The sequence below is a fragment of the Mus musculus genome, chromosome 13 (genome assembly GCF_000001635.26).
Source record: "Mus musculus strain C57BL/6J chromosome 13, GRCm38.p6 C57BL/6J".
In the NCBI taxonomy this organism is placed as follows: Eukaryota; Metazoa; Chordata; class Mammalia; order Rodentia; family Muridae; genus Mus; species Mus musculus.
Genome location: NC_000079.6, coordinates 73,650,277 through 73,715,055, shown reverse-complemented (window position 1 = coordinate 73,715,055; position 64,779 = coordinate 73,650,277). Strand labels below are relative to the sequence as shown.

At 47.4% G+C, this 64,779-nt stretch overlaps 2 protein-coding genes and 1 long non-coding RNA gene across 9 annotated transcripts; 2 read left to right on the top strand and 1 right to left on the bottom strand.

Moving 5' to 3' along the window:
- Positions 1-5,205: 5,205 nt before the first annotated feature.
- Slc6a19os (solute carrier family 6 (neurotransmitter transporter), member 19, opposite strand) lies at positions 5,206-15,101 on the bottom strand. Its single transcript, NR_168890.1, has 2 exons — positions 14,933-15,101; positions 5,206-6,436 (listed from the first exon to the last, which is right to left on the bottom strand). It is a non-coding gene; the product is annotated as a solute carrier family 6 (neurotransmitter transporter), member 19, opposite strand (long non-coding RNA).
- Slc6a19 (solute carrier family 6 (neurotransmitter transporter), member 19) lies at positions 14,276-35,311 on the top strand. 2 transcript variants are annotated; one of them, NM_028878.4, is made up of 12 exons: positions 14,276-14,624; positions 21,969-22,109; positions 23,238-23,375; positions 25,159-25,340; positions 25,445-25,555; positions 25,899-26,011; positions 28,862-28,990; positions 29,135-29,291; positions 30,657-30,861; positions 30,979-31,138; positions 32,899-33,061; positions 33,224-35,311. In NM_028878.4, the coding sequence occupies exons 1-12, from the start codon at positions 14,423-14,425 to the stop codon at positions 33,425-33,427; spliced, it is 1,905 nt and encodes a 634-aa protein (NP_083154.1). In that variant the 5' UTR covers positions 14,276-14,422; the 3' UTR covers positions 33,428-35,311. The 2 variants fall into 2 exon arrangements, with proteins under 2 accessions (NP_083154.1, NP_001346532.1); NM_001359603.1 differs by lacking the exons at positions 14,276-14,624; positions 21,969-22,109 and adding an exon at positions 22,420-22,567.
- Positions 35,312-37,032: 1,721 nt separating this feature from the next.
- Positions 37,033-53,306, top strand: Slc6a18 (solute carrier family 6 (neurotransmitter transporter), member 18). 6 transcript variants are annotated; one of them, NM_001136087.2, is made up of 12 exons: positions 37,033-37,283; positions 39,194-39,334; positions 39,550-39,687; positions 40,439-40,620; positions 42,211-42,321; positions 43,336-43,448; positions 45,002-45,130; positions 46,769-46,925; positions 48,273-48,363; positions 48,586-48,745; positions 49,357-49,519; positions 50,743-53,306. In NM_001136087.2, the coding sequence occupies exons 1-12, from the start codon at positions 37,127-37,129 to the stop codon at positions 50,932-50,934; spliced, it is 1,734 nt and encodes a 577-aa protein (NP_001129559.1). In that variant the 5' UTR covers positions 37,033-37,126; the 3' UTR covers positions 50,935-53,306. The 6 variants fall into 6 exon arrangements, with proteins under 6 accessions (NP_001129559.1, NP_001162117.1, NP_001035782.1 ...); NM_001168646.1 differs by lacking the exon at positions 48,273-48,363 and adding an exon at positions 47,997-48,201 and having other exon boundaries at positions 48,616-48,745; NM_001040692.3 differs by lacking the exon at positions 48,273-48,363 and adding an exon at positions 47,997-48,201.
- The last annotated feature ends 11,473 nt before the right edge of the window (positions 53,307-64,779 follow it).

Here is a 64,779-nt window from a genome sequence, read left to right as displayed (position 1 = left end):
CTAATCATTCAGTCATTCATCGGGTGGAACCTCTCTATGCTCAGAGGCCAGGAGCAGACTACACACAGGAGATGGTATCCAGAGTTCAGATTCCCTAGGGCTTCACCTTTGGTGCTCAGCAAGAAGCCCTATCAGGCTCTTCTTGGACTTTCAAGGTTTCTAGGGAGATTAGGTAGCACAGGGGTGTCCTCTTAGGCCACCTTCTTTTCATGGTGTTGTTTCCACATGACCTTGTGAGCTCAAATTCTAAGAGCTCTGTGTACTGGCTAGTTTTATGTGTCAATTTGACATAAGGAAGAGGAAGGAGCCTCAGTTGAGGAAATGCCTCTATGAGATCCAGGTGTAAGGCATTTTCTTAATTAGTGATAAATGCTGGGGAGGGCCTAGCCAGCCTATTATGGATAGTGCCATGCCTGGGCTGATAGTCCTGGGTTCTATAAGAAAGCAGGCTGAATAAGCCATGGGAAACAAGCCAGTCAGTAACATCCTCCATTAACTCTGCAACAGCGTCTGTCTCCAGGTTCCTGCCCTGTTTGGGCTCCTGTCCTGATTTCCTCCAATGACGAACTATGATCTGGAAGTATAAGCTGAATAAACCCTTTCCTCCCCAACGTGCGTTTTGGTCATGAAGAAACTTAACTAAGATATTCTGTCTCTGGTATTGTTGTTCGTATTTTCTGTTCTCTGTAGCTCTGGGGTCCTCTTCAGAGAGGTGAGTTTTGTCCTTTGGTGCCTCAGGTAAGGTAGTTCTGCATCATGACCACTGGAGGGAGTCAAGTAGAATCTGCCAGCTTGGGAGTCTGGCCTCTGCATCTGCCAGGGTTGGTAGCTTTTCAGGAAGTCTTTGTTGTTTTCCTGAGCTGAGAACTAAGGGCAGACCTGGGCTCTGGGCTACAGTGACTAAGGGTCCATGTGTAGTCAAGGTTTATCCAAGGTGAGGTAAACTAGAAGGGACACAGTGTTGTGAGTAGGTGATGGGAGTGACCCAGGCAAAGTCCTAGGAACAACAGGCCACACCTTCTCTGAATGCGGAGGGGAGAAGAAGAAAGAAAAGAGAGGAGGGAAAGATGATGAGGGAGGGAAAGAAGAAAGGGAAGTAGAGGAAAGAGAATAGGGAAGGGAGGAGGAGGAGGAAGAGGAGGAGAAGGAGGAGGAGGAGGAGGAGGAGGAGGAGGAAGAGGAGGAGAAGGAGAAGGAGAGAGGAGAAGGAGAAGGAGAAGGAGGAGAAGGAGAAGAAGAAGAAGGAGGAGGAGGAGGAGAAGGAGGAGAAGGAGAGAGAAGAAGAAGAAGAAGAAGAAGAAGAAGAAGAAGAAGAAGAAGAAGGAGGAGGAGGAGGAGGAGGAGAAGGAGAGAGAAGGAGGAGACAGAGGAGGAGGAGGAGGAGGGGGAGGAGGAAGGAGAGGAGAGGACTTGAGTAAAGCAGGAGGGAATAAGGAGGGGAAGGGATCTGGTTTCTCCCTTTACCCTTGCCCTCAAGGAGTGAAGTGTCAGGTACTTGCAGGTTATTCCTCCAGAAGTCCTCTTCCACTTGGACTGCCAGACCTTCCTCCAGCTTCTGGTGACCTTAGCACCTGCCGCCCCATTCTACTCAGCACCTGTCTCATTCTTCAAAGTTCTAAAATGACTCATTGCACCCCCCCTCCCCGCCCCAGTTATCCCTCTCCCCGGCTTTGTCCTCTGTACCCTGGCTACCAATCTCAAGACCACACCTTGCCCTTGACAGTTCCAAACTGAACTCTGGTAACCATTTCTGCTCTACCCTCTGCTTCTTCTCCCTCCTTACTCTTCATACCTCACTCCCCTTTTGCCTCTTCCCCTAAGCTTCCTCTCCCGAGTCTTGGTCACTGAGGCCAAGTCTTCTCAGTATCTTCATGGCATCCCAGACACTCTGTTCTCCTTTGTCTACAGCCAGCCCTTTTCTAGAAAGCCCAGTCTGTATCCCAGATGAGGCAGCGAGTTCTCCATCCTGTCCAGCTGGGCTCTGCTGGTTTCTCTGGTTTTCTGTCACCAGCTCCACCTCTATCACCATGCCCTGGGTCCTTCCCTCTGCCCATGCCAGCTCTTCCTGCCTTCCCGAGTTCTGTATTTTCTGGTTACACCTGGTTGCTTCACTTGATCATTCATATGAGCACCCTTCTTCACTACCCTACCTGAATGGGTCTCTCTCTTCTATATCCTAAACTCTCAGTGTGTAGGACAATCCTGTAGGGACCGTGCATACAAAAGTTCTCAGGAAGTCCCTGCCCTGGGGGGGGGGGTCAGGCTTTTCTAGCTCCAGCCAAGCTTGGTGTCAGAACCCCAGAAAACAGAGGCCTGCTTTCTTCCCTTCAGAAATGCCCTGGTTTTAAGTGATCCCCTACCAAACCATCAACAGACTCTACAAATAGTCTGGCATCATCTTTACAAAGATTCTGGCATCATCTTGCAGCAAGCCCTGGTGATATAAAAAGGCTCCTGTCTCCCCAACTCTAGCGACCTAAGCAAATCCCTCTCCTGTGCTCCAACCTTGTTGGAAACCTTCCAAGGTTCCCAGGGACAGAAGGCCCCTTAGGCATAGCTCTGAACTCCCATGGGAAAAGATTCAATGCCACAGACTTCCTGCCTCTGCTGGCTACTGGTAACATGTGGGAAGGCCCATGAGTATGATGCAAGAGGAGCTTATAGAAGCTCACCTTTGTTCATCCCTTACACTGTTTATAAGGAAAGAGCAAAGGGGAGTTTCAGTGCTAAATCTGTGTTGGCCCTGGGACCTCACAGTGTATGAACCAGAAAGAATAAAAGATTTGGTTGCTTTTGCTCACGGTGAACTTAAATCCGAGTGAGAGCTGCAGTAGACGGTGGGATGGACCTTAAGAAGACAGGGAATATCCAGAGGCATTTCTGAAGGCGGGTCACTCATGAGCTGTGAATTCTGTTTCTGAGATGTCCCCTTCACTGTGTTTTCTTCTAGCCACTTCCATTTGAAAATACAGGCGCGTGTGACCTTGCTTTGTCTGCAGGAAGATTAGTAAGCCAGTGAAAAGGGCCGAGCCCAGTGACTTTTTAATAGCGGTTCCTTTTTGCACAAGAAGTCAATTACACTGCAATTACACAGGACCAGAACTATAATTACTTGGAAGCCAACTCCCAGGTCAGGGCAAGATCTCAAATGCTGAGATGCAGGACTCTTAGGTACCTAACAAGTATAGTCTGCTGGAGAACCATGACCAGGCTAGTCTGGGGACACACAAAGAGATAGCACTCTCTGGGAAGTCACATCAAGGATTTGAATGTAGAAAGGCACATGAGGCAAAGGATAGGGTTGTCCATAGAAGATGCTCGGAAACCAAGAAGACCTAGAGGACCGCCCAGAAGGTTTGGGGGCAGGAATCAGACCACCAGGAACAGTGTGTCTGCTTTGGGAACAGAAGCATGTTTTTGGAAGCACTACTGGCCCTAGGACAATTGTTTCAGAACTTCAAGGCCACAAATTCAAGGCAGGCACAGGTGTTAGGCCCTATCGTTACCCTGGCTTCTCTCAGAGATATCTTCAAGGCATGTATTCATCTTGGAAAAGTACTGACCAGAGAGCATGCCCAGAAGCCAGGCCCTCGGTTGATGGTTAATCCGGCACGGGCCATTTACCTAAAGACCATTTTGCAAGTTTCTAAACATGGCTTGAACAGAAGCCAAATGATAACTCAGAGTGGGGTGGAGTCATGCCGTGACCTTGGGTGCTACCCTTATTCTATTCACAGGCTGGAGCCCTGAGAGGGTCTGATTCTAGCTCCTATCAGGGCTCCACTCTTCTCTTGGGTCCCTAGGGTTAGGTTGACAGACCAAGGACTCCTTCCCCATGAGGTAAGCAGCTATAGAATTTCTCAGTCATCTCCCTAAACAGCCCTTGACCCCAGCCTTGGTCTTTACTCCACACTTCTACCCCCAAGGATATTTGACTCCTGTGAACAGCCCTTGGCCATTCACAGTTCAGCACCAGCTTTCCACCTTCACACCAGACTACCTGCTGTTGCTGCACGGCCTCTTGGAGTTGTCTTGGCAAGGGATCTTGGAGATCTGGGGACCTGCCAAGCTCTTCCTAAAACACCCAATCTACCTTGATACTATGGGCTAGACTAGTCTTCAGTGAAACGTCCAACACAGCTTGATAGCTGCCAAGAAGTGCCTGAAGGTAATTCACCTGCATCTTATAGTAGGGAGCTAGTGCTCTGGGCTCAGGGGAGGGCTCACCCCAGAGTCTCTTTATACAGCTCCCATCTTCCCTACCCAGTGCCTCAGCCCAGTAGCCTGAGATACATGGACCTTATGGAGGCTGTGCTGGGCCTGTTTGTGCCTCTTAGTTGTGACACGCAAAGACTCAAGGGGGCAATGCTTAGATTGCCAGCCCACGGAAATAGGTGGAACAGCTTGTCACAGAAAACCTACAGAAGTCTGTGAATATGGAAACTGCCAAGCTAGCCTGAAGTTAAAGGAACATAAACCAATTCCATAACGTATGATTTTTCTATTTCTTAAATTGGACAAGATTGAAATGATAACTAACTAGTGCTCCCAGGGAGTCGAGGGACATCCTCCCCAAGGCCCCTTCCTGGAAGTGCTTCCTGGAAGTAGCTTTCATCTCTCTTAACCATCAGCCACTTTTTGAGAAATCCTGTGTGTGAAGAGTATAAGGAAGACTTCTGAAACAAGGTGCTTGTTTCAGCAGTGTTCATAATAGCTAAGGATCGCAGTCAAGCCCTGGCCACTAGCAGCAAAGCAGCAGATGGCTCTGGGGCTGAGGTAGTGGGTGTGCTCAGGGAGGTACCGGTCATTCTGGCTCCCCTTCTTTTCTGCACAAGGCTGAGGGTCAGTGGGTGCTATAACTCGGAGACAAAATCAAGCTGCATCCTGAATTGTTTCCGCCAAGATCTCTAGTAAGAAACAGCTGGCTGGCAGTCATCCCTTACAGGTTGAATGCTTCCTTGCCAGGCCTGCGAGGTGAGTCAAGCAGGGCTCCATTGGAGGAGCCGCCTCCTAGTAACCAGAGCCTAGAGGCTCACAGTAAATTTCTGATGCTTTCAGCACCAAGGTCTTGTTCTTTCTGTTTCTCCTCCCCGTGTCTGTTTCTCCCTCTTCTCCCCTGTCTCCCCTCTCTCTGCACCCCACCCCCACCCACTTGTCGCAGAAAGGTTTCAGAGATGACAAAGGCAGGAGACACAAACAAAATGTGCAGAGATGACTTTAAGGGGTGAGGCTAATATCGTGGGCTTAACTGCGGGCTCAGAGTCAATACTGAGCTTAGCAGAGGCTGGTGCATCCGGAGTCTTGTGACTTCTGAGTGCTGCTCAGCAACTCTGGCCTCCAAACACAGCTCCCCTGTAAACAAACTGCTTCAGACAAAGGTTAATGACTGCCCATCACGAGCCTTCTTCTGATGGCTTTCCTCCATGGCCTTCCTCCAATTTAGCCCTTCCCACAGGCCCCACAGAGGAGGGCTCCGGAGAGCCATCAGAGTGGATCCTCCTCTGTGCCTCATGGCCCAGGCACTGGAGTTTTCAGAACGTTACTGCTTGGTCTTTGAGATGGGCATCCTGTTCCAGCTCCTCACCCAATTTCTGCCTCTGCTCTCATAAGAAAGACACAAGGTGGATATTGTTGGGGGCACCATAGCAGGGCTTCAAACTTCTCTCCCTGTTCACTCCTCAGTGCAGTCAAGAAGCCCCAGCCATTCACCTTGGTCAACACAGGCCTGGTGGCTGTTAGCCACAGAAGATGGGATGTTACTGTGTATGACTGTCCCTTAACAGTGTGAGTTTTGGCTCTCCCTCTATAGGTCACGAGAGCATGCCAAATGCCTTTCACACCTGCTGCTTATATCTGAGTAGAGGTATAAATGCTAGGTCCTTTAGGGACATTTAACCTTGGGATGGTGGTGTCCTTGAGACCTGCTTTGGTGGCACAGGGATCAATGGCCAAGCCTGGGTTCCATGACATTCTCCTCTCCCTGAAAGACTAGCCTCTCTGCAACTGTCCCCACCCAATAGAAGAAGTCATTCTTCATGGAGGAGGGTAAGGATGGGGAGAGTTGAGAAGAAACCCTGAGACAGCCAAGGTCAGGGTCAGGCATCCTTCCCAATGGTCCTTCTGCTTCCTAGCAACCTGATGGGAACTAGAGTGCCACACAAGTATCTCTGAGGGCCAGGAATGTTCACGATGTTGACCACTTGGGGACCAGCTCTTGGGCCTGGTGATGCAGAAGCACTGCTCATTGGTGAGACCGAGGCCATGTGGCTGACCACTTCTTCAGTTATGGTAACCAAGCAGATGTTACAGACTTCAGGATCCTGACCAGGGCCGGGTGGACATGCAGTCTGAAAGGGCATCATCTTTTGGACACAGAAGGCTTCTTGTTCTGTCAGGATGCTCAGAAAGAAGTTCCTGAAGGCTGGGTGAGACTGCCCTGCACAGCAGAAAACACTGTAAGGACTGTGGCTCAAAGCATGGGGTAGGGAAAATGCATAGTGTCTAATAAGCCATCATTGACTCTGGTAACTGTGAGTGCCTGTTACCAGGACTTTCCATCCCCCACTGTGCCTCATGAGCCTGCCCTTCTCACCCTTTGAAGAAGCTGGTAGATATGTGATTTCTTTGGTCAGCAGGATGGCTCATCCTTGCCCTTTCTCCTCAGTCATGATGCCAAAGTAGATATGAAGATACAGCTGTCCTAGGGTCACCCTGCAGGACACTTTCTGTGACTCATCAATACTTGTTGTTCTGCATCGTTGGGAGTGTTTGTAACTGCAGCCGTGGCCAAGCAGATGTTGAATAAAATGGTATCTTTGTGATTTGAACACAAAAATGTCTATAGTACTGATGGAAAGGAGCCATGTTCATCAGCTTTCCATCGTGACGAACACCAGAGATAAACAGCTTACAGGAGGAAAGATTTCAGGTTTCAGCTCATGGTCACTGGGCTCTGTTACTTTAGGCCTGCGGTGAGGCAGTATGTCATGGTGGAGCACCAATAACTCACCCTGTGACAGCAGCTGAGAAAGTGTGCGTTGGGGACATGTAGTGAGAATTTTGGTTTCTTTACAAACCTAGTTATGTTATGTGAATATGTTTCTGTTTTAACCCAGGGGTGGGATAAGAGGCTGCTTCACAGCAGTTCATTATGATTTGCCTCAGGCTCTAGCAGAGGTGTGGTTTTGTCAGCTGCAGATAGTGTGTGACATTTGGAATTCTGGGAACTTTTGAGAGGGTATAAATGCAAGGGCCCTGCCAGGGGCCAGGGGCATGCTCTGAGGAGGCTGCTGGTTCCTGCTATTGTGCTTTGTCAAGTGGTTGTGAGCAAAGAGACAACAAGAAGAAATTGGATATCCTGACAATGAAGATTGGACTTACCCCAAGGGACTCGATTGCCCTATTCAGTAGGAAGTAGTCTAAGGTCTACTCCTCATTTCCTTCTTTCTTTCCTACCTAGTAATAGGGGCTTGGAAGGGATTAGGGTGGAATAAGGGTTGGAATGGTGGGAGACATAAGAACCCAATAAAATAAAGAATCCCCCAAAAGACTAACTTATAGGGACAAGGTTCCATATCATGATGGTATTAGACTTTTATCCCTCTGAAACTATAAGTCCAAATAAACCATTCCTTCCATAACTTGTCTTGGTTATGGTGTTTTTATTGTAGCTATAGGAAAGTACGCGTGCTCACACACACTTACGCACGCATGCACACGCGCGCGCGCACACACACACACACACACACATCAGTGGTGGTCAGAAGACAACTTGTAGAAGTTCTCTCCTTCACCATGTGGGATGTGGGTTTCTGGGATTGAACTTGGTTTTCAGCCTGGCTGCAGATGCCTTTACCTGATGAGTTCTCCTGTTGGCCTTTAAATATACGTTTTTAAATTGAAGGAATTAGTTGGTTCGGTAGGGGAACAGAGGATGGAGAGAGAGAGAGAGAGAGAGAGAGAGAGAGAGAGGAATGGTATGTCTTTACTCCAGTAGTGGGAGGGAAACCCAGCTTTTTGCAGCAATATGGGCACAGATATTACTGTAGAGACATTTGACTTTAAGGAGTGACCTAGAAGACCCTCATAGCAACTAGGATAGTGGATAGGGTGGATGGTGGAGTCTTGAGATGTAAAAATTGATTTGTTATGAGCTGATCCCACCCAGGGGTATGAAAGGTACAGCCCTGGGCCAGTTGGGATCATCCTAGGAATGAAAGAGTGGCAGAACTCTGAAGGAACTGTGCAATCACATTAAGAGAATAGGGGGGGACAGTCTGCTTGTCTCCAAAATGTAGAAAGGAATCTCTTGGATAGGAATAGGAGTCTTGAGGAGCTGGAGTGCAAGTTGAGGGTTGGTAACTGGTGGAGAAAACACTCCAAATTGCCTGAAGATTATGAACATGGCCATGGGACCTGGACCATTAGACATCATGGTTCTTGATGAAGCTGTAAGGGTGGAGAGAGTATAAGGGTGGAGAGAGTATAAAGCCAAAGGACAGCTCAGGGGCCAGAGTGAAGGACTGACCACCTACACAGGGAACAGCCTCTCAGCAAGGCAGTCTGAAGAATGCAAGAAAAGACACAGGGTAACTCAGGACCTTGAAGATGTAAAGCCTTTCCTAAAGGATGGGTAGTTAGATTCATATTAAAAGCTCCTGTCCATCAGAAATGGAAAGGCAATAGCTGAGTATGTTGAAACATTTGTAAGGCACCAACTCCCCCCCTCCCCCCCACAAAAAAAAAGCTTCAAGAATGCATGGGAAAGGGTCACCATCCCTCAGGAAGTGGACTGGGAAGTGTTTTAGATTATGAGGGCTAAAAGGCCCAAAGTCAACAACTCAATGTCATAGGCCACCATGGAACAACAATAGAACCCATGATTAATATGGGCTTCTGTGAAAATATAAGGGCAGGATCCTATGCGGGAGAGACACTGAACATGAGAGGACCCATGCAGCCCTGGAGTGTCTGAGGACTGGTCCTTTGTTCTTAAAAATGTTTTAGCAGCACTTTTTGATAAAATCTCAGCATGTAGCCCAGGCTGGCCTTAGATTCTCAATCTTCCCACTCTGCCTCCCAGGTATTGGGACTATAGGCGTGTATCTTTATGCTAGATTTAACTTGCCCCAGTGTTAGAAATCAAAACCAGGCTTGTGCACCCTCCTGAGCTACCCCCAGCTCCGGCAGCATCTTACAAGGCTTTTAAGACTTGGGAGGCAGTGATGCTCCCATGGATGTGTGGCTGGGAAAAAAAAATAAAACCAGATAGGAATGGGCTAAGAGGCAGTGGTGGCTTTGGCACAATGAAGACGAACATAACTGCTCCTGGCTACAGAGTAATAGAATGGTGGACAGCTACAGCATGTCCTCCAGGAACACTGCAGCCAGGATCAGCATGGACAGTATTACCTCTACTCTCATTTGACTTCATCATAGTGCTAAGAGTTGAAAGCACACAGTCTGCATGGAGCCATCAAGATGCCCAAGACCCTAAAAAACAAAGTCTCAGGAGGAGGGGGCCAAATGCCTGGGAGAGAGCAGGAGCTTTGGGATGTTCTGGATCTTGACCTGAGTGGTAGTTACATGAATCTATCAACATCACAAAGAGTCATCCACTTGAAAAAAAATATGTTTGCGCTAACCAGCTTTCTGTCACATTAACAGACACCTCCGATGATCCACTTACAAGGAAGAAAGCTTTGTTTAGCCTCATAACTGTGGAGGCTTAAGTCCATGGCTAGCCTGTTGCTCTTCAGCCAAAGTAGCATATCATGACAGTCTCATACAGTAGAGCAAAACCCCCTATATCATGGCCAAGAATGAAAAGAAAAATAAAAAAAAGAGACCAGGCTCCCAATTTCCCCTTTAAGGTGACATTCCCAAGACCCAGTCCCATCGCTTTCAACACTGCCACCTCAAGCATCAAGCTGCAGCATGTGGCCTGTGGGAAATGCTCTGGGCACACACTATAGCAACGGGCATTTCTGGGCACACACTATAGCAACGGGCATTTCTGGGCACACACTATAGCAACGGGCATTTCTGGGCACACACTATAGCAACGGGCATTTCTGGGCACACACTATAGCAACAGGCATTTCTGGGCACACACTATAGCAACAGGCATTTCAACACAGCACCATAGTCAGATGAGCTGCATTCAGGAAGTTTTGGTAAAAGAGTTGTGAGTACCCAGTACACTAAGAGCTCTCCGTGTCACAACTCAGGACATGGTACTTGGAGGAAAAACTAAGTAAAAGTGCAAATGTAAAACTGTCTGGGAATTTAAAGTCAATTAATCTATTTGAAAAAAAATCAATGAAAGGAAAATTCTCAAGCTACGATGTTAAGTGAAAGCCAGATATAGATACTGGGACTTCGGAGGTAAGCAAGGACAGATGGAGGGATGGACAGATGGAAGGGTACGTGTTCTGCATATTCAACTGTGAACTAAGGGGCAAAGAGGAATCACGGTGTCTTTTCCAGCATGGAACTGGCAACACCTGTCTTCTCAATATAGTGGGTTGCATTTATAGTAAAAACTGTTCCTGAGAGAATGAACTAGTCATCTGCTCCCAGATGCTGGCATAGGGCCACCAGTTGGGTGGGCTGTGTGTGGATACAGACCCATCAGTGTGTGTGGAATCCATTCTGCAGGACCCTGTCCTGTTTGTCCTGATTACCTCCTCAGCTCAGGTGCTAAGTGAGGCTTCCTCCTTTTCTGATCATTGAGATTTGAGGACTGGGTCAACAATATCTTCTGCAAGTTTTAATCTTTTTTTAAAAAATTATTATTTTCACATGCTGCTTTAGTAAAAGCAAAAGGTTCACATAGCCACTCCACCCTCTCTCACTTGCTGTCCTGAACTGTCCTAGATTCTGAAAGGAAACTTGCCTGTCTGGAAGGCCCTGTGTGGCCAGTCTCCTGAGGTTCTACTGAGCTGCTCCTGTGTACGTGTTGAGAAAGGAGAGGTTAAAACTTGGATAGATTATCTGGGGGCTGGATATGTGGTTCTCTGTCCACATGAATTCTTCCACTAGAAAGAGACACACGGATCTGGATTCAACAGCCTTAGGCACCAGCAATTTGCCTAGAACCTGTAAGCTATGTAGTCAAGGAAGGAAATAGCACTGTGCAAAAAGAGAGACTTAGATGGGTCTTCAAGTGGGGTGAGGACTAAGAGTCAGGCAGGTAGCACCCTGCTGATCACCTGGAGGCTGGTGGTCTCTGCCAATAGTGACATCAGAGCATTCTGAAGAGGAAGCAGGATCTTGTAATATCTGGACAATATCTGGACATGAAAATGCTGTTCTGGGCTGCTCTACAACTGAAGAGCTGAGGTCACAGAAGGCCTTTTCTGTTGAGAGCCGACTCTTAGCAGAAAGCCGCTATCATCTCTGCAGCCATCTCGGGCTATTTACTTACAGGTGGTACTTTTCCACTCTGACGAGACTTATCTTCCTAGCATGATGTTTTTGCAAGAAGCCCACCACAGCTGAACACACTCTGATAACATCTTGTTTTTCTCCTATACATCCTGGACCTGTGGTTAAGTGTCTCCAGCTGCACTCCCCAGAGAGTGTATATATACCCATAGTTGCCTTCTAATAAACGAGACTTGAGACTTGATCAGACAGACTGTCTTGTTTCTATTTTTTTAGTCTCTTGCCCCTACGTCCCTACTCTCTCTCTTGCAGACCCCATTGACTGACCTGTGGACCGGGTCATTTTTCTGCTCGTACAAAAAAGCAGGGATACCATGAGGCCCTTAATGGTGGCATCACAGAGGGTGGCATCTGCCTGAGCCTCACTCCATGCTGAGCCATGAGGCAAGATCCACAGATGGAAAAAGGATTGGCTCTGACCTTAGAGAGCTGCCTCTGCCCTCATCTGCCTACTTAGGTTCTAAGGCAGGGGAGACACCTGGCATCACACCTTCAGTGGATAAGGCACATGCAGAAGACATAGGTGGTAATGATAGGACCCCATAGAGCTTATAGTAAAATCCCCATCTGGACCCCAGTCCTGAATCGCAGCCCCACCCATCCACTCAGTCTGGGCACCAGTCTTGCAGTGAGAGTCATTTCCGCCATTTTCTCAGGAAATGACAGGCATTAGACAGTTTGTGTACAATTCACCCACAGGATGTAAGGTCTCTGCACTGATTGTGTAGGCTGTTGCCCAGGAGACATCGGCCCATAACCCAGTTTCTCTATCTCATTTCTTTTGTGGGAGGGTCTAGAGGATTTGAGGGGGGGAAAAAGTGCGGTCTTCTTAGCTAGGCTTGCATAGATAGAGTCCTCTCTACCACCCCCATAGGCCTCACACTGTGTCTCTAGAGCAGGTCTGGGTCCTTAATTTAGTCTACTTGCTGGTCTTCTGGGCCAGGCTACATCTCCTTCCCAGTCCACACTGTCCTTCCTTCCATATTCTCAGGTCCCACCACCTGGCCTGGTTCCTTCCTTTCTGTCTCTGTTTCTATCTCTATCTCCTTATGCCTTTCTGTCTCTCTCTGTCTCTCAGTCTCTGTCTTTATTTCTGTCTCTTTTTCTATCTCTGTCTCTATTTTTGTCTCTGTTTTTCCTCTGCCTGTGTTTGAGCTTCTTTCTGGCTCTGCACTGCTGTCTTTGGTGCCTTTATCTATTTATCCGTGTATCTCTCTTGGTCTCTGTCCCTCTCCTGCCCCTGTCTCTGTGGGTCTTTTGGGGGTCATATCTCTATAATGGTGTCTGTTTCTTTGTCCCTGTTCGTTCTCTCTCTCTCTCTCTCTCTCTCTCTCTCTGTCATCTCTTTGTGTCTTTCTGTTTCTTCCTTCATATCTCTATCCCTCTATCTTTCTGAATCTTTCCCTATCTCTAGTTTTGTGTCTCCTCCTCTCTGTCTTTGTATCTCAGGGTCCTTCTTCACCTTCTCCTTCACATTCTGTAGGCAGGATATTTCGAATGTAAACTTCATCTTGCCCCTGGCCTCCACCCTACTAGTTTCCCAGTGTGTTTGGTCAAAGGTCAGGCCCCTGCACTTGCTCTACCCTGAGTGATGCCCTCCCTTCATCTCTGCTATTCAGGGATATCAGCAGGAACTAATGTAGGGGAAACGGACAAATTTGGGCTTTAGGGGTGTTAGCATCTAGTGGTGTTTTGATCACTGATGAAATAAATAACCAGAGACAGAATTTAAAAAGTGTATCTATCATCATTTAAAAAAGAGAGAGCACAATGAAAAGGAAGAGGAAAAAGACAACAGAACACTAAAAGTCCTGTGAATTCTAGGAAGGTCACGTGTGCCAAGGACATGATGTAGGGGAGGTTGGGTCAGTAGAGTCCAGGAAGGGCCCCCTGGAGAGCTGACCCTTGAGGCTGGACCAAGGTAGGTGGGAGGGGAATTTGAGAAAGGGGATAGGGTAACATCCTTGGCCCTTGAGAAGCTCAGGATAGTTCCCAGGGGTAGGGAGTCATGGGGTAGGCAGGAGAGGCAGAGGGGAAGGGCTCAGAACAGAGGGCATGCCCCACCTAAGTCCTACCCTGCAATGTTTGCACGAAACGAACACTATCTCTGTTTCTGGTCTTAGTTTAGACATAACCCTTGGTAGCCTTTTCTTGGACTTCTAGCTTCGAAGGCTGAGTAAGGCCCTTTACCCCAGCCTTTCCTGGCAACCGGTGGCCCTCCCTGATGTCATGCTGGCTTCTCTGTATCTCCCATCTGGTCACTCTGCCAGTGGCAAGACTTCATCATCGTAGCTGCCTGGCATTGGCACAGTCTCCTCACCCCTTAAGTGCTCCCTGGAAGAACAAATACTACAGGGAGCTAGAAGCTGGGGGTAGCCAGAGGTCGTCCGAGGGACACTTAGAGCACGGAGCTGTGCCTGGAAGAACCCAAGCCATACTGTGGCACTTTGTGTGAGCAGCAATTAGGGAACAGGGCTTCAGCCACCTTTAGGAATAATGGTGTTGTTCAGCTTCCTATGGGTGAAACAGATTTCTGGGAGCTCCAATAGTCTAGGGAGAATCAGTATCCTGCTGGTCTGTACAGGACATCAACAGACACCATCTATTTGATCTATTTGCTGGAGATGCCTCCCTTTCTCCTGAGGAGTGGTCTGAACTGTCCCCCTCCACGCCCAACCCTGGCCTATGTCTGGGTTTGTGCAGGAGGAGGGGTGCCCAGGCCTTCAGCAGGATCTCCTGTCCGTGAATGGAGGGGGTGGCTTAGCTGGTTAGGCTGGGTGCCTCTGCAGATAAGGCATTAACAGTTCTGCAGGACGCGCCCTGAGGATCTGCTGACGCCTCCTTTCGGCCCAGGTGCTTGGGTTGAGGTGCCAAAGGTTCTCTATAAAGAGCCGGAGCTCCTGGACACAACCACTTGCCCTTTGGCTGCCGAGCTGCCCGAGTGTGCCAGGCCCGGCCCAGCCCAGCGACCACCATGGTGAGGCTTGTGCTGCCCAACCCTGGCCTAGAGGAGCGGATTCCATCTCTGGATGAGTTAGAGGTCATTGAAAAGGAAGAGGCCGGCTCCAGGCCCAAATGGGACAACAAGGCCCAGTACATGCTCACCTGTGTGGGCTTTTGTGTGGGGCTGGGCAACGTGTGGCGCTTCCCCTACCTATGCCAGAGCCATGGAGGAGGTAGGACCCGGGACCCTGGTCGGTGGGTGAGGTATGGGTGGAAGCTATAGCACTCCTGCTTCCAAGAGTAAGCAACACAGACCAAGGACATGGATGGATGTTCCTCAGGATTCAGTATTGAAGAGGGTCACAGGTAGGGAAGGAAGATGTAGGGTAATAGTCTCTAAAGTTGTTGCCGAGGGACATGTGTTCTACTCTTGCCCATGTGAATGAGGTGGTCTATGTGGGGCTGCAGAAAAACCTCCCCCTGGAGATGCGGATGGTACAGGTAGTCCCCTGACATCCCTCCCTGAGAGCAGAACACTCACCTAGGCCCACTTTGAAGGTGGGTACTGCATGATCCTGTTGGAAGAGGGAAAGTTGGTTCTCAAGGGTGATCCTCAGAGGACAGGGCATGGATAGAGCCGGTCTTGTTGAACTCCTGACTGGCCTTGGACCAGCATGCGTAGAGAGGAGCTGCCGCACTCGGTGACTCACGAGCCTCAGCTCATGTGGCAGCCTTTAAGAGAACCTTGGCTTTCCCAGTGAGGCCCCATGTCTCCCCAGCGGCACCCCCTCTTCAGAGAGCCCCAGGCTCTGACCCTTGTTCCACTAAAGGGATTCTGCAACACACATCCAGGTGACTCAGGAGGACACAGCTGGGGCACAGAAGTCACAGGCATAGCTGCCCCACAGGTTCCTACATTAAAGAGACAACATCTTCCAGTTGATACTAAGCCCTCATGCATGTACTTGCACATTCACACAACACTCATACATACTAGCAAACACCATCACAGACAGCCGTGTGTGTGTGTGTGTGTGTGTGTGTGTGTGTGTGTGTGACTTCTGCCTTTGCCTCCTCACCTTGAGCCTAGGCTCTGTCTTCTTAATGTGGAGCTGCCAATGGAGGTCTGGGCAGGCCTGACTGCTGTAGGAACTGGCTCTGCTGGGCCTGGGTGTGCCACAGGTGCAGTTGTATGGGTTCCAGACATTCTCCTCTTAATCGGGGTTCTCTGACTCAGGTTTCTTTACTTCCAGTTTGTGCAGTCACACACACTGGCATTGTGATGGGATTGTGATGATTGTCACAGCTAAGCTGAAATGGCCACTGTGTTGCTGTGTAGATGTGTAGGTTGGCTATTTATGATGACGCTGCCAGTGCATTTCACTTAGACCAGGCTCCACAGCAAGTGAGGGAACTGACAGTCCCAGGCATTGCTGCCCGAGTGACCTCACCTAGAGCCCAGGTGATTTCAACAGAATTGGCCCAAGGCTTTCCAACCTCCTGTTCTCGGATCCTCTCTACTTTCTGAGGACCACATTTGGTTGCAGACACTCCCACAGCAAACAGACTCTGGCCTTCTTCCCACTTCCACCCAGGCAGGGCACCCTTAGGCTCTCCTGTACTACCCTGATGTGGAGGATCTTTGTAGGGTGTGGATGTGTCAAATGGATGGAGGGTTAGAGGCAAGGAGCAGATATGTCAGGTCATTCCTGTGCCCAGGAGAGAAGGGCTAGGCCACAAACAACTGTTCAGGATTTCCACAAAAGAGCTGTGTCTATAGTTCAGGCTTCAGTGGGAATCTGCTGGAGATTCCCAGCACCTGAGATCACGACTGTGCCTGGGGTGCTGGGCTCACAATGAGCCACTCTAAGCCAACAATGCACTGGGGACCGTGGGGTGCGGCACCGTCCCTGTAGGTGTGTGGTGCAGTGGTCTGTGGATCAGGCAGTACTGCAGACTTCTGGGCCAACTCTGGGAAGACAGTGGGGCGAGGGCAGTGAGGGCTTTGGCCATAGCCTTGGTCCCTTGGGCACACTGTTCTGAGCCTTGACTTTCTGAGAGGCCCTGGGCTTGGGTTTTAGAGGGACAGCCTAGGTAAAGTGAGGAGAACACCTCTTGAAGGAGCCACATGTCTTTGGGTCACTCTGGCCTGTATTGACACCCTTAACACACACACACACACACACACACACACACACACACACACACACACACACACTCGGGAGAGGGAGAGGGAGAGGGAGAGGGAGAGGGAGAGGGAGAGGGAGAGGGAACATCACCCAGAAGGAAGGAAAATTTATGTTTGGGTCAGGTGAAGTCAGGAGAGCAGGACCCAGAGATGGTCCTCCTGACCTGAGGGTTGGCTTCTTGATTTAATGACTTTTTTTTTTTTCAAGACAGGGTTTCTCTGTATAGCCCTGGCTGTCCTAGAACTCACTTTGTAGACCAGGGTGGCCTCGAACTCAGAACTCCACCTGCCTCTGCCTCTGCCTCCTGAGTGCTGGGATTAAAGGTGGGCGCCACGATGCCCGGCGCTTTAATGACTTCTTAGAAACAGTTTGCTGGGCGTGGTGGCGCACGACTTTAATCCCAGCAGTTGGGAGGCAGAGGCAGGCGGATTTCTGAGTTCGAGGCCAGCCTGGTCTACAGAGTGAGTTCCAGGACAGCCAAGGCTACACAGAGAAACCCTGTCTCAAAAAAAAAAAAAAAAAAAAAAAAAAGAAACAGTTCTATTGCAAGGTAGATTTGTTGTTCTGGACTGAGCCTCTGGACCCTGGCAGAGAAAGCCTGCAGGTGAGGCTGCTGCCCTCATCTAGTCTTCAGAGGAACCTTAAGTAGATGGAGAGGACTGAGGGCACCCCACAGGCTCTTGGAGAGGGGACAAGAGACTATTGATAGACAAGGACAATGGAGCTGGGTGGTGTCCCTGGGGATCCAAGACTCTTAGATATTCTGCCCTTTGATAGCTCTTGGGTTTGTCAACTACACATATTCCCAGTGTATCGTGGACCAGACATGAGAAGCAGGCAGCCCTGGTTCCTCTGTCGCTTTACTCTGGGGAACTCAGACTGTCCACCAAAAATTATATAAGCCTGTCACCAACTCCCATGGTGATCCTGGGTGAAATGGGCTTGCTTCAAGCCCTTTTCCTGAGAACTGTACTCAAAGGTAGTGTAGACACAGAGCAGTCCAAGATCAGCCTCTTAGGTCAACCTGGTTCTGGCATTCTCACCTGTGAAATGGAAAGAATGTGACGGGAGATATTGAGGGTGGCTCCAACAGCAGTGGCATTCAGCTGGCCCCTTATCCCACTTTCTCACACATGGAAGTTACCATATCTACCCAGGATACTCAAGAGCCTGCATGGGTACAGCATATCACAGTAGGCATCTGTCCTGGACATGGTTGTCCATATATGTCCTGGGCCTGGCTACAAGCCTTAGGACACTGGGAAACCCACCTTTCCTCTGTGTCCAAGCAACAACAGCACTTGTGGTTAAAGTGGATGCCATGGGTGCCTGGCGAGTCACTGCCTTCCCTCAAGGATCAGGTTACCCCCCACGGAAGGTTTCTAACCTTTTCCATCCATCCGCTCTACAGCCCCAGAGTGAGTCCACCACCCCCTGTCTAGACCTGGTTACCTGTGTACAGTGATATGCAGGTGTGTTTAGCACACACCCTTGCTGGAAAGAGGAGAGGATAGACCTCTCTCCACCTCAAGCACTTGCCTTCTGTCTCTTGGCTCCTCTGTTGCTTTCCCATCTCTCCCCTTACTCCTACTTTTCCAACCATGATTCAAAGACAGAACTGGTTTTATTCAAGCTGCACACTCCATTTCCCTTCAGCCCCACTTTGCCACTATCTCCCCGCTCTGGTGCTTCTCTTCTGTGTAAACAGCAAATGCCGAGGACTCTGGGCAGCATGAAAGGCCTTATCTCTGGGAACCTTTGGACATTAGTCCTTGGTACTCCATCCTGGAGCTCCAGTGTCGCTGTGGCCAATACCTGAACCCTGTTCTGCTGCCCCCACACCCTGTGGAAAGGTGGGACAATGGCTCAGAGATGAAGACCCCTATCCAGGGCTGGCATCCTGCCAGCTTCTACAGAAGCCCAGGTCTTGCACTAAGTTTGCCATTTGGGCACCACTGCAGCTGACGTACCCCCATGTGACTGGCTCCCCTATATGGGGCACAACAAGAACTGGCCTACCGTCTTTGGTTCACTTACTTGGTCCACCCCATGGACCCAAGGACCTTTAGAGAAATGAGAATATCTCTCTATACTTTCCTCCATACCTTTGTCTCTTCTTTTGTCTGCTTCTCCTGGTCTGGCTTTCTGTTTTTTTTTTTTTTTTCTTGTCTCTCCTCTCTGTCTCTGATTCTCCATGTCTCTCTGTCTCTGATCTCTCTCTCTCTCTTCCCTTGTTTCTTTCTGTTTTTTCTTGCCTCTCTGTCTGCCCCAGTCTCTTTGTTTGTATACCTTTTCATCTATCCCCCATCCTACTTGTCCTTCTCTATCTTAGGTCAGTGATTCCTAAGTATTAAAGAGAGTCAAGGCATTGGCTGGACCTGTACACTCCCAATGCCAGGCTGCTCTTGAGTCTGGGTTCTTAGGACTTGGCTTCAGCTTGTGCTTTGCTTCACTGAGCCTCACTGAGACCTCCAACAGAAACAACAGAAACAGTGGCAGCTCTCTGCTGCACTTCTCTGCCTATGTTTTTCTAAAAAGATGGACTACTGTGATGATGTTAGGAGTAAACACCCATGAAAATTCTCCTAAGCATTGTGATCGCCCCAAAGCTCATGCCAGCTCTTTCTTTCAGCAGTAGCCTGGTGCTGGCTTTCCTACAAGACACATGTGGGGATGGAACCAGGCCTTCTTGGAAGCAGTACTTCCCACAGGGCAGCACAGGTTTATCCTTATTTTAAAATAGCTCCCAAGTACTTAATCTTTCAGTCTTCCCATTGTCATGGCAGCTTCTCTGGGATAGGTCATCTTCTGTCTAGTTCTACCCCAGCACTGGGCTACAACTGTTTCCAAATGCCCACAGGGCAGCATACTTCAAAGGTTATTTTTAAAAAAGATTTATTTATGTATTTATTTAATGTATATGAGTACACTGTAGCTGTACTGATGGTTGTGAGTCATCATGCGGTTGCTGGGATTTGACTCAGGACCTTTGGAAGAGCAATCAGTGCTCTTAACCACTGAGCCATCTCTCCAGCCCCAAAGGTTAATTCTTAATGCTCGAAACCCGAGGCCAAATGTGATAGCTAGAGTGTCTCTCAGAGGAGAGGGAGTTGATATGGGTAAGATTGCCACTGTAGGTATAGAGAGAGCTTCATGTGTTTTCTGCCTTCAGCACCCATGTGTGAGAAAACATGCATTGTAAAATGTACCTCTTGGCTATTTTTAAGTGTGTTCTTAAGGCTGTACAGTATGACCGTGGTCCATATCTCTAACTCTCATCCTCTCCAACTGAAACTGTCACCAATTATCACCACCCCACATTGCTTCCTGCTCCTGCAACCTCCACTCTATGGTTTCCATGAATATGTTGTATCCAGGGACTTGTTCAGTAGGCTATTTGGACTTTTGGTGACTGGATTTTTGCCTAACTTAACCAAATCCTCCATTTTCTTCCTTCTGTTAAAATCCCACTGTATGGGATAGACTGTGGTGTGTGTTCATCCACTCAGCTACTGAACACAGGCGTCAAACACCTCATTGAGGCTCTGCTCTCAATTCTCTTGGGGACCTACATATGGAATTGCTGGCTAACATGGTTGTTCTGTATCTAGTCTCACTCCACAAATGACTCCACTGTTTTCCATGGTGGTTGTACTATTCTGTTTTCTCACCAACAGCACAGAGGGTTTTAGTCTCCACCTCTCTTGACCTTATACCTTTTTTTCTTGCTTTTGTAGCTATCCTCATGGTGTGAGGTGGTAACTCATAACTTGAACTTGAATTTTCTGCATGCTCAGTGATGTGAACATTTTCTTATGTGTTAATAGACTCTGTGACTTCTCTGGGTCAACATCTTTTTTTGGGGGGATCTGTTATCTTCTTTTAGTTGAATTTTGTTTGAGTTTTGTCCTCTAAATATTTTGAGAATTTTAATAACTCACCAGACTTGTAGTTTGCAAATCTTTTCTCCTATACCACAGGTTCTCTGTTGGTAGTGGTATTCCTCTCTTCTCTTCTCTTCTCTTCTCTTCTCTTCTCTTCTCTTCTCTTCTCTCCTCCTTCTCTCCTCTTCTCTTCTCTCCTCTCCTCTCCCCCTCCCCTCCCCTTCCCTTGCTCTTTTTTCTCTTTCTCTTTCTCTTTCTCTTTCTCTTTCTCTTTCTCTTTCTCTTTCTCTTTCTCTTTCTCTTTCTCTTTCTCTTTCTCTTTCTCTTTCTTTCTTTCTTTCTTTCTTTCTTTCTTTCTTTCTTTCTTTTCTTTCTTGTTTGAGGTAGGTTTCTCAATATAGATCTGCTGTCCTGGAACTTGCTATGTAGACCAGGCTAGCCTAGAACTTACAGAGATCTTCCTTTTAAGAGTAAAGGCATGTGCCACCATGCTCAGCTCTTTTTTCTTTCTAAGATTTACTTAGTTATTATATGTGTATGAGTATTTTGCCTTCAAACATGTATATGTATTATGTGCATGCCTAGTTCCCATGGAGGTCAGAAAAAAGGGCTAGATCTCCTGTAACTAGAACTATAGATGGTTGTGAGACACCATGCAGGTGCTAGAAACTGAAGGAACTTGTAAGAGCAGCAAGTGCTTAGCATCCTTTGAGCCGTCACTCTAGTTCCGATATTGTTATTTAGTATACATTATTTAAACTTTTTCACTAATTTAGCTCTTATAGAAATATAATTAATATGCAGGACACCATTGAAGATTGCTTTCTTAAATCACAGAAGGGGCACACTTCCTAGTATTAGGGTTTGTTAGGTCTATAGAACAAAGGGGTTTGCACAGATGAGGGCAGTGTGGTCAGTTATTTGAGACCATTATTGTACTTATTACACTTTGAAGTAAAGAACATACACCAGCAAGTGGAGCTGCTTTAAGCCAAAGGGTACTTGCTTCCCCTCCATGTTGCCCAACACCACTAGTAAAGAGTTCCCTTTTCATGCTGGTGTCTGACATCAGACTTACCATTAGTTGACTGTGCAGTGACACACTGTCCTAGGCGCAGCTATTCTCAGAACTTGTGACTCTGTCCTTCTGTCCACGAGCCTCTGGCCAGTGTGAGGCCTGGAGCCAGCCAGTAGGCTCCTCTGGGTTTCTGTTATTCTCAGTGAGCATGGTAGCACTGTCACATGCTTTGTTAAATGGCAGTTTTCTTCAAGCCAGCAGAGAGTGTTTACATGTGATGATGGACACTGTCTACCTGCTGAGGGATACTTCCAGGCTGTGAAGTTTACTGCGGCCTCACTCACATGGCTTACAACTGCATATCAGCTCTGTTCAAGTGCCACAGGGGTGTTGGTGGCATCTAATCGTTATTTTAAAGGTGTTAAAGTGTCTGTCCCCAGGTGGTGTCCTGGATTGTAATGGCATGTCTTGTTTCTTCCCATCCAGGGGCCTTCATGATCCCATTCCTCATCCTTCTGGTGTTCGAGGGAATTCCTTTGCTGTACCTGGAGTTTGCCATCGGTCAGAGGCTACGCAAGGGCAGCATGGGTGTGTGGAGCTCCATCCACCCTGCTCTGAAGGGTATAGGTGTGTGTCAACTCTCCCAGATGGCCTAGGGTTTACAGGGCTTGTCTGGTTCCTCCTTAGCTTTCCCAATCAGTTCCAGGCTCCTGTTCTTACAGACGCCCTCTGCAACCTTTCATTAGAATCCATGGGAGTGTTACAGCATCTAGGCCAGGCTCATAGTCATCAGGGAACAGACAGGCCAGCAGAGGTCGCCCGAGTCCCCACAGCCCAGGGCACAAGGAAGATCTAGAGGCTGGGGGAGAGGCCCTATTCCCACCTACCTAGAGAGAAAGCCTCCAGGGCCAGAAGGGGGAGCTAGCTGCAGGCTGCCTACTCTGACCACTCCTACACACTCAGTAAGGATGCCCAGCGCTGCCACCAGCCTAGGTGTGGTCACTCATTTACAAACTCTGGCTTGGAGATGGTCCAACCTCCAGCCTCACGAAGAGGACACGGCTCACTGAGAGCTCAGAATGCAAGTAAGTGGCTCGGGCTCTCCAGCCAGGGAAGGGAAGGTCAGGGTCCACGGACAGAGAGTTCAGATATGTTTATCCCAGAAGCCCAATGCTGGACAGCTCAAAGCTCACCCAGAGGCCTCTCCCTACCCTCAAGCTCTCCCTGCCCTTGCCCCCCCCCCCCCAGCCCCCACTCCTGACTCTGGCTCTCACTTCCCCTCCCTTCTCTTTCAACGCGTTCTCCCCAGCTACTGAGCCATTGCCCGCTACGATCTCTGCTCGTCTCTCTCACTGCTTCTTCACAGAGATTTTTTTTTTCCTGAATCTATCCACCTGTCTTTGGCTTGGGAATTGCCAAGTAGGTCTCCCCGAGGCAGAGCCACCCCCACTGACATTGTCAAAAGGCTCTTTGCAAGGGCTCTGGGACCACTTGCCTGGATAAATCTTTTGGGGCCATAGGTGGAGCAGGCGAGGGTATAGAATGCTGGGACCTTGAGCTCACTCTGGGAGAATCAGGTGATCATACAATGATATTCCATTTCTAGGTCGAGGCTGTATCTGCTCTTCAGGTCGGGGAGCAGGCCCTTCCCAATGTCCTACCAACTCCTTGGGGTAGGACAGCATAGATGGGTACCCATGCACTCACCTGCTAGAGATACCAGTACGCCTTGCACAGTGCCATCCCTCCCCACAGGCATCGCCTCCATGTTCGTGTCCTTCATGGTGGGCCTGTACTACAACACCATCATCGCCTGGGTCATGTGGTACTTCTTCAACTCCTTTCAGGAACCTCTGCCATGGAGTGAATGTCCACTCAACCAGAACCAGACAGGTGAGCCACTTGCCCTACACAAGGGAATGCTGATGCCACCCCCAACCCCCACCCCTGTCTGTCTGACATGATATAGCTTGTAGGAGAGTGGAAGAAATGGTTGCTGGCAACTTCTTAGACCTTGTGGCCAGATACCTTCTCATTTTCTAAGAATTAGATTCTTAGAGACCAGAGTTAGAAAAAAAAACCCAACCTAGAGCAATTTTTAAAGCATATAACATTTAAAAATTCATGTTGTATGGGCTAGGGAGGTAGCCTAGTCAGTTTAAAGTGCTTATTATAAAAGCATGAGGACCTAGGTTAACCCTCCAGTGTCTACATAAAAAGCCAAGCATGTGTTGCATATAATACAAGTGAGCTAGGAAGACAGAGACAGGGGGATTCTAAGGCCTTGCTGGCCACTCAGCCTTGCCTAATTAGTGAGTCTAGGTTCCAGTGAGAAACCTCGTTTCAAAAAAAAAATAAGATGAATAGCTCCTGAGGAGTGATACTCAAAATTGATCTCTGGCTTCCACACATGAACTTTCACACACCTGAACCTGCACACACATGAATGCACACTCTATGTACACACAGATACACAGACACAGATGCAGATGCAGGCACACACACACATACACACACACACAAAGAGAACAATGCACACACAGAGAGAAAGAGAGAGGGGGAAGGGTAGGGGGAGGACGAAGGAGGCGGAGGGAGAAGCCACAGGTATATCTATCACCTCAACATTTGGGAGACTAAGGCAAAAGGATTGCTACAGATTGAGGCCAGCATGATCTGCACTGTGTGTTTCAGTTTAGCATGGGCTTCAGTATCAAACCATCTCACAACAAAACAAAACAGAAACCCACAGCCCAAGAAGAAAGCCTTACACAAGGTGATTTCCTATGTCATAATGGTCACATGGTTGAGACCATCAGTAGAGGAGCCACGAGAAGTATTCGGGTGTCTCCAAGTCACCAAGCAGCACTAGCAAGAGTAGAGGGTACAGATCCGTGATAGGAGACTTTCTAGTTCTTTTCCCTGTCTCTGCACAAAGAGATCACACTGCCACAAGCATCTTAAGTCACCCGTACCATCTCAGGCCCTTCTCCTGTGGAGACAGAGAGGCATGTGTCTTTGCCCATGATCTATGGGACACATCTGGCTCACAGACACACAAAGCTGCAGAGGAGACTGAGCAACCTGTTTGGTAACCACTGTCCTGACTAGCAGAGTAGCTCTGAGGGTCTCACATGAACCTTTAGGAGTCTATCAAGATGGACCTGTTTTGGTCAAAGTACAAGTCCTCCCCAGGATCTTGATTTCTTCTGGTAGGAGAGCCCCAGTTGGTTCTTTGAGGAAGAGGTGGTGAGATAACCACCACCTATGGTGATAACAGAGTTGGACTGTAATGATCATGGGTATGGCCATAGAGTCCCAAAGACCGTGTGCCAGCTACTTCAGGTGTAATAGGGAGTTTCTTCCAGGAGTGAGGGAGGAGCTGGTTCTCAGAGGCCTGGATCCACATCAGAGCCCAACAGCTCTTAGCAGACTTCACATAGATGAGCACTTATGTACAAACAAGTGTGCACATGCACACGTGTGTGGTGTGTGGATGCAGATGTGTGGGTGTATTCACAAGTGCCCATGTGTACATGTGAGGCTATATTCATGTGCACAAACATATTCTTGTTGTGAACGCCTCAGACAGAGGCTAGGTTTTTGTCCTTTCCCCTGGCTTATTTCTAGCTTGTCCCCACTTTTGACCCAAACTTTGATATGTGCTCTGCTTCTGCAGGCTATGTGGAAGAGTGTGCCAAGAGCTCTTCCGTGGACTACTTCTGGTACCGAGAGACTCTTAATATCTCCACTTCCATCAGTGACTCAGGCTCCATCCAGTGGTGGATCCTGCTCTGCCTGACATGTGCCTGGAGTGTGCTGTATGTGTGTATTATCCGTGGCATCGAGACCACTGGGAAGGTGCAGTATGCAACTGATCATGATGTGTCCTGAATTGGCCCTTTTTCCTTGTCTGACCACTGCACCCATCCCACACTGTGTCTTCCCCACCCTGTTCCTCACAGGCTGTGTACATCACCTCCACCCTGCCCTATGTTGTACTGACCATCTTTCTCATCCGTGGCTTGACTCTGAAGGGTGCCACCAACGGCATTGTCTTCCTTTTCACACCCAATGTGAGTTCTCTGCCATCTACCAGTTGACTACCCCAGGCCTTCAGATCCCAAGGAAGAAGTCCATGCTGGATTCTCTTGCTTCAAGGCCAGCTCATTTCTATATGGTGACAGCCAACTGTCTGATGCCGAGGCTAGTGTCCTGGTTGATAAGGACCTGGCAAGGGGTCAGCCTACGGGTGGGCCTTTAACATATGTATCCTGGAGGGAAATTCTTGGGTGGCTTGTCTTTTTTTTTTTCTCCTCTGTGTAGAATGGCATCCACTCCTGGGGAAGGAGATAGCTTCTTCCTCAGTGGAGGGGGAGGCCTGCTTTCTGTGGTCACAGCTGAGTCCCTGTATGACAGATCACAGAGCTGAGCAACCCCAACACGTGGCTGGATGCAGGTGCTCAGGTCTTCTACTCCTTCTCACTGGCCTTCGGGGGCCTCATCTCCTTCTCCAGCTACAACTCTGTGCAGTGAGTATGGAGGTGAAGGGAGGGCTCCCAGGGATAGGAGCTGTGGGGCCCCTAAGAGCACCTTGCTTCTGGAGTCTAGTTTCTCCGTCAGACCATGTAGAACTATGCTGTGCGGTTAAGAAGGAAAGTGCTTTCAAAAGCACAGTCTCCGAAACCAGTGTTGGCCAGTGTGACTGAGCTGCCCTCCACCAGCCCTGTCTAAGCACAGAGCTGGCAGGAACAGAAACAGAGGCTTTGAGAGGATCTCCCCTTGCTGGATCCCTTGATAATCTCTGCTGCTTAGTCTAGTATGCTCCCTTCTCCACTCCCAAACTTGATGGCCACCTTGTTCCCAGTCTACCTCAGAACTCCCAGGTATATTGGTGCCCCCAGAGCTCACCCTGGACCCAGAAAAGATCCTGAAAGCTGTGACCCTGACATCTTCTGGAAAGTCCCTAAGCAATGAAGAACACTCACAAACATTCAGAGAGAATATAGGTGATATTTATTGTTTCCCACAAAGGTTTAGGGAAAACTATGCAGGCTTAGTGCAATCAGACCCATCCTCTGTGACCAGTGTTGGTCAGGGGAAAGCAGTGGGATCAGTTGGTGGTTTGCAGTGATAAGCCTGAGGTGGTTTGCAGTGATGGTCAGGGAGTGGATGGAGGCTCCTGGTAGAACAAACAGAGCTTCAAGGGCTCAGGATAGGCAACCCCATGGAGAGACCTAGGCTGCAGACAAGGCTAGAGTAGAGGCAGGGCCTGACAAGCAGAGTATGTCTGTTTTGGAAGGTGTGGTTTTCAATAGGCATGCCACAGGAACTTTCTGTTCTTAGAGGGCAGGGTCTGTGGTCCCTATGGTCTGGGAGTGCAGACCCTTCAGAAGATGTGTTGAAATTGGGTGGATGGGCAGGTGTTCTATTGAACTATTGTCTTTTAGTCACTGACTGATGGGTCTCAGGCTTCTTCACAAGCCAATTCTGATGCCATGGAAAATGTTCTAGAAGGCAACCCTAGAAGTGCCACTGCAGGTAGAGCCCAAATGGAGCTGTGTGTGAATTATTTTTATGGCAGTTTTATTCAGACAGTTTGTATTCTGTGCAGTTCATCCACACTAGACTACATGAATCCATTCACATGAGTCCGATGGCTCTAGCACATTCATACAGTTGTTCAGTCACCATTCCCATTTAGTTCTAGAACATTCTGATGAGCAGGCATTCCTGAACTCCCAGGTCCACTGCATTTCTTGGCTCCTGCCTCTGCTTTGTCTGCTTGACTACTCCCTGTGGGTAGAACTGGAGGGGTGGGGTCTTTGGCATCTGGTTTCTCACGGACATGACGCTTCCCTGATTGTAAAGTGTGTTGGTACTACAGACTGGTGTGGCTGGCTGACCATCTGCTGTGAGGACAGCCTAAATGTGCTTGCTCACCCACCTGCAGGGACTTTGGCTGCTTCTGCTTTTAATTGGGAAAGGTGCTTGCCCCACACGTGCTGCTGCCATGTTTCTGGGGTATATCTGGGAGGAGACCTGCCATCATGCTACTCCATGATCAGCCGTCTAAGGACCCACAGGCTGCTCTCCACAGTACCATGCGAATACAAGTTCCCTCCAGTTGTGCAGGGTGGCCTCTGTTTCCCTTTCTTGTCAACTTTTGTAATTATCTGTGTTTTGGGGGTAGCCTTCCTTCCAGGTGGGGTGGCTGTGCTGCAGTGTGACATGCACTTTTCTGATGGTCGTGTACTCTGCTTTTGACCCAGCATGGGGCAGCACAATGGCAGCAGTGTTGGGTGTTGGGGTTCAAAGACTGGGATCAGGGTATGTTCAAGCTGTGCTGAGTATCTCCAGATGGAACTGCAAAGGTTTCAGTCAGGAAGACAGTGTGGGGTCCAGGTCACAGAGGGCTGAGGGTGAATAAGGGCCAAAGAGTTGGGTCAGCCCCTGAGCTGAGTCCACATCTTCCATGTCCCTGAGAGTCAGGAACATACAGATCTGTGCTGACTCTTTGCATAAACCCGGTCTCTTAGCTGGTCAGAAATACGTCTGGGACCTGGCCTAGAACATTCCACTCTGTGCTGTGGGTGAGCACCATCCTTCTGAGAGGCATAGACATCGCAAGGGCAGATGTTCAGGATGGTCAGACCCTGTCTCAAATGCCAGCAAAGGTGGCCAAGTTCCACCTGGAAAATTCTAGAATCTCTTTTCCTCCTTTTTACTTCAGGCAGGTAGCCCACCCAGCTCTGGGGTTCTACTAGGCCTGGGGGCCTATGAACTGAATTGCTTTTATAAATACTAATCCAAATTGCTCTTATAAATAAAACTCTATGGCATAAATAGTACAATATCATCTTTAGAGAAGCCTGGGTTGGGAGAGTGGCTTCAAGCCATAGAGAACCTGGCTTGGCCTCTTCCTCTTGGCCATGAGGACCTGTGAGCCTGTTAGTATGAGGTCAAGGCCTGGCCTTTTGTGAGGCTGACTGCTTGTCTAAGGCTTAAGGTGGGATTTGATTCTAGAAATCTCCAACTCTTTGTATCCTGGGCTTTCAGAGCAATTCCATAGCTGTGAATGTCTGTCTGTATGTTTGGGAGGACTGGAACACAGTAAAGAAGACAGCAGCTTGGTTCAGGGTCAGGACACAGCCCTCTGGTCACTTTGAGTCCTTAGTGGTCACATGTGTCCACATAGGAGGTCCTGGGTTGTCCTATATCAGATCAGCCTTTTGCTGATCGGTGAACACTCAGGAGTCCAGCCTTAGACCTGAACACACTGGACCTGCTGTGTTGTGTGCTGACTCTCAGCAGGTGAGGGTGGGATATGGGCCTTGTGAATCAGCTGTGCTGTCCTGGGGTGACACTCCTCTCATCCTCAGCAATAATTGTGAGATGGATTCTGTGATCGTGTCTGTCATCAATGGCTTCACATCTGTGTATGCGGCCACCGTGGTCTACTCCATCATTGGCTTCCGAGCCACTGAGCGCTTTGATGACTGTGTCAACACGTGAGTTGCCACCCTAGCGTTTGGGGCGGTGTTCAGAGGGCATCCACATAGACCCCTCTTCTCTTTGCCCAACCAACCCTTGCCAGTTCAGCCTTTGAGCAGCTCCAGCCTAGGACACACAGCAGCCCTTTTCATCATTCCCAGGAACATCCTGACCCTCATCAATGGGTTCGACCTGCCGGAGGGCAATGTGACTTCAGAGAACTTTGAGGCCTACCAACAGTGGTGCAATGCCACTAATCCCCAGGCCTATGCACAACTGAAGTTTCAGACCTGTGACATTAACAGCTTCCTTTCTGAGGTAGGTGCAGCGATCTCCATGCCATCAAAGCCTCATGTGTTGGGAGTGGAAGAAGATTCTCTTTTCGTCTTTGTGAGTCATACAGAGAGTCTTTGTACAGTCAGCATCTTACCCTCCAAGAGTGGCAGGAGTTAAAAACCAGGCAGGAGGAAGGAACCACTGTTCGCCTATCATGACTCTCCTCACTTAATTCCTCCAGCCTCTCAAATCAATTATACAAAACACTCCCTGCTCCTCCCTTCAACCCCTCCCGTGCTCCCCCTCAATCCTCAGATCCACGGTCTCTTTTTCTTTGATTGTTACTGCCATAAATACACATATATGCCTAGCTATATGAACACAGCCTGCTGAGTCCACTTACCATGGCTTGTATGTATATTGTTTCAGGGTGGTCACTTGGTATTGGATAACCAGCGATAGGGTTTTTCTTTGGGGGAATTCTATTCTCCTGTTCTCAGCATTCCCTAGTTGCCCATAGGTCTTTGTATAGGAGTGTTTTCCTCCTTCCCCTCTCCCCTCAGTGAGATTTACAGTCTCCACCACCTCATTGTCATGTCTGCTGGTGTTATTTTTCTTCAGGTCTTGTTTAGGCAGGTGTTATGAGTGTTGCTTCCTTGTCATAAAAAACACAATACCACAGCTGTTTACTTGATCCTTGGTCTCTTACAATCTTTCTGTCCCCTCCTTCATAATGTTCCCTGGACCTTGGGTACATAGTTGTATTGTAGATACATCCACTGGGGATGGGCACCCCAAGATCCACTGTTCTCTGTGTTTTGGCTGATTGTCATTTTCTGTTAATAGTCTCTAGCTGATTCAAAGAGAAGTTTCTTTGATGAGGGATAAGGGCTATACTTATCTGTGGCTATAAGGATAGACACTCAGCAAGCAGTTAGGAATTATGTGGGTTTATTAAAGTAGCTCAAGTTCTTCTTCTGGATCCATGACCTCAACATTCCAGGGAGTTGGCTTGGTCCAGTACCAGGCATGATTTCCCTGAACTTGGCCTTAGGTTCAGTTAAAACAGCTGTTGATTGAGGCCAGGATATGAAAGCCACTGTTGAACTTTCAGAAATCCTTGTGATAGTTCACAGCTGAGGAGGGCTATTGTTTTGCTTTCCTCCCTTGGCAGCTTACTCAATACCTTTGGTACTGTGAAAGGTGCTCCTTCCTTGAGAAGGAGGTCTTCAGATCATATTCAGCTAGATTCTTTAGAGTCCCGTGTCCAAAGTGCATGGTGTCTTTAGTAAAGGAGACTTAACCTTTAATCTCTGGGGAAGCAGTGAAGGGCAACAGCAATAGCTGCCCCAAGAGGGAAGAAAGGAACAGAAAGCTGAGATGACCTTGTGTTGTGCATTGGTACAGGGTGTGGAGGGCACAGGCCTGGCCTTCATTGTCTTCACGGAAGCCATCACGAAGATGCCAGTGTCCCCACTGTGGTCGGTGCTCTTTTTTATAATGCTCTTCTGCCTGGGACTCTCCTCCATGTTTGGGAACATGGAGGGTGTGGTCGTACCCCTTCAGGACCTCAATATCACCCCTAAGAAGTGGCCCAAAGAATTGTTGACAGGTATGTATGAAGCTTATCATCTAAGGGGGACACACTTGTGTTCCTCATGACAAGGGTGGATGTATCCCTGGGTTGAGCAGCCTTGTAGCCACAGCTCTGCTCCTTGTCTGGCCACAGGCCTCATCTGCTTGGGGACATATCTCATCGCCTTCATTTTCACACTGAATTCGGGCCAGTACTGGCTCTCTCTCCTGGACAGCTTTGCTGGCTCCATTCCTCTGCTAATCATCGCCTTTTGTGAGATGTTTGCCGTCGTCTACGTGTATGGAGTTGACAGGTAGGAGGGGTAGCTCCGTGGCGACTTGCCATCTTTAACAGAAAAGCTGAGTCACAGAATCTTTGGTAAGCTGAGCCAGCCAAGTAGGCATAAGGGAAGTAGGCATGCTATGGCACAAAGCTTTCACTATTGCACAAGAGAGTGGAGACTTCCTTCGTAGGAGCGGGCTGGCATTGGCTTCGTCCTGGCACTTGGTCCAAGAGGTGGAGAGAGGTCAAAGGGTGAAGAGTTGGCCTTGATGAAGTGGTGCCTCCTTTCTTATTAGACATGATCTAAACAGTACATAGAACTCCCAATGGCCCCTGCTTCCTGTCCAAGAACAGGAATTTACAGGTGTACTAGAAACTGACATGTAGTAACTTTGGGTGCCAGAGAAAGAAAATACAAGTGAAAATTCAGACACACCTCATTACACAAACTATATGTATGTGTATATATGTGTGTATACATGCACACATATGTACACACATATATACATATACATACACACATACATACATGCACACACATATATGATGTTCAGTCTGGAGTTCCATAATCAGCACTGGGCCTAGAACCAAAGCAGGATGGAAGTAGGCAGTGAGGAGGGAGGGGGGGCATGCAAGATGGCAGGACTTGGGCTCTGTAGGACGTGGACATCACACACCCTCAGGCAAGATGGAGCTCAATGCCCTTCATCCACTTGGCAGCTATCTACATCAGAAGTACTTCTGGAAGTGGGCATAAGCTCTTCTAGGGGGAAGGAGGCCTCAGCAGATTTCTAGAACTCAAGCACAGAAAGGCACAGAGGACCACTCTTAAGGGCCACTTCCAACTATCAGCTTGACCCAATCTCTCAAGGCATCATTTCCATTGCTGGACAGGGATCCAGGAAGCTACATCTTCTAAAGAAGCTGTGTTGTGATCCCTGTAAAACGATCCATCACGATCCACTAAAATTAAGTTGGTGTTAGCCCTCTGCTAGAGATCCTATTCTGGAAAATGTTTTTCAAGTCACTGAAAAGTGGAAGGCCACAGGGGACATGGGCAAGGTTACATCAGCATGAGTGAGACCAGACTCTAGGCCCGAGGAAGCAATGTGGAGGCTGAGGAGCACAGGGCCAGCCATGTGACTTTTATGATGCTAGGAGCCATTGATGAGGAATGTATCAGCTGATACCTGGAGTGGCTGCAGCTAGCACATGCACAGGGGTCTGAATTCCACCCCACTGAGTAGCACTGGGAAAGTCATTGCCCAAAGATGTGACGAGAGGAGGGCACATGACTAGTGATAGGCTCGATACCGGTTGCTCAAAGATTATCACCAAACCTGCATTTAAGCCCTAGAATCTGCTGGGGCCCCAGAAAAGTCACCAGTAGTTCTATATGCCTCATTGCGATCACATCAAATCCCTATGATAAACGAGTTCTGCCACAGAGTTGCCTTTGAGCAGGCCAGGAAATGGTGTGCATCACCTAACTTCAGGTTGCTGTTGCTCAGTCTTATGTGAGTTGGAAGGAGGAAAGTCTGATGGCCCCCTGCCCTCATTGTCACATGACAGGAAGTAGGTGAGGATATGAGACCTCTGATGATGAGTTCATAGCTCAGTGCTGTGGGGATTCCAAGAAGGTCAGATGGTATCTTTGCCTGCAAAATTAGAGGACCTTATCAAGGGAAGGCTAAGGCACAGCACCCCAAGATGATAACTACTTCCAGATATAGAAAGTCTGGTCAGTCTTTGACCTTCATGAGCTTCCAGTGACTCTGGCTTCTGCTGCAGGTTCAACAAGGACATCGAGTTCATGATCGGCCATAAGCCCAACATCTTCTGGCAAGTCACGTGGAGAGTGGTCAGTCCACTGATCATGCTGGTCATCTTCCTCTTCTTTTTTGTGATTGAGGTCAACAAAACGCTCATGTATAGCATCTGGGACCCTAACTATGTGAGTGCCCAGACAGTGTCTGGATGGGGAGAAAGAACTGTTGGGGAAGAAGGCAGGAAGTAGGGTGGGAGGGCAGTAGAAGGGCTCCACTGGGAAACAAAAGGTGGGATCATGGGGGTGTCAGGCCTTTTCCACATGTGTTACCTGTGGTTCTCTCCCCAGGAGGAGTTCCCGAAATCTCAGAAGATTCCATACCCCAACTGGGTGTATGCAGTTGTGGTCACTGTGGCTGGAGTACCCTGCCTCTCCATCCCCTGCTTTGCCATCTACAAGTTCATCAGAAATTGTTGTCAGAAGTCTGATGACCACCATGGGCTGGTCAATACACTGTCCACAGCCTCTGTGAATGGGGACCTTAAGAACTGAATGGGCCTAGTCTGCATAAGGCAGAAGATGGTGTGTGGAGGAAGCAAGATGCAGGACCCATGGGGGGAAGTAGGCTGTAATATGTGTGAATGTGTGAGTACAGATACATGTATTCATGTCACACAGATGTGTATACAAGTGTTACACAAACATGTGGGACACATAGACATGCTTATGTGTATATACCAGTTTTACACATGTGTATATATAGATCACATCTACCACATGTAAACGTAAGTGTATATGCATGTAATTGTGAGTTAATGTACATATGATGTGCATATGTTTGTGTATATATTCTGAAGAGGGCATATTTATGCACACATGTATATATGCACACATGTGTTATCTAGATGTATATATATATGCTCACATGTTAACACATATCTGTGTACACATGTGTATACATATATTCATGAATGGAATCTATGATATGTATGAACATGCACACTCATAAACTTATTATATATGTATGTCTGTATGTATGTGTGTATCTTCTCAAGTGAATTTTGTGTTGTATGTGTATGTGCATGCACTTGTTCATTTATGTTTGTTCATTGCAAATAGGTATGTGTACATGCCTATGCCATCTTTGTACACATTGCACACATGTGAAAATATTTTTACATGCTCTTGATGGAAGTGCCTACCACTATGGCCTAGTGGTCCTCCGCTTGCTCTCACTATAGGGCATGGACTACAGCCTGGGTACAGACAGCTTAGGACCTACCTTTCCCTGCAGAGAGCCAAAAGTGATTATGTGGAGGGCCCAGTCTGGTCTCCTTCCCTCTGAGTGGAAGGTAGGAGGTGAGTATGTGCTGCAGGCCTGGCTCCTGGTAATGCTGTCACTACCCAGGCATCCCTCTGCCCCTTGCTGTGAGGGCTGGACCGAGGTTCTTCTGCTCTGTAAGAAGCACAGGAAGCTGGTGGACTGACAAGGCTGAGAAGACTTGTCTCAGTCAGACCTGATACACCCTCACTTCCTGCATGCCTGCTTAATCATTAGTCACTGAGCTGGCTGCTCAGCCAAGCTGACCTTCCCTTCTCTTCTGAATCAGGGGCCACTCTGTACACTTATGAAGAGGGAATGAGTCTGTAAATCTTTAGCCAAATGTTGGAAAAGGAGGGTTACAGGGTAACTCAGCTGTGGCCACTGCTGTTGAGAACACTCCAAGGAAAATGGGCACCCCAGTGACTGAAGCCTAGAAGTCTTTGGTCCTGTGGCAGTCAGTGAAGCCAGGGAGGGCTATGTCTGCTCCTCCCTACAACAGGCTGGTTATTCCTGGGTTCACATCTACCCATCTACTTGGGACTTGGGGTTTCTGTTAAAAGCTGATGTCCTATTTTCATGGGAAAGCCCAAATTAAGTTGAATTTGACTTTCTGAAAATCCTCACAGAAAAGGGTAAGAAACTGTGGTGGGCCCCGATACCAGTCATGTGCCTTCTATTTGGTGACACCAGCCACATCTCACCCACCAGAAAGCTGAGGCTCCTACTGCTGAATCACGGAGCCCTCTTACACCCTTCTCTACACACCGATTCCCTGAGTACTATCACCTTAAGAACCATACAGAGGCATAAGATGGGGGTTGGCCCTGGGAGAATATGAAGAGTCTCACACTAGTAATTTCAGGGGGTTCCTCCTCTGGGCCTCTGAAGCCTCAGCTGGAAAAATACTGCTGGTATTTATAGCCATAAATATATGCCCTGTTATGTACATAATGGAGATTCCTTTCTGGTCCTGTGTGGTCTTGCTGGAGGCCAACCAAATTCTCTGATTTCTCTGGTTCATGCCTTATGGACTCATGTCTCCATTGGGACAGAAATCCAGGTTGGTTGTTGAGTCTAAAATGTATCTTTCTCAATAAAGTACTCCTATTTAACGTCCTTGGATTAAGATTTGTTGCTCAGGCATAGAAGGATGAGCCTGGACCCTGGAAGGCACCAAGAACTTGCAGGGATGACATGGTCAGCAAGTCCAGCCCTATGTCTCAGACAGCTCTGGATTGGGGGATTTCTCTGAAGAGGTTCCTATATCCCAGAGGGATAGACTAAGACTAAGGCCATGGTGATGTAGTCTTATACATTCTGCTGCCTACTGGCAGGTGACCAGCAGGCCTTTGGACTTGGGACGTGGGGGCTGCCTGGAAATAAGGTCAGATGGAAACAGAGGTGGAGAGTTGAGGGAAGCAAGAGGACAGAGAATCACAGAAACGTGTCCAGCATATGGGTAACACCAAGGGGTGCCTCCTCTACCCAAGATCCTCCTCCATTCCCTACACTTCCCTTCATTTCCCATCTCTTCTCAAGCCTCTACTCACTTTTACCCTCACACTCAAAGGAGGATCTCCTATAGAGCTTCTCCAATGTACATATTTGGAGTTGTGGCTGCATAGCTGAAAGAGCAGTGTGCAGGAGGACGAGAATTATAGGTTCAAGGGCTTAAGAGGCTCTTAGCCTGTCTCCAGGGAGAAGCATCATGAGGGAGGAGTCTCAGAATCTGGGGAACATCTCAAATACACATGGTAGCATCACTCTGTCCTTCCCAGCTACCCCAGACAACAACGAGGTCACTAGTACAGAGGTTGAAGTTGGGAAGAAGCCCCTTAAAGCCCTGTACATGAGGAAGAAATTTTTTGTTCTCACCCCTCAAAACTCTTGTTCACAGATGGATATGGGCTATTCTCAGACAGGGTCTTTTGGGCTGTGCCAAGGGTCTGGAGCAGGTGTAGTCTGGGGGGTGCAGGTGGGGTTTTTCTTGACAAACTCAAACCATGGAGGTTTAGAATTAGCCACAAAACCCATAGACAGACACCTGAAAAATAAGTGTGCTTAAAGATTAAGCATGTGGTAAGCATTTCCCCTTCTGACTCCATGTCTCAGGGAAATAAAGACCATGTCCAACATCCATACAAAGCCAAGGTCAGCTCCTCATTGCAGCTGTACCTGCGACAGCCCAACAGGACTGGTGCAGTGGCTGTGTGGCTTGGATAGTAGTATACCCTCTAGGCACTACATACTGCTCATTAGGGAAACCCAAAGAACTCTAGGCTGTATTGGGCAAAGGTAACAGAGGTAGACTGTATACTCCAAGTCCACTTACAGAGCCTTCATGAGAGAAGACCGCAGGGAGCTTGGGCTGCTGGGCCACTGGGGTGGATGAGCAACACAGGAAGAGCAGAAGCTGGCCTGGCACAGTATTTTGGACCATAACACACCATGTCCACATGTTGCCATGAGCTACAAGGTATTATTATTACCTGGAGGAAGAGAACAGTTTGGGGAATGCTCTACTGACCCTTATGGAAAGTGAGCATATACTACTTACATCACAGGCTTAGTTACAGAATAAATAGGTTTTAGTGGCCAACTGAACTTTCCATTCTGGGAGTCCTGCAAGTTCCAGGGAGCATCCGGTCTATATTAAGTGTGGTGCTAGCAGGCTCTGTTGCTCACTGATCACATGAAACAGAAAGCCACAGATAGGCCAGTAGATGCGGGTGTTGAAGATGGACTCTGCAGTAGGCAGGAATTTGATGTCAGTTATCAATTAACTGGGCTCCTTTAAACAAATGGATAAATGCCTCAAGGAGGGCCTGACTGCTTCAGCTTCCTCAGAGGGCCTTCTGGACTAGTGTGCTGCAAAGTGTCCACTGTACACCCAGCCTTCCCAGCCCTACCCAAGGTGACTGCTCATCATGGCACAGGCCTCAGGGATGGACCCGCTTGTGGACATTGAGGATGAAAGACCCAAGTGGGACAACAAACTCCAGTACCTCCTGAGCTGCATCGGTTTTGCTGTGGGGCTGGGGAACATATGGAGGTTCCCCTACCTGTGCCAGACCCACGGAGGAGGTAAGCTGCCTGCTTCACAACAAACCCTCTCCAAAGCATTTCCTTCCCTTGAGTAGCAAGTTTCCCTTCTTGGAAATTATAATTTGCTTTTGTCCCAAGAATAGCTCAGTGTCTTTGAGTCCCATCCTGGTCTCCAATCGTCTGGGTTTTTGAGTAAGGGTAGAATGTTTTAACTTGTTGCCTGCTACATCATACCTCTGTTCTGGTTGCAAACAGCAGCCTCTGGGTTTCCCATCACCACCTCAGTGTCCAGCTGGACCCAGAGCTGATTTCTTCCTGGTTCTTTGCATAATGTTATAGCTAGCTGCTTGGCTCCACCAATGATTCATCCAAGGCAGCAGCTCTTCCTGAGAGTGCAGAGGTTCTGCAGGACACCTAGTACTATGAACAGTTTTTTTTGTTGACCAATAAACTGTCTCCTTATGAGAGCCTATTACTTAGTAAAGGAGCCAAGTCTCTGACCCCCTCTACACACACACAGAGCCTCCCTCCATCAAACATTTGTTTCCCTTCACATAACCACAAACTCATGGCACTCACACTGATATCTCCATACTGAGGGCACAGGAGGAGACAAATGAGCTGTGCTATCCTGAAAGCTAACATGGAACATCTCCCAATCTTGTCCCTAGGTGTCATAGGACAGTTGTGACTTTGTGGGACCTGGATGGGATACCACTCAGATTTCTCAGCTTCTCTAAGTTCTGGGGTCCCAGGCTGCACAGGTCTGTCTTCCTATTCCACGGTGTCTCTGCTTTGGTTTCAACAACATGGAGAGCATCCTTTTCAGGGACCGTGGTTCTAAGCTCACTGCCTGGAAGCAGACAGGGTTGTGAGCGTGTGGGCCTGGCTGCTCTGGCTGGGGATCAAGACAGAGAAATCTGTGGTGAAAAAGTGTGTACATGTGTGGGTGGAGCAGGCCCTACCTCCGCATCCAGGAGCAGATAGAAGAACAGACAGAACCATCCCATCTGATAAGAAAGCTCTTCCAAGATTCACGGTGTGTTGACCCTTTTGAAATTCAGACAAGGGCTAGAGAGTTGGCTTAGCAAATAAGAGCACTGCTCTTCCAGAGGTTCAATTCCCAGCAACCACATGGAGGCTCACAACCATCTGTAATGGGATCTGATGTCCTCTTCTGGTGTCTCTGAAGAGAGCAATGGTGTACTCATATACATAAAATAAATACATCTTTATATAAAAAAAGAAATTCAGACAAACAGGACCAAGGAGAGGATAGTAGGACTTCTGTCAATTCATTTCCTTGGGACTGGGCTCGTGGATAAGTACCTTGGCCTTGCTTGAATCTTCTCCAAACAGGCTTCCTAGGGCATTTCAGTAATGTAGTCTATATTGAATGTGTGTGAGTATGAATGTGAGTGTGTATGTGTGTATATCTACACACGTTTGTGCAGGCCAACAGACAGCCTCAGCTGATGTTTCGTTTACCGTATTTTTGACACACTAGCTTTTAGTGACCTGAAATTAGGCAAGGCAAATAGGTATTGTGGCTGTCCAGCAAACTACCAAGATCTGCGTATCTGTAATCTATCCCAGAGCTTAGATTACAAATGTGCACAACCATGACCAGCCTTTTTACATGGATTCTGGGAATTGAAATCAGATTCTCATGCTTGCAAGATGAGCACTTTAACAGCCAGGCTATATCTTCAGCTTGCAAGATACTACCTTTACAAAAAAACTTAGCAACAAAGGCTGTAATGTCTGGGTGGGATCCCTGTAACTCCTGAGGCCTCTGTTGCCCCTTTTTCTGGTAATGTCAAAGTACATGCTGGCAACATGCACTGCTTTTAAACTGTTCTGAGCACGACCTCAATGTGTCTTTTCATTAACCACACTGATATGCTATGGGCAGCCAGGAGCTATGCCCTCACCTTGTGTCTTTGCAGGGGCCTTCCTCATCCCCTATTTCATTGCCCTGGTCTTTGAGGGTATCCCGCTTTTCTACATCGAGCTTGCCATTGGCCAGCGCCTACGGAGGGGAAGCATTGGAGTGTGGAAGACCATCTCCCCTTACCTCGGTGGCGTAGGTACGCTCTCTTCCCATACCATGCCGTCTGCTTAGACCTCTTGGGGACCTCTTAATTGTGTCAGTGGGGCACACCTATGGTGAGAGACATGGCAGGCATAGGAGAACAGGGTGAAGGTTATTGGAAAGTCACAGAAGCTACAGTAGCAGGCCATACATAAAGGAAGGGTTCCACTCATTGCCTACCTGGTCCTGGATGCACTACCATGTCTGCAGGCCTGGGCTGCTTCTCAGTGTCCTTCCTGGTCAGTTTGTACTACAACACGGTTCTCCTGTGGGTCTTATGGTTCTTCCTCAACTCCTTCCAACACCCGCTGCCCTGGAGCACATGTCCGCTGGATCTCAACAGAACAGGTGAGAGTCCACGGGGGCGTGGAGGTTCTATGTGCGGCACTGGGACAGATGCTGATCAAGCTACAGGGCACACACTCAGGTCTCTGCCCTGAAGGGCACATTTGAAATCCAGCCCTTCACCTTCTACTCTTGGCCTCTGACTACCCGCTGAGCCCAGAGCCATCTGGACAGGTTGGTTCATAGAGGCACTTAGTCTCTTGCAGAGTCCTCCATCACAGCGTTGGGGCCCAAAAAGAAACAAGAAAGGGCTCCTGGAGACTGAGGCGATAAATCGGTTGGCAAAGCGCTTGCCTCAGAAGCATGAGGATCTGAGTTTGATCCCCAGAGTTCATGCATGTTCATGTATGTTGTGGTGCATGCTTATATTCACAGTACTGGAGATATAGAGAAAGAAAGATTCCTGGGGGGCACTGGCCAGACAACCTACCCTAATTGGTGAATATCAGGACAATGAAAGACCCTATCTTAAAGATGGATGATATTTCTAAAGATGATACCCAAAGTTATCCTTTACCCTTCATACACACACACACACACACACACACACACACACACACACACACACGGCTCCTGAACCCAAAAGGGAGGCAGTAAACACAGCCCAGGTAGGCCTTTCAAGGGCAGCTTTAGTGACAGGTCAGCTGTGAAGGGCCTGCCACGCTGGCACCTATAGTTCTTGGCTAATGCTTCGTTATGGTATGGACTGACCCCAAACCCTGTGACTAGCCAGTGACAGTGCTCTTGGCTCCAGGATTTGTGCAGGAATGCCAGAGCAGTGGCACCGTGAGCTACTTCTGGTACCGGCAGACTCTGAATATCACATCTGACATCAGCAACACAGGCACTATCCAATGGAAGCTGTTCCTCTGCCTGGTGGCCTGCTGGTCAACTGTGTACCTGTGTGTCATCAGAGGCATTGAGAGCACGGGGAAGGTGAGTGTGGGGAGCTTTGTTGTGCCAGAGGTGCTTTCTAGACTGACCCCTCCGTGGCCACTCAGTGCTTCCTTTTCCAGTCCTGCCTGCACTGGAACTGACCTGCATTTGATGGGGATTGGCTTTCTTCTGACACAGCATGTCCACCCTCTTCTGGATGTATCTGTCGGATGTGTGCTCTTGTTCAAAGCATCCTGTTGGGTCTCTTTCATCCCATTCTGACCACTTTTGCCACTATAACCACTCACACCAACGTATGTGACTGGGACCAGCTTTTCTCTCAGCTTCTTTTCTGTGATTCCCGACAAACCATTGCTCCTGTTGCTCTTTCTCTGAGGACTTAAGTCCCACTTGTTCTCCTGGGATTGCTACAGAGCTGGCCAAAAGCACTGACTGATCCACTCCTATCCTGCTCCGACTCATCACCAGTTGACCCCACATATCCTGTTCCTTTAAGAACCTTCTCCTGTTTCTGTCCACCTCTTCCTCCTGGCTTGGCACTGCTTTTACTTATAAAGTGTTAATAGCACAAGCATTGTCAGGCTCTGCTATAAACAGGTAATTGTCTTTCAGAGATTGAGAAAAGAGATACTTCTGTCTATGTGGCTTCTCTGGAAAGAGAGGTTTTGGAAGTCTCTCATGTCATGTGCAGGTTCTTTTCAGGTGGCCATTTGGACCCTTACATCTGGGCTCTGCCTTTGACCAATGGCTGCAGAGATTCCTCACAGAGTCCACGCAGCCTGTCATGTTCTCAGCAGGCTCTTGAAAATGCGGCAGCAGATTCTGTGGTCTGTGTCACGGGGTTTAGGCACACACAAACATAATTCTCCCTTGCATGTCCTTTTACACGGATACTTAGTGAGCAGAAGCTTGAAAAACCAGCTGAAGACCTATGCTGAGCCAGTGTAGGAGGGGAGAGTGTGGGCAGGAGTAGACAGGGACTAGCCCTCTGGCCATCTGGCGTATCAGGGGAAAGAGGATGAGATAGAGGGCCCTTATAACATAGCAAATGCCTGATGGGCCTAAGAGGGTTGGAGAGAATTTGAAGAGGAGTTCAGAAACAAGGCTGCCTAAGAAAGATCAAGTAGAGCCCACAGCTATTGCAAACGAGGTATAAAAAGAGGAGGCTGGAAAGGGGGGTCTAGAGGAGGCAGCTGTGGGTTGTGGAAAGGGAGGGGGAGTTGAAGAGGGGAGTCTGGGATATGAGAAGGAGGAGGCTGGGTAAGGGAAGCAAAGTCTGGGAATGAGGCAGAAGAGATTGGAGGATAAGAGGAAGGGCTGAGGGTGGGAAGGAAGGCTAGAGAAAATGCTAGGAAGAGGACACCTGTGTGTCCTAGGTCCCCAATGCTCACCTCAGCTGATCCACAGGGCTCAAATGTGAAAATGAAGATATACCTGATCACCCGATGTTTGCTCATGAGCCCAAATCATGAACCTGACCTTGCCCTGACCTCACATTCCCAAGCACCCACTCCTAGCTTGGTCTCAGAAGAGTGCTGAAACACAGGCCCTGAATGTCTACCCAGCTGCTCCTACAAAGGCTTTCTTGTGACACATGCCAGGCCACATTTCATCCTTTGTTATCCTCAGGTGATCTACTTTACAGCCTTATTCCCTTACCTGGTGCTAACCATCTTCCTCATCAGAGGTCTTACCCTGCCTGGAGCAACAGAGGGCCTGATCTACCTGTTTACTCCCAATGTAAGTAGACCTTATGCCTCCAGGGATCATGGCCAGGGAATGTTGTAGGTAAGGGCTGCCAAGGTAATGCAGGGTGAGGGCTCCCACAGGAACTAGGAGGGGCATCGTAGCATGCAATACCTTGATCCAGGACAAGTAGGTAGCTGAGTGGGAGGCACATGAAGGAAGGTAGGGAGCAACTGAGTGCAGTGCAGGGAGGGGCTGACTGGGGACCATGTGTCCTACACCTGACCTCTGCCCCGCTCGCTCCCCATAACAGGGAGCTACAAGAGTCAGGATGCCTGTACCCATATGCTATTAGTTGTCCTTGCAGAAGTATTCTTTGGTGGCCTTTGTGTGAGGTTGTGGTCCATAAAAGTCCCTGTAATAGTGACAAATACAGGGAACATATATGTGTGAATATATATATATATATATGTATATGTATGTATGTATATATACATATATATAAACATAAATATTTGTTCATATATATATATTGAACAGACACATACATATATGTATATATATGCACACATATATATCTCATAAGGGAATATATATATGTATATTTGAACACACACATATATGAACATATATATATATGTACATAAATTTTTGAATATATACACACACCACACACATATATATTCTCATAATTGAACATATATATGTACATTTGAACACACACATATATGAATATATATATGAATATATATATATGAATGTATTTGAACATACACACATATATGTTTAAATATATACACACACACACAGACACACACATATATATCCTGCTCCCAGGACCCCCTCAAAGCACCCCAAAGTCCTGGGTCTGCAAGTTCTTGAGTTAGAGGCTTACCAGACTTACATCAGAACTGGGTCTGGTCCTACCCCCAGGCTTGCTCACTTCTGAGATTTTGGAACAAGCCACACCCTCCTGCTCATGAGTATGCCAAATGTTTTGGAATAGTCAGATGGACCAGCTGGTACAATCTGCCCTCTGCATAATGAGGCCACCCCTGTTCATTCCAGATGAAGACTCTTCAGAATCCACGGGTGTGGTTGGATGCAGCCACCCAGATTTTCTTCTCCCTGTCCCTGGCCTTTGGAGGGCATATTGCTTTTGCAAGCTACAACCCACCCAGGTATGCAGCCCATTTGTGGTGTGGGTGCCTATACAGTTCCAATGCTGAGCCGGCAAAGCTGAGATAGACACAACCACTTGGAACCACACTGTTGGATAAAGGGAGTCCTGTGAACTCCAAGCGAGAATTTCATTCTGAGTAGGGCTTTTGTTAAGACTTCCTGAGGTATTACTGAAGACAAGGCAGGGTGTCCTCTAAAGGTTACCAGGTTGGGCCCTGGTGGCAGTGCCTCAAGTCTACCAGATTACTCAGCTCACCCAAGGCTGGACTTAACTGTAAGTGTATGTAACAAAAGCAGCCAAGGATGCTTCAGGAATCTTGGCATCGTCTGTTTGGAAATAGCAGAACACTGCACTGGGAAGGCATGTACCATGTGACACAGTAGGTCATGGTAGATCAATGGGACAGGGTAGACCATGGCCAGATCCAAAAGAAGATGAGGATTTACAAGCTTTACAATGTGACCAATAAACAGTCGGAAGCTGATCAGACAGGATTAGTAGTTGTCCTTGCAGAACTATTCTTTGGTGGCCTTTGTGTGAGGTAGTGGTTAAGGAGAGCCCCTATATTAAGCAATTTTGTATGAACTTCCTTCTGTCATGACCTCTGGTTTTTTTCCTTCTGTTATGGCTGATTTTTAATGATTTTTAATGACTTATTTTAAATTATTTTTTATTAACATATTTTTTATGTGTATGGGTGTTTTGACTACCATGTACACATATGTGCCTGGTGCCTTGAGGAGGCCAGAAAAGTGTTAGATCTCCTGGGACTAGAGTTATAGCTGTTTGTGTGTGCTGAGAACAGCACTTGTGTTCTTTGCAAGAGCAGCAAGTACTCTTACCCACTGTGCTAGTAGCTCTCCAGCCCCAGCAACTTCATTTTTGATGACAGTGTTCACATGTCTTTCACACTGGGAAGGATGCTGACCCAAGTATGTAATGCATGTACATGAACCATAAAAGCATACATGTAGTTTTAAGCTTACTAGTCTCTTGAAACAGCCAAGATGCTGACACATGCAGATGGTGCTGCCAGATAGTCTGTGCACAGCACCCAGGATGCGTTGCTCTTAAACTAAGCCAGTGGGTCACACTATGACAGACTAACAAGCCAACTTTGTGTGGTCATCCACCTTTCTGTGGGATAGAAGAAGTTTCTGAGTGACTCTTCTCTACCAGCCTTTATGGAAGGATATGTAATCTGGGATATTTTTTTGGGTCATATTTTACTGGCCTGAATTCACTCAAAGTTCACCTAAATACATTATGATTGGAAGATAGTCTTTAAAAAACCTTCATTCATCCTTACCACCCCACGAATACCCAGGCCCTTGGTGGCCCTTAGTGGCCCTGAGCTGGGTTGTAGTGAGGGAGTATAGGAAGAGGCTGAAGTCATCCTGGGAGCATAAGATCAACCCCACCATCCTCCAGGTTCAGAGTGAGCACATCTCAGGCCATAGAGGTGCTAAGGAGGGAACCATTCCACTGCCTCCTATAGAAATCCTGGTTCTGACCCAGAAAGTCCCATAATGGCCATGTGCTTGTGTCCAGGAACAATTGTGAGAAGGACGCCGTGATTATTGCCCTGGTCAACAGCATGACCTCCCTGTATGCATCCATCGCCATCTTCTCCGTCATGGGGTTCAAGGCATCCAATGACTATGGAAGGTGCCTGGACAGGTGAGCATAGGTGCTGTACTGGGATTTACGGGGCAAGGTCATCAGACAGATGTTTAACAGTGGAGTCCACATATGCACAGAATACATGGGCATGTCCCCTTTCTCCGGGGCAATGAGATGAGTAGTATCCTCCGAAGATTCCTGTCCACTGGCAGCCTCAGAATATGACTCGATTAGAAGTAAGTCTAAGATGTAAGTCTACCTTTGATGGAAGAAAAGTTGGAATTGAGATGAGGTAATCCTGGAGCAGAGTGGTCCTAAAGCAATGATAGCTGTCCTACTGGGACAGAACTAGACACAGAAGAAACAGTGGTGATAGAGAGGACAGAGGCTACGATGCAACTGAGCAAAGGCTATGGCCACTGGGTTGTAGAAGAGGGATGCGTTGGTTGCTTTTCTTATCTGTGACAAAAAGTTACCTGGTGGAAATAACCTTCAAGGGGGATTGTTTTCCTCATGGTTTTAGATTCTAAACTTTAGGGAGTTCAATTCATGCTTGCTTGGTCTCATATGGTCACATACACATCAGGTGTGTGTGTGTGTGTGTGTGTGTGTGTGTGTGTGTGTGTGTGTGTGTGTGTAAATTCCTCAAATCATTGTGAGCAGGAATAAAAGAAACAGGATCAAGAAATAAACTCTCTCAAAGATACCCCTGAGACTAGGAATGCACACATACCCTATGTGGGATGCTTTCTATCTCCACCACTACATTCCAACTCAGCTCCCAAGTCACATGGCTATTTCATAATAAAAAATGCATCCAGTCTGTCCAGGTACCCTCAAAGTCAACAGGTGTGACATGGCTTGAAAGTTCAAAGTCTCCTCTGAGATTGACACAAATTCCTAGCTGTAAGCAACTGTAACATCAAGAAGGAAGATATTTCAAGATAAAGTGGGAAACATTCTCACTTTAAAAGGGATGATCAGGAGAACAGCAAAGAAGGACCAAACCAAAGCAAGACTGAAAACTAGAAGAGACAGATGTGAAATCCCGCATCTCTGTGTCTGGTACCCAGGACACATGGTAGTGGTATGAGTTCTAATAGGCCCTGGCAGCTCCACTTCCATGGCCTTGTCAGCTGTAGCTGTGTGGCTTCTCTCTTCTACTGGTTCTTGTTGCCTGCAGCTTTCCTTAGCAGAAGTTCCAAGTATCCCCAGCATCAGGAGGCATCCACAGCAGCTTAGGCTTCACCTTCACAGCTTCCCATGCTGACTTCTCAGCAGCTGCCTATAGGAACTGTGACCTCATTTCACCTCCTGGCTTCCCAGACTTTCCTTAGAAATCTAGGGGGACTTGCCCTATAACTCCTATATTGTACAGGCTCATAAAAGCAGCACCAAGCGGATGATACCAAGGTTTGCTATCCCCATACTGCCAGATCCCTTACTGATGAGGTGAGAATCTGCCTCCTCACTAATGCCCACATATAGATGCCCCCATTCTTGGTTCACAGGTAGAAATTACTTCCCCTTTCTAATTATGGCCAAATACAGGTATCCATGAACCACCAAAGGCTCCAGGAAAGTTCTCATTTGGGTGCTGCTATTTGCTCGAGAACTTTCCTGGAATACTGGAACATTTGCTGGATTGTAGAGTATCCAGTTTCATCCTCACTGGCCTTTTTCCTGCTCCTGCAGAAATATCTTGAGCCTCATCAATGAGTTTGACCTTCCAGAGCTTAGCATCTCCAGGGATGAGTACCCATCTGTCCTCATGTACCTGAATGCCACTCAGACTGCGAGGGTGGCCCAACTTCCCCTGAAGACCTGCCATCTGGAAGATTTTCTGGATAAGGTACCCACAGGGACAGGAAGGGAGGGATGTCCCTAGGAAACCAGGGCCACTTAGGGAGCATGCAGAGCTGCAAAAGGCTGGGGACATATCCCACAGGAAACTGCAAAAAAGCACCTCAGTCCATCTGCATCTGGCAGACAGGATGACCTCAGAATGACAACATTGTTGGGATAGAGAACCCAGGAGGGAGTAGTCAGAGCCTGGTCATAGAGGCCAGTGGATGCTGGGGACCCACAGGCACCAGGCTAGGGATGGTCACTCGGGGGAAGATTCTCAGGGCAGTAACTCCTGGTCTCTGACTCCAAGGTCATAGATTCTCTGTTCAACCATGCCATCTTCCTTATTCAAAGAGAATCCTTCCTTCTCTCAGAGGTGTGCCTATGGCATGTCTTCTCAGAAGGGCAGGGTAGCACTTCTGACACCAGAGGGTGTGTGTGTGTGTGTGCTTAGGTCATGGTGTAGAGTGTGTACATGTCACAGTATGTGACACACATGTCATGGTGGGTGAGAGGATGCACACATGTGATGCTGTGGCTCAAGCACATGTCACAGTGCAGTGTGTACCTGTGTCATGGTGTGGGGCATGTATATGTACCAGTATAGAGTACAAAATGTCATAGTGAAGGTATACATGTGTTGTGGTAGGGGTGCATATGTGTTATAGCATAAATGCACATGTGTCATAATGAGGGTGTGTATGTGCTATAGTGTGGAGCATATATGTCACTCTATAGGGCACATGTATCATGGTATAGGGTATGTACATGTTATGATGCTATATATACATCTGTGTATATGTACATATGTCACTGTGTGTACACCATTTCAGTAGAGCATTCACAGATAATGGTGTGACACACATGTATCATGATATGGGGTGTGTACATGTTACAGTGCTATATATACACATGTTCATTGTGTGTGTGTGTGTGTGTGTGTGTGTGTGTGTGTACATAATGTCACTGTGAGTATGTGCATGTTACAATGGGGCATTCACAGGTAATGGTATAGATGCACATGTATCATGATATGGGGTGTGTACATGTCCACAGCACAGAATCTGTGTTGCAGAGTGCCTCGGGCCCAGGCCTGGCCTTCATCGTTTTCACAGAAGCTGTCCTGCACATGCCAGGTGCTTCTGTGTGGTCTGTGCTCTTCTTTGGGATGCTGTTTACCCTGGGTCTGTCCTCCATGTTTGGGAACATGGAGGGTGTCATTACACCACTATTGGACATGGGGATCTTACCCAAAGGTATACCCAAGGAGGTCATGACTGGTGAGTAATTGCCTGGAGGGCCTGTCCTCACTGTCTACTTTGGCCTGTTGTCCATCCTGCTCGTTCAACAGCCCACCTGGAAGCAGATCTCCGGGGCCCGTGTTCTTGGAGAAGGCTGTGCCAGGCTGACTTCTAGAGTCTGTGAAGCCTCAGTGCTCCCAGGTTGGGGAAATAGAAGGAAAGGATGGGGGGAGGGAGAAAGAAGATCTGGACTTTTCCCCTCCTATTCTTATGCAAGCTGAACCCCATTCCTAGCAGGTCCTCCCTGTTGCTTGGCACAGCACCTGATGGGGGTGGGAAGGATCAAGGTTTGAGGGCAAGGATGCCCAGGGTCTCCTGGCCCTCCATCCCACTGTCTCTCACCCTACTTACCTTTGTCCCCAGGGGTGATCTGCTTTGCCTGTTTCCTCTCAGCCATTTGCTTCACACTGCAGTCTGGAGGCTACTGGTTGGAGATCTTTGACAGTTTTGCAGCTTCTCTGAATTTAATCATCTTCGCCTTCATGGAAGTGGTGGGAGTCATTCACATTTATGGGATGAAACGGTGAGCTGTTCCCATGCCTTACCTCAGGGCATGGCAAGGAATGGTATTGTGGTGCATTGTATGTATGCACAGCTGTCTAGATCTTGGAGACACTCTGAGATAGTACCTGTCTTAGTCAGGGTTTCTATTCCTGCACAAACATTATGACTGAGAAGCAAATTGGGGATGAACGGGTTTTTTCAGCTTATACTTCCACATTGCTGCTGTTCATCACCAAAAGAAAGTCAGGACTAGAATCCAAGCAGGTCTAGAAGCAGGAGCTGATGCAGAGGCCATGGAGGGATGTTACTTACTGGCTTGCTTCCCCTGGCTTGCTCAGCTTGCTCTCTCATAGAATGCAAGAACCAGGGATGGCACCACCCACAATGGACCCTCCTCCCTTGATCACTAATTGAGAAAATGCCTTACAGCTGGATCTCATGGAGGCATTTCCTCAAGGGAGGCTCCTTTTTCTGTGATAATTCCAGCTTGTGTCAAGTTGACATATAAAACCAACCAGTACCATACCCTAAGATCCAGGGTAGGGTCAGGATGTCCACTGTTCTTCATTTTTAAGGATGGGCTGTTCAATGAGGCCATACAAGGAAGCCTGAGCCCAGTGTCTTCTGCAGGTTCTGTGATGACATTGAATGGATGACTGGGCGGCGGCCCGGCCTCTACTGGCAGGTGACATGGAGGGTTGTGAGCCCTATGCTGCTGTTTGGAATCTTCCTGTCCTACATTGTCCTTCTGATCCAGACACCGCCCAGTTACAAGGCCTGGAACCCCCAATATGTAGGTCCTTCTCACAGTGCTGTGGGGATTCCTCTGGCTTGACCTAGCACCCATAGTACTACCCACAGCTTAGATGACCTACACATGGCAGAGTGGTCTGACCACTTCTGGTAACAGGGAAATTAGAGATGTAGATATGATGATTGGCTATAAGGCCTGAGGCTGCTGGCATTTCAAGGCCAGGGCTTTGGTAAGCAGAGAGTGGATCCCATGGTGTCTAGACTCTAGGGTATCTGTTCTCAACCTGTAGGTCATGACCCACTTGAGGGGAGGGGTCTGAAAAACAATTTCACAGGGTCACCTACCATTGGAAAACACAGATATTTACATTATAATTCAGAACAGTAGCAAAATTATAATGCAGCAACAAAAGTGAGTTTATGGTCGGGGGTGACCACAATATGAGGAACTGTATTAGGTCACGGCATTAGGAAGGCTGAGGACCACTGCTCTTGGGACATCATAGGTCCTAGTAGCCTCCTTGTTAGGGATATGGCCTCATTTCACTGTCTCAGTGTGTCTAGGGACAAACAGCCAGAAAACCGCTCACTTTCTATCTGTGAGAAGACAAGTGATGAGTAGAGAATATTTTATGATTAGCAATATGACCCCAGTCTTTGACCAGTCTCCTAAGGTAGGGTAGTCTCTTCTAACTGTGAGTCCTGTCCTTTATCCAACTGCCTGGTCCTCAGAAGCACAAGTTCAGAATTTGACCTGCACACATGCCTTATCTCCTTATCACAGGAGCAATCCTTTCCAAGGCATTCCCAAAGAAAGATCCCAGCAGGGACCTGCAAAGTAGGCTGTATACTCGAGAGGTTTTCTTGAGAACTGTCTCATTAGATTGTACCTTCTACAACATCACTCACCCAACTTCAGATGTTTCTTGTGTGTTTGCCCACACAAACACACAAGAAACATCTGAAGTTGGGTGAGTGATGTTGTCATGTCACAGAGGAGAAAGCTGGGAACCCAGAGTATCTAGATCCAACTGGCCTCTTGGTGGTTCCCACCTCCAGGAGGGGCTGGGGTAGAGGAAATTCTGGGCAGACTTCTTTAATTTTCTCAAGAATCCATGTGCTCACTGTTGTTACAGGAAGGGTGTGTGTGTGAAGTGGCCACTTACGTTGGTGGTGACCAAGAATCTGCCTGACTCCACTTGGAGATGGGTGGTGTGGTCTCTGTCAGGACACATATCTGAGCATGCTCTTTTGTCCCCACAGGAACATTTTCCCTCAAGAGAGGAGAAGTTCTACCCAGGCTGGGTGCAGGTCACCTGTGTGCTCCTGTCCTTCCTGCCCTCACTGTGGGTCCCTGGAGTTGCTCTGGCTCAGTTACTGTCCCAGTACAAACAGAGGTGGAAGGCTACGCATCTGGAAAGTGGTCTGAAGCTACAGGAGAGCAGAGGCTGCTGAGGCGGAGAACTAGGGTAGATCAGGGTTGGGAGGAAGACCTGTGCCCACTCAGATGCAGCCTCATTACACTCTGTCCGCTACTGAGACCACGTGATTATTGCTTTCCCAGCCTTCTGTATGGTGGAAGACTCACAGATTCAGGGTAGCTGCGTGTTGCCCGGTGGGAGTCCGTGTGATGCCATTCCTCCAAAGCTAGGTCTCACAGGATGCACTCTGTGTGGACATGGCTTTCCCCTAGAATCCATGCTGAGTTGGGTAGCCCTGAGTGTATTTTGTTGGCATAGTGGCAAGACCGTGGAACCCCTTTTCTCGGAGTAGCCTCCACATTACTAATTTTAGAAATCCAGACCTAATGTTGATCTTCAAGGGAAAGCTGAGCTCAGGGGTGTGGGGAGCCTGAAAGGCAGGAAACTTCTTCCTCCCATATCATCCTGGTGTTACCACATCTATAAAGAGAGAGATCCACAGGTGCAGATTCCAGACTATTAGAGGACTGGGTTTCCCATGCCTACAATCATTGCTGCAAGGGAGAGGTGGTCACAGGTGAGGAGGGACTGACTGTACCCTGTTTCACCAGACATATTGTCATTTTTATTTTTCAAGCTTGTCAAGAAGGTACAAAATGGCTCCTGGACAGTTAGATTCTACTCTCTTGCAAGTGATAACCAGTTATTCACTCATATCTGTTCACCCACTGGTACTCTTCACCAGTGGGGGCCTCTGCAGCCTTGAAGTATAGCCATGGCTCCAAAGTCATTGCAGGGTTCAGAGAGCTGCCCTCCACCCTGTTCTGTTTTCTGCCCCTTCCATCAAGATTGTGAACTAGGGTCATCTCTGAAACCTGGGGACTTGGGCAAGCATGTTCACTTCTTGTACCAACCAGTGGCTTTGTGATGCTAGTAACTTCCCAGGCACAGCAGACCCTGGTGCCTTTGGGGGGAGAGGGTGGGGAGGGGGAGAAGGATAGTGGTACTGTCCACAGTGATGACATTTTAAGCAAAAAAGGCTTATGTGTGTGCAAATGTGACTCTTACTGGAAGCCACCCTTGTCAGGGTTAGCCCAGAATTCAAAGTAAACATGAAAGTCTCTGTTTATCCATCTGCATATTCACTGAGCAATATACACAGAATGAACCCCAAGGTACACAACAAAAAGTACTCAAGTCTACAAAGGGTTAAAGCCCGTACTTGGTCCAGCATCCTGGACTATGACAACTGCCTATGTCCATCCATTCTGCCATTGATAAATATTCTTGATAAGCAGGAATATTAGAGGCACCTATCCTTATACAAGGTATTTTATGTCCATATCATGTTTCAAAATTGAGTTGTCATAGGGGCCTATTATCAGGGAAATACCTTCAGTGTTGGGCATCATAAAAGCAGGGTGGGCTCTGCCAGCACCTTGGAAGAATATGCCTTCTGCCAGGATTGAAATGGAAGCATGGGCCCTAGAATTTGGAGTCCTGCTTAGCCATAGAGAGCAAGGGTTTGGGTGCTAACCTCTTCAGAATAGTCCATTCTGCACACATTCTTGATACAGCTATGAAAATATCCAGGTAGAAGGAAAGATGGACAGGAGGCATGTCCAATGGATGGCTTACAGGTAGGCATATCAACATATGGGCAGTCCAAAACATCAGAGGTTCCACCTCTATCAAACAGGTTGATTGTTTAGAGCCCCTGATGAGTGCCTGGGATATTGGGGTGGCTACCAAAGCACTATCCAGGATGAGGTGAACAAGGGGCTCTGCAGAGCAAAGGTGAATGAATGACCTGAAACTGCATGACCATAACTTCATGCAAGGTATCCCTCAAGTTGACCCTACCCTTGAGAAAACCATGGGCAAGGCCCATGCAGCAAAAACCAGACCACAAAACCTGCAACCTGTTGGAACACACTACTTCTCAGGGCAACAGTGTCAACATAGAAATGAAGCTGCTATCAATAGCCTGTGAACTCTAAGACGAACACAGTGTCCATGACTAAGGTTAGGATTATACCCAGAGAGGTGTTCATCTATACTCTAGGGTGAGAGGTAGTTCTGCATCCAGGCAATCCTGAGAGCACAAGTTCAGACAAGTCAACTTACTGTATGGGAAGCAACCCCTCTTACATATGGGTGGAGCTGGAACTCATTGTGAAAGACACCCCCATGTGACTAGGGAGTGAGTCTGGTACCTCACTCAGGATGATAGCATTTCCTTCAGATACATCCATTTGCCCAAGAATTTCATAAATTCATTGTTTTTAATAGCTGAGTAGTACTCCATTGTGTAAATGTACCAAATTTTCTGTATCCAATCCTCTGTTGACGGACATCTGGGTTCTTTCCACCTTCTGGCTATTATAAATAAGGCTGCTATGAACATAGTGGAGCATGTGTCCTTATTACCAGTTGGAACATCTTCTGGGTATATGCCCAGGAGAGGTATTGCTTGGTAGTGCCCTCATTCCTGGGCTTGGCCCTTTCTTCGGACTCAAAGACAGCAGTGGTTGTCTTAGTGTTTCTATAACCCATCTCTACTTAGCCTTCCTTTTTACCAACCCCTGTGATGATCTCAGCTCCATCCAGATAAGCAGGATGAGCCATATCTACAGGTCAACAGACCAGCCCTCTTCACTCCATCTGTAACTTTACTCACACTTCATGATCAGGTAGCGTAGTCAGTTTCTGGGGGGAACAACACATCTTTGTTGTCATTGTTCTGCTCACCACAAGTGTGCTGGCTTGACACAAGCTAAAGTCATCTGAGAGGAGGGAACTTCAATTAAGAAAAATTCATCCATAAGACGGGGCTGTACACCATCTTGTAGGGCATTTTCTTAGTGACAGATGTGAGAGGGTCAAGTTCATTATGGGTGGGTACACCCCTGGGCCGGTGGTCTTGGTTCTATAAGAAAGCAGACTGAGCAAGCCATGGGAAGCAAGCAAGAAAGCAGCTTTCCTCAAGGCCTCTGTATCAGCTCCTGTTTCCAGGTTCCTGCCCTATTTGAGCTCTTGTTCTGACTTCCTTTGATGATGAACAGTGATGAGAGTTGTTTTGGTCATGATGTTTCATCACAGCAATAGTAACCCTAACCAAGACAATAAGCTCTTAGGGGTGAGGGGACTTGTAAAGTCCATTGAGTTTTGGGAACTTCCTTTAGTTCTATAATATCATTCACATGTTGTCTTAGTTAGGGTTTTTATTGCTGTGAGCAGACACCATATCCAAGGCACCTCTTATAAAGGAAAACATTTATTTGGGGCTGGCTTACAGTTCAGAAGTTTAGTCCATATCATCATGGCAGGAGGTGTGGCAGAGTGCAGGCACACATGTTGCTGGAGAGGGGTTGAGAGTTCTACATCTGAATTCTCAGGCAATAAGAAGGAAGCTTTATACTGGGTCTGGTTTCAACAAGAAAACTTAAAGCCAACCCAAAGTGACATACATCCTCCAAGAAGGCCACCATACTCCAACAAGGCCACACCTCCTAATAGTGCCCCCTCTATGTGCCTATGGGGACCATTTTCATTCAAACCACCACACAGATGAACATCTAGGTGCTAAGATTTGAGCCCAGTGTGTGGGTGTCCAAAGAAGGGCAGAAAAGAACTCTTACCCTGCAGGGGAACTCATGACTGGCTCCGTTGACCTTGCCACCTAGTGCTCAAATCCTTTTCATTGCTGTTCTTTGACTCTGTGTGCTTGTTTGTGAGGTCAGAGAACAAAGTGTCCTTTCTCAGGAGCTGTCTGTCTCACAGTTTCTATTGCTGTGACAAAAACACCATGACTAAAAGCAAGTAGGGGAGGAAAGTGTTTACTCAGCTCACACTTCCAGATCATAGTCCGTCACTGGGAGAAGTCAGGACAGGAACTCAAGTAATGCTGGAATCCAAATGCCAGAGCTAATGTAGAGGCCATGGATGGGTGCTTCTTACTGGCTTGCTCTTCATGGCTTGCTCACAGAACTCAGTATCCCCAGCCATGACATCATGTGCTGGGCCCTCCCCCACTGATCACTAATTGTGAAAATGGCTTAGAGCTGGATCTTATGGAGGTGTTTTTCTTGACTGAGGTTCCTTCCTCTCTGATGACTCTAACATGTGTCAAGTTGACACATAAAACCATGTAGTACATCATCCATATTTTTAAAACTATTTGATTTGATCTTCAAACAGGGTCTCTCACTGGCCTGAACTTACCAAGCAGGTATTGCTAGAGCATCGAGGGAGTCCAAGGATTCACTTGTCTTCACTGAGACAGTTCTGGGATTGAAAGCAGGAGGGAGAGAGAGAGAGAGAGAGAGAGAGAGAGAGAGAGAGAGAGAGAGAGAGAGAGAGAGAGAGAGAGAGAGAGAGAGAGAGGGAGAGAGAGAGAGAGAGAGAGAGAGAGAGAGAGAGAGAGAGAGAGAGAGAGAGAGAGAGAGATTCAGCTCAGATCTAGGAGAACCCCCATAACTTTACCATTTTTGTTTCACCCTGAGCAGATCTGATAGTCTCTAGTTGAAGAAAGAACTCAGTCACTTCGTGATTTGGGCCCATCAGAACATGAGCCTTTAGCCAATCCTTAGCAATCTGGTAGGAATAAAAATGGTCTTGAGGAGAGCTGGAACTAGATCAACAGGACTAGAGATAAGATCCTGGCACCTCATGGGTTGGTCAATGACATGTTACTGGAGCACCTGAGAGCCTGAGTATGCCCAGTCCAGGTGGAAGATTTCTAGTTTCGTGTTGAACTCTGAATTTGCCTCCTAGGATTTCCAAAGCCTATTTTGATTCTGTTACTGAGTGTCCTCTGCCCTGGGATGGGGTTGGCTCCAACAGGCTGGCTGCCAGTAGCTCCAAACATACACCCTCCATATGGAAGTTCCAGGAATCTGGGTGCATTTATGGTCCAGTCCCTGGACTTGGCTCTGCTGTAAATGCCTTGGGCTTAGTCACTTGGGTACACTAAAAGGCGGCAAATGAGCAAGGTGATGCCATAAGGCCAGCTGAAGCCAATTAGGCTGCATCAGCACTGGGAGCTCTGTCCAAGGTACAGTGGCCCCACCAGTGATATCCCAGAGTTTCCAGAATTGCTCAAAGCTGATTCTGATTGGTGGTTAGTGAGACATGAGTGAATCCAGCTCAATCAGTCCCTTTGAAAGTGGGGGGCCGTTCTGTACACCCCTCTGCCCTTTATGTTGACAATCCTGCTCCCATGTTATTATCTGCAGGCTGTCTATTGAATGGCATTTATCTAGCTTTACTAAGACCTGCCTTCTCTCCAGGGAGCTGCTGTGCTAATCTGTGGGGACAGGTGGTATCTCAGTAGAATGGACAGGAGGGCCCTGACTGGTGGATGTCTCCTTGGGGGAATGGGGTTGTAGGAATGAGGACAAACCTATCCTAGGTGTTCCGACAAACTCTTTACAGTAGGGGCCCATGACATAAAAGCAGAGGTGAGGACCAGAAGGCCAGATTCACCAGAGGCCCCCAGCGATTTCTACCCTTCAGCATATCCACGGCCTTGCTCATACCCTGGGTTATGTTCCTGTGGCCTCCTGTGTTTTCCCCAAACACCTGAACATTCCAACTTGACGCTGAACAGAGCCTGTGGCTGTCTGCTCCACCATGGGGCCAGAGCAAGGAAGAGCTATGTGTATTGGTGATGGTTTTGTTCAGGTCTTTTTAGGCACCCATGTTTAGGTATAATAGGTGCAGCTTTGCAGCCATCCCCAAAGGAAAAAGGTTTTCTGACCTTCTGGCTCTTACTCTTCTTGTCCCCTCAACCATTACACTCCTTCAGGGGTTGTGTTGTAGATGAATCTATTGGGTCTGGGTCCTTGCTTTCAGTATTTTGTAGAGTTGTGGGTTTCTGTAATGCTACCTATCTATTGCAAACAAAAGCTTCTTTGATGAAGGATAAGGATTACGTGTAATATGGATATAAGGACACATATCTAGCCCTGTAGTTATAAATTAGACATCACTTTCAAATTTGGGTGCTAACTTCTACAAACTAACTTCACATTCATTTTTGGGGATTAATGAAATGTAGTAAGGGTGTGTCTGTATTCCAGCCAGAGGGACTAAAGGTGTGTGCTAAGGGATGAGCCACATCACAAGTAGAAACAAGTTTTTACAGTAAACAGCACAATCTTGGGGTTCACAGTGTGATCAAATATCTTGCAACAGTCTATGGCTCTTGGAGGGGGCATTGTCATTGCTTCTTTCTCCCCCACCTCTCTCTCTGTCTCTCTCTGTCCGTCACACACACACACACACACACACACACACACACACACACACAGAGGAATTCAGGTGTGGTTTTCTGAACACTACCAATGCAAACTGCCACCTTGTCATATTTATTAGGTACAGCACAGGGAAGCATTTGGCTAGTCTTAGTCCGAGGTCTCTTCAGGCAGCCTCAGGGTTTAAACATTTAGGAGGAAGTTGCAGTCACTGATCTTAGAACTCACTGACCATCTTCATAAACACTCATGCTTGACATCCCAAGGGAAGCGTGGCTGTTACTCCTAAGCCTGGTCAATTTGGATAATGGCTTTGCTATGGGTCTGAGGCGTGGAACCCTCCATCACCATTGTCAAAACATATATTCTCTTAGAGCTTCTTCAACTCCCTACACCCCCTCCCCATGGTGCCTTTTTACATTCCTGGTTTCTGCAGTTACTCCAGGTTATTCAGTAACATCTGAAGATTTTGAGCTAGGAATCACAGATGAGAAAGACATGTGGCATTTGTCTTTCTGGATGTGAGTTACTATAGTACAACCAGTCTAAGCTTATCCCCGATTAGCTTACGCATAAATGAGACTCAGACATTCGTTATTTTATTTGGCTTTGACAATTACTGGGGGGTAATCCCTAATACTTTTCTAATTTCTGGCCTTGCTACCTCCCCAGTGGTGTACCCCAGATATTTGCTGTTTCTCCTAACCACATCTCTCCTCATGGTGGCTTCCTCCTCCGCCTCTCTCTTCTCCACCCCAACCAGGTAACTCAAAACCCACCTACCTCTAATCCCTCCAGTGATTGGCTGTAGCCAATTTTATTTAACCAACCAGTAGTTTCAAATCAAGGAACAACATTTGTACCACAAAAGCTTGTAAACATGAGAATTCATTGACCTTCAGGTACAGAACTTAGCATTACAATACACAGCAACAGAGCAAACCTCATCAAGTTACCACACTTGATATATTTTCTAATTCTCTCCCCTTACCTCCAAATTTCACAATTTCCTTTTTTTTTCTTTACAGCCGAATAATATTTCATTGTGTATATGTACCACATTTTCATTATCCATTTTTCTGTTCAAAGACACGTAGGTCCTAATCTCCATTTCCTAGCTATGTGTAATAGAGTAGTAATGAACATGGCCATGCAGGTATCTGTGAAGAAGAATACTGAATCCCTTGGGCATGTGACAAGCAGTGATATAAGTGGATCATGTGTATGACAGATTTATTTTTAGATTTTTGATAATTTTCTATATTGATTTCTACAGTTGCTACACCGTTTATAACCTACAGCAAAAGCAGATGGTTTTGCCCACACCCGCACCAGCGTTTGCTGTTGTTTACTGACCTTAGCTGTTTTGACCAGGGTGAGATAAAATTTCAAAGTTGTTCTCATTTTCATTTTCTGAATTGCTAGGAATGATGAACATCTTTGGTTTTTAAAAGCCAATCTTAGTTCTTCTTTTGAGAACTCTGATCAGATCATATCCACAGCTCATATTCTGGATGGTTCATTTGTCTTCAGACTCTTTGATTTCACAATTCTGTACATGGTGTGGGGTATTCATCCTACTGGATGTATAACTAGAAGATTCACCCTCACTGTCGCCTTCCTTTCCTCTTGACTGTTTCCTTAGCTCTGCAGAAGCATATTCGTTTTATGAGGTCCCACCTGTCAGTTGTTGACTGTAATTCCTGGGCAAATGTAGTCCTATTGAGAAAGCCCTTGTCTACACATTTATCTTGTAGAATAGGGCCTATGGTTTTTCTTCTAGCAGTTTCAGGCTTCATATTGAGGTTTTTGGATAGCCTTGGCTGTCCTGGAGCTCACTCTTGTAGGTCAGGCTGGCCTAAAACTCAGAGAGCTGCCTGCTTTTGCCTCCCAAGTGCTAGGATTAAAGACTTTAGATACCACTGCCTGACAGTACTTTTTTTTTTTTCTGTCTTCTATTTCTCTGAAGAATGTTGTGGGGTTTTTATTAAGCTTGTGCTGCATCCGTAGATGCCTCTGGTAAGATGGTTATATTTTCATAATAGCAGTTTTACCAACCTGTTAACATGAGTTTTTCTGCTTTCTAGTGTCTTCCTCAATTTATTAAGGGATTTAAAGTTTTCATAGTAGGGTCTCTAATCTCCTTTGTTAGGTTGTTGTGGTTTGAAGGAGAATGGCCCTTATAGGTTCATATAATTGAATGTTTGCTCCCTAGTTAGTAGAACTGTTTGAGAAGAATTAGGAGGAATGGCTTTGTTGAAGGAGGTGGGTCACTAGGGATGGGGTTTTAAAAGCTCATGCCAGACCCCGCCGCCCCCCCCCCCGTACTTGTGGATCAGATGTGAACACTCTCAGCTACTGCCCCAATGCCATGTATGCCTGTCATTGTGCTCCCTGACAAAATGTTCATGGACTAACCCTCTGAAACTGTAAACAAGACTGCAAATAAATGCTTTCCTTTATAAGTTGCCTTAATCATGGCTTCTTCACAAAAATAGAACAGTAATCAAGACAGAAGTCAATACCAGGGACCGGGGTGTTGCTGTACATGCATCTCCATTCTGTTGTCTGGAGAAATTTAAAGGACTTTGGACTAGAAAATCAGTTAAATGCTGTAAGTGCAGGTCAACAGGCTGTCCTAGTAGGAACATGGAAAACGGTCCTGCTGAGAGCAACATGAATCATGTAGGCTCAGCTCAAGAGGTTTCAGAGTGGGGAAATATTAGCAGCCAGGCTACAGAACATTCTTGTGACATTTTGGCAAAGAAAGTGGTTTGTCCTTGCCCTAAAAATCTCCGAGGCTAAATTGAAGAATTTTTGAACTAGTGGAGATTTTTTTCTTTCTCCCTCCCTTTTTCCCTCCCTCTCTCCCTCCCTCCTCCCCTTCCTTCCTTCTTTCTTTAAGATTTATTTATTATCTGTACACTGTAGCTGTACAGATGGTTGTGAACCACCATGTGGATGCTGGGAATTGAACTCAGGACCTCTGCTTGCTCCAGCCTTGCTAACTCTGGCCCCACTTGCTCCAGCCCAAAGATTTATTATTATTTGTAAGTACACTGTAGCTGTCTTCAGACACACCAGAAGAGGGTGTCAGATCTCATTAGGATGGTTGTGAGCCACCATGTGGTTGCTGGGATTTGAACTCAGGACCTTTGGAAGAGCAGTCAGTGCTCTTAACCACTGAGCCATCTCACCAGCATGGAGATCTCAAGACAACCTAGTACTGACTGTGTCACATGTCACATGGTTATTAGTGACCACTCTTATGCAGGGCTACAATGAAAAAGAGTGAGAGGGGTAAAAACAAATATAAATTTTGAGGCAATAAAGAGCACCAGGAGACAATGTTGGAGCCAAGCCTTATGCTCAAAAAGAGGGGAAACCCAGCCAGGTGTGGTGGCACACACCTTTAATCCCAGCACTCGGGAGGCAGAGGCAGGAGGATTTCTGAGTTCGAGGCCAGCCAGGTCTACAAAGTGAGTTCCAGGACAGCCAGGGCTATTCAGAGAGACCCTGTCTTGAAAAACCAAAAAAAAAAAAAAGGGAAACCCTGTTGATAAATGGGATAAAGGGAGTGGTACCGTCAGGGAGAGACTCCATCCAGTTAAGCCTGCAATCTCTGAAAGGTAAAGGCTGAAGTCACCAACAGCTAAGCCTATGCAAACGTAAGTCATGGAGGGGGCCAGGTTTTAGCCCAAGCAAGCAGAAGAACTTGACAGCATCAGCCACCATGTTATCACTTTATCAAGGAAAATGTAGGTGAGAGGAGCGGTGCTTAAGGAAAGCAGAGGGGTGTGTGCCAGGGGAGCCTCTCCATGGAGACCTGGAGAAGCTATCACAGGAAGCTGTGAAGGTAAAGTCTGAGTTGCATTGGAGATCCCAAGATGTTGGAAATGCCAACGCCACGGGGCACCTGGCAAGGAGAGCTGCAGCCAGGATATGGAAGCAACCTAAGGGAAAGAAGTGGGTTGCAATCAACAAAGCTGGAAGGAGTGGGACATGGAGAGCTTTCTGATAAGCTTTTTGACAGTGGGCACAGAGATAGAGAATTTATAGTTTGCCCTCCTGGTTTTTGGTTTTGAGTCCCTCACCATGCCCCCTTTCCTCTATTTTAAAACAGTGTATTCTGTGCCATTGTATGTTGGGAGTATATAATTGGCCTTTTGATTTTATAGAGGGATAAAATTAAAAGATTGCCTTGAGTCTCAGAAGAAACTTTAGACTCCCCCAATCCCAGGCAAGAGTTTTCTGTATAGCCTTGGCTGTCCTGATATACTTGCCTCTGCCTCCCAAGTGCTAGGATTAAAGGTGTACGCTACTACCACCCAGCAGGGACTTTAGAACTAAGTGGACTTTTGAGTTGGACTGAATGCATTTTACTAGAAAGATTTGGCTACAAGCCTGTATGGGTCAGGGAATGGAAGGCGGTGGCATGAATGAGAATGGCCCCCATTGGCTTCTATATTCGAATGTTTGGTTTCCAGTTGGCAGAACTGGATCAGGAGGTGTGGCCTCATTGGAGGAACTGTGCTACTGGGAGGAGGCTTTTCAGTTTCAAAAGACTCTCACTGATGCAAACTTGTATAGCCACTGTGGAAATCAATATGGCAGCTCCTCTGGAAATCAGGAATGATTCGCTCGTATCACTGTTGGGTATATACCCAAAGGAAGCTTCATCTTACCACAGTAACACTTGCTCAACCATGTTCATTACTGGTCTACTTATAATAGCCTGAAACTGGAGACAACCCAGATGATTCTAGATAGAAGGATGGATAAACAAACTGTGGTAAATTTACACAATGGAGTTGTTACTCAGACATCAGAAAAAGAGACACCATAGAATTCACAGGTAAATGGATGGAATGATACTTCATCCTGGGTGAAGTATCCCAGACTCAGAAAGACAAAATGGCATGTAGCTACTTATATGTGGATATTAGTTGTGAAGTCAGTGATAACCAAGCTGCAAACTAAAGAACCACAGAGGTTAGGAATAGAGGATGGGACTAGGGGTGGGCACACGGATCTCCCTGGCTGGGGAGATAGACTCGATTTTATGGGTGGATTGGGGGCTGGAGAACAGGAGGATCAGGTGGGGTGGAGGAGAGGAGATAGAGTTGAGGGAGGGAACTCAGAGAGAGACAGCTGGAAATGATGGGCATTTGAGGGATGATATCGAAACCTAGCGCAGCAGAAACTTCCTAAAATGTATGAAGATTGCCACGGACCACCCCAGTCGGGTATGGGGGTCCTTGGAATGAAGGTCCTTGAAGCTAGGTGGGTAAGGATTCGGTGGTGACAAACAGAAACAAACACAGAGGGGGCTGGTGAGATGGCTCAGTGGGTAAGAGCACCTGACTGCTCTTCCGAAGGTCTGGAGTTCAAATCCCAGCAACCACATGGTGGCTCACAACCATCCGTAACGAGATCTGGCGCCCTCTTCTGGAGTGTCTGAAGACAGCTACAGTGTACTTACATATAATAAATAAATAAATCTTTAAAAAAAAAAAAGAAACAAACACAGAGGCAGTTTGAATATGAGTGTATTTTGCAGTTCTCAAGCAGGAGATTTTATACATTAAAAAAACCAAACATTACATCTCTTAGAAACTATATCCAGTGAAACAATCACAAATACCAACAAACATCATTTGGCACAGAAAGCACAAAAATCACCCAAGCATTACAACTCTGAAACCATGTATGTAGTGAATCACAAAGAGTACAGGTAACATCATTATTAATATAAATCATCCAAATATAACATTTCTAAAAGAATGTATTCAGTGGGGGCAATTGTCCAAGGCTAGTTCCAAGAGAAGGTTAATAAATCATTATGGTCAGTGCTCTGAACCGCTGAGCTAACTCTCCAGCCCCATATGGTCAATTATTATTTAACATCTAAGTGCCTGATTTTTTGATAAATCTTCAATGCATAAATAAATTTAAACTATTTTAATTCTAATTAAGGCTTTCTTTACCATATACCAAAATCCACCTCCGATGACACATGTGTAGCCATATGAAATTTTATTGTTGGGGAAGTTTTTATCTATCATAATAGTTTTGTAAATGATTTAAAAAGTAAAGTGTTGGTTTCCCCGGGGATAAGGTCATGTTAGTAACCTCATCTCAAGGGATGGTTTCTTACTCATTATTCTTGCTCAAGATCTTGGCCTAGGCTACCAGGAACATGTAGAATAAGAAAAGGAATAAGAGAAAACAAAACAGATAGATTGCCATGAGAACTGCGGCTCAATAATTTTTCTCCGGTGAAGAGTTCCACAACCCAGCCGGTTCTAGGAAGCCTCTCCTTTTTTTGAGGTCAACTGCCTCAGTCTGTGAAACGTGTCACACAGATCCTACTGGAGATGGTGTGGCAGAAGATGATCCTAATGAGATCTAATAATGGGGGACACTGAATCTCATCTAGCCATTAGCCACCAACTGGGGCTTCTAGTAAAGGGACTGGGGTGTATTCTTGAGTTGTTGCCCAAAGTGTGTGTGTGTGGAGTCCCATAATTCCCAAATAGCCCAGGGTTGTTGCTGAGGGAATAGGTTGTTTTCTGCAAACTGACAGCAAGGTCCCATTGCTGAGGACAATACCCACACAAATCATTGGATATAGAGAAATCAAGCTGGCGCCTACATGAAGCCTTCACCCCTACCTTCTAGTGTCTTTGGTATGGGAAGGCACTCTGCAGGCTACCAAAAGAGAAATGTAAACATCAGTCTAGCCACAAAACCTCTGATCTTACAATCTGCCTTACCCATAAGTCATGCTAGGGCAATGGTGGCATAGAACTTGCGGGAGTAGCCAACCAATGTCCAATTTGCCTCAAGGCTCGCTCTACATGATGAAACTCATACCCAACACTGCTTGGGTCACCAAGAACCAGAGACAAGATAACTCAGAGAGCTAGGGCAAAACCTCTTCAATTCCCTCCCCTCAGAACTCAGGGAAGCCCAAGGAAGAGGAGGCAAAGTGTTAAGAGCCAGAGAGGATGGAGGACACCTGAAGAACCAGGCCCTCTGAATCAATAAGAACAGCTCATATGAACCCACAAAAAACGCACAGGGCCAACACAGATCAGTACTAGGTCCTCTCCATATATATTATAGCTTTCAGCTTAGTATTTTTATGGGATTCCTGAGTGTGTGAGCAAGTGGGTCTCTGATTCTTGTGCCTACTCTTGGGGCTCTTTTCCTTCTGTTGGGTTGCTTTGTCTTGCCTTCATGTGATGGATTTTGATTTTTCTTATTATATTTATTTTGTCGTGTTTGGATGTTATCTCTTAGAAGCCTATTCTTTTCTAAGGAGACAGAAAGGGAGTGGATCTGGAGGAGAGGGGAGGTGGGAACAAACTGGGAGGAGGGGAGACTGTAATCAAGATATATTGTATGAGAAGAGAGTTTTTTGTTTATTTGTTTGTTTTGTTTTTTGAGACAGGGTTTCTCTGTGTAGCCCTGGCTGTCCTGGAACTCACTCTGTAGACCAAGCTGGTCTCGAACTGAAATTCGCCTGCCTCTGAGTGCTGGGATTAAAGGCATGCGCCACCATGCCTGGCTTGAAAAGAGGTATTTTTAATAAAAATGTAAAAATGAGGAAAGGAAGG

Excerpts from the sequence above, each read along its gene's own strand:
- Slc6a19 (NM_028878.4), top strand. The coding sequence starts at position 14,423 with ATGGTGAGGCTTGTGCTGCCCAACCCTGGCCTAGAGGAGCGGATTCCA. Across the intron at positions 22,110-23,237 it reads CCCTGCTCTGAAGGGTATAG|GCATCGCCTCCATGTTCGTG; the intron begins GTGTGTGTCAAC and ends CCCTCCCCACAG. Across the intron at positions 26,012-28,861 it reads TCCAGCTACAACTCTGTGCA|CAATAATTGTGAGATGGATT; the intron begins GTGAGTATGGAG and ends TCTCATCCTCAG.
- Slc6a18 (NM_001040692.3), top strand. The coding sequence starts at position 37,127 with ATGGCACAGGCCTCAGGGATGGACCCGCTTGTGGACATTGAGGATGAA. Across the intron at positions 43,449-45,001 it reads GCAAGCTACAACCCACCCAG|GAACAATTGTGAGAAGGACG; the intron begins GTATGCAGCCCA and ends GCTTGTGTCCAG. Across the intron at positions 48,746-49,356 it reads CACATTTATGGGATGAAACG|GTTCTGTGATGACATTGAAT; the intron begins GTGAGCTGTTCC and ends TGTCTTCTGCAG.